The sequence below is a fragment of the Hibiscus syriacus genome, unplaced genomic scaffold (assembly GCF_006381635.1).
Source record: "Hibiscus syriacus cultivar Baekdansim isolate YM2019G1 unplaced genomic scaffold, ASM638163v2 tig00110156_pilon, whole genome shotgun sequence".
Taxonomy (NCBI): Eukaryota; Viridiplantae; Streptophyta; class Magnoliopsida; order Malvales; family Malvaceae; genus Hibiscus; species Hibiscus syriacus.
In genome coordinates, this window is record NW_024062606.1 from 986365 (window position 1) to 1037177 (window position 50813).

The following is a 50813-nucleotide window of genomic DNA, read 5'->3' on the forward strand; positions in this document are numbered from 1 at the left end:
AATATAATTCTTTCGTAAGAGCCACCATTTATCTACCAACTTCTTAGACTTTAATATGGAGATGCCTTCGACACAATAGTCTGTTCACAACCCATATGATACAATGCCTTATAATTTAAGGGGAAGATTGACAAAGGAACCCTCACATCTACCAGAAGAACCTCTTCGTGATCCATGTAAAATGATGTTGAGATATGATTATTCATTGAACCCGAATCACCGCAATTTAACATGGATTTCGATGATGATGAGGATAAAATTCCCATAAATACCAACTCCATTCCAATATATTTGTATATATATATATTTGTATATATTTATTTTAACACTTAACAACTCATACTCTCAAACTATCAAACTCTAATTCTCTAAAACTCTAAAACTCTGAAACTCACAAAATGAGTTGTATTTCTGTTGTTGTTTTATTATGATGGACAAATTTGACAATCTAAAGATGGAGTTGTTTTTAAATCAGTATGGGGAAGACATTTATCTACCAACTTCTTAGACTTCAATATGGAGATGCCTTCGACACAATAGTCTGTTCACAAACCATATGATACAATGCCTTATAATTTAAGGGGAAGATTGACAAAGGAACCCTCACCTCTACCAGAAGAACCTCTTCGTGATCCAGGTGAAATGATGTTGAGATATGATTATTCATTGAACCCGAATCACCGCAATTTAACATGGATTCCAATGATGATGAGGATAAAATTCCCATAAATACCACACTGATCGAACCTCCAACATATATGTATGAAGCTGACTATAACACAATATACAAGCCTGAATTTTTGGATATGGCTAATGTTGGAGACTATAAATTGTATTCATCAGTCAATAATGCTGAGTTATATATTGGAATGGAGTTCACGTCGAAAGACGAAACAATGATTGCAATTAAGAATTACAATATTCGTAATTCAGTTCACTCTAGAGTCGATTGATCCACCACCAAAAAATATGTTTGCCACTATGTCCAACATGATAACGAATGCAACTGGATGGTACACGTACCAAGGAAGAAGAGGAAGAACAACATATGGGGACTAATAAGATACAACGGTCCCTATACATATTGTGCAAGGGGATCAATTGACCATCCAAACTTGGACTCCAACATTATTTGTCAAACCATCATGCTCACAGTCAAACAAGCTTTCACATAGCTATTGCAATGTTTTTTGTTATATAATCTAAATATGAGTACAACGTCTCCTATAGAAAAAACATGAAAGATAAAACAGAATGTCGTTATAGAACTACACGGTGAGTAGGGTTCATCTTATAATGAGCTACCCATTAGATTAAAATATACGAAGACTGAATCCTATAACAATAATTGAGTTCAAAACTCGCCATACATATAGAATGATCGAGTGCTTTGAGATCGATGTTATTTCTACAATGTTTTTTGAACTTACTCATAATGCATAAATGTTGTGAAATATTGCAAACATGTGGTCTAAATTGATGGAACATTCTTGTATAGAAAATACAAACAAATTTATTATTAGCAGTTATCCAAGATGGTAATCACAACATTCTTCATGTTGTTTTGCCCTTGTTGAAGGAGAAGATATAGAGTATTGGTCAAATAGCAATAAAATCTTTAGGTCCAATGTGTAAACCCCACATGTCCAACATCATCTCTGTATCCACATATTATTGCAACTATTATGGAAATATAAGAAGGATGATGAACGCCAATTAATTATATGCATGAATATGTTATTTTTTCAATTTCGTTTCTCAATCATTTTCATTTTATATATTTCTAGATCATATTAACTAAACATATGGCTTAGGTTACGAACTCTTACCTTAAAGGTTTGAGTTTATGCTTTAAAAGTTACAAGAAAAAAATGAGGAATGTACAATTACATCAGAGTCATCAACAAAAAAAGTGGACAAATACATCCGATGGTGGATATCGATATGGACATATAAAACCAACTTGGCTGAGGCTATCAATTGAACCTTAAAGGGGGCACTTCATTTACTAGTAATGTTTTGGTTAAAATGACATATTTTCGTTTGGGTAAACTTTTTGCCAAGCTCGGAGGACACTTTCTTACTTGGATGCAAAACAACCATGTTTATCACCCAAGATTAGTAGATGATCTATAGAGAAAAGTTACAGGATCAAATGGAATATTGGTAACAAATTTTTCTCATACCCATGAATTATTTCGTGCGACAGAAATGCCACGACCTTTACAAGGGATTGAATCTAACTCTTTTAGAATTATTCTACAAGAAAGATGGTGTGACTGTAGGTTTTTTAAGCTATGAAGTATCAATGCTCTTACGTCATAGCAGCTTGCTCTATTCCCATTTGGACTATAAAAGTTATGTGATCTTGTATACCAACTTTCACTAGTATTTAAGTATATGAATTTGAGTTTCCCCTATAGGTAATGAAAAAGAAATGAGATTCAGACTTGGCTTACAATTATATCAGATTCATTCTTATTAAGGGAGTCAAGTCGTCTAAAATCCACTCGAATTCATCGTGATATGAATATTCGAGAGACCTCAAAAGAAACAAAAGATTTTAGTGTTAAGCGTATAAAAGTACTATATTTCTACCATTTTACCTATAATTATTGCTAGATTTAGATTCAGTCTAGTTACATTATTAGTCATTCATGCATAATTTCATAATTTCCTTCATCGTTTAAGTTGGATATTGCATTGTGGCTGATTTTGTGGAAAAGATACTGCTGGAGTGTGTTAATTTGTGCAAGATAATGTTGACTGGATAAATTCACCTCATCTAAGTCAAACTCCACAAAACAAGGGATAAAGCCTAGAAGTTTGGATTTCCACCATAAATTAATAGCAAAAGAAGTCTTGTTTAAAGATAAATATAAAGATAAAAGAATTAATTACTCTTTTATTCCAACTAAATTCTTCTTCAACAAGAATTAATTGGGCCCCATCTCCTATAAAAAGGGAACCAAGACGCAAAGAGGAGGCACACTAGGGGCTAGGCTTTTTACATTTCTTTATTTTCTTTTTTTCAATTTATGTTTATAATTTTCTTCATTATCTTTCTAAACCCATCCATGAACTAAATCTATTTGGCTAGGGTTGTTCAGATTTTATGGTTGTGAAAACTCTTGGATTTGTTTAAGTTCTAGATTGTCTTTTTAATTCAAAGCTTGTTCATTATCGGGTCTTTAATTAATTTCGAGTGAATTGGGAGAGGATCTCGAGAGTTTATCCATTTATCTAATATCAGGAGAGTTAGATTCAATAAATGAATGAGCATAGTCTTCATTTGAACAAACGTTGGTGAAAGCTAATCCATCTTAGGGATAAGATTCGGATTTCAATGGCTAAAAGGAGTGCAAGATCGATTATTGTGCACACATGGTTAACGCAGGGATATATCACCAAGGCATGCACAATTAACCAATCATTTAAAGTTAGGAATAACAAGAAGGCATTGAAGAACATTCTGACGAGCTTTGAAGGAGGAAACTCATTTGCTAAGGCAATTGAATTATTTTCAGTTGTCAAGGCAATCGAGTTACCTCGGCAATCAACTACTCAGACATTCCAGACAGTTGTCACACCACTAATCACGATAAACTGACATGTTCTCTTATTTAATCTCAGTCTACTTTTATTTACTTGCTTATTTATTTTATTTGTTTATTCATACTACTACTATTACCAATTTATTCCTTTTTATAGTGCGAAAAGTTAGAATATAGAGTTACACCAATTCATGTGAAGATGATATCTTTTCTATACTATAACTTGCGACGTGTGAACTTGTACCAATTGTTAAGCACTTATATCACACAACACTTGACATTGCAGAAACCTAAGCCACAATAGGAAAAAAATGTCCTGTCTCTTTTGTCATCACTTAACCGTTGACCACTACTTATATAATTGTATTTTCTAATATTTCAATTTATTTGATTTTATTTTCTTGTACTTTCTTTTTTTCTCTTTTATTTTATGTACTTTAATTTAATATTTTATCATATAAATATTATTAATGATTTTATAAATATTTTTTAACGTCCATGATTACAAGTTTACAATTTAAAGTTTACAATTTGTTTTCGATTTCGGGTTTAATATTTTTGTTTTTCTAATTTAACCCTAATCCTAAATCACTTAACCTAAAAAAACCTAAACCGCTCATCCAAACCCTAACCTTAAAATTGGGTGGTTTTTATTTGAAAGGCTCTCCCTGTGAAACGCGCTTGCCATGTCAACATTTCCCCTGGAAAGCACACACCAGGGGATGCTCCTCCCCCTTTCTTATTAGAATGGGTGCTAATTTAGTATATATTCGACAAAGAGTGTTACTGTAGTGTTTTTTAGTGTATTTTTTTGATAAAATTATCATCTATTACAATAATTATTAAACAAATTAATCATAAAATTTAATAAAAATTTAAATATACAAAATATAATTTTATTTTAATTTTTTTGGTAATATATAAAAATAAGTGCCTAAACTATACATGTTTTCCATATAGGTGTCTAAATTATATTTTGGTCAATTCGAATATTTAACGTTTTCAACATTACATTTTAGGTGTCTAGATCGTTATCGTCGTTAAATTTTATCATTAAATGAAACATATTGACTTTAATTTTTTTAAAATTATATTTTAATTTTTTAAAATTATTTGAGCATGATGTGTCACTTAAGGTCGAAATTTAATGTCTCTTATGATCAGGGTATCTAAAAGTGCAACGTTGAAAACATTAAGTATTTGGATTGGTCGAAAAAAATTTAGACACATAAATGAGAAAATGGATATAGTTTGAACGCTTATTTTTTATTAACCCTTTAATTTATTTGGTAAAATATTTATATTATTGTTAAATTTTATTTGGTAAAATATTTATACTATTGTTAAAATTTAAATTGAGCAAAATATTATAAGTCTAATGTGAATTCAATCAATAGAATTATTATTATTTTATTAAAAGTAAAAATCAAACTTTTTTAAAAATATTCAATTTTAATAATATCATATAACTTTCTCTATTTTATATATTTTTAAAAGGGTTGAAAACCACCTAACAAAACTAAAATTAAAAGTGTTAAACTAATTATTAAATTGTTTTACTATGTGATAGTAAAATAATTATTTAAATTAAGTGGGTGTATCTTGTCGTTAAATTTTTAACGTGAATCTATTTTTATGGGTAAATTACATCATTCATCACTCAATTATTTTATCATTGTTATTTTAGTACTAAAGTTTAAATTTTTTTAATTTAACTACTCAACTTTCAAATTGCTCATATTTTAATCACTCTAATTTATTTTAGGGTAAAGTATAGTAATGGTCACTGAACTTTTCCAAAGCTTTCATTTTGGTCTCCCAACTTTTAAAACTTACAATACAGTCCCTCAACATTTAGTCTGTTTGCAATATGGTTCCCAATAGTTACATCGGGGACCATGTTGCAAACGGACTAAATGTTGGGGGAACATATTGCAAATGAACTAAATGTTGGGGGACCATATTGCCAACGAACTAAATGTTGGGGGACTATATTGCAAGTTTTAAAAGTTGGGGGACCTAAATGAAATCTTTAGAAAAGCTCAGTGACCATTACTATACTTTACCCTAAAAATTTATGTATCGTCAATAAAATTTATAAAAAAAATTAAATTAATGTTATTTTTAACAACATATTATCATATTGACTAATAACATATAAATTATACGAATATAATCGAATATGACTGCTATATATGAGAGGGCTATGTATATATGAGTGGTGCGTAGTGTGTGTAAAGTATATGACTAGTGCTGTGTTGTGTCCTGACCTAATGCCATGTTTGGAAAGAGTTTGGGTCTCTGAGTCTCTGTAATGCTTTAAACTCACAAAGCCTTTTATTCCCTTTCAAGGAAAACCCATCATACCATTCCTCCCCCCCGACATTGCCGGGAACATGCAAACTAATACCATTCCCCCCCCCCCCAGACATTAACGGGAACATGCAAACTATCAGATTACGGGGGGAAAAGCATCCAATAACTCACAAACCCTAATTACATACAACATCAACCCGAATATTCGTATCATATTTCATATCTATTATAAATATAAGATCTCGATATCTTCATAAACGAATTAACATGGATTAATTCAATCGATTGAATATGCATTAACATCGGTTCTCAAAGAGATCAATGACATGCTTGATACTCGACATCGTACAGTCATATCATATCAAAAGTTAACAAATTAAAAATCCGTATTTTTTTTAATTGTGTGAATGATGGGGATTGCTCTTTTTTATTTTATTTTATTTATGTAGAATCCTCCATTCACTCACTCCCTCATATTATTATGTAACTTCTCTTTTCATTTATTGATTTCATCACTTTTGTACTCACTGTCCCATGGGGTACCAAAAGCTTGCAAGTTTTGTCTGAGGGAAATCTTTCTTTGGTTTTTTCTAAGATATTTTGTGGAAGAGGAATCATTGTGATTATATTCAAAGCCCTTTTGGAGCTTGCATTTCAATTCCATTATCAATTCTTTCACCAACAAATTTACATGCATTGAATAATTTTCATCATTCAATAAGTACATGAAAATAATATAATAAACATGATATTATATTTTTACATATAATTAACGTGCTTAATATAATATTATTCACATTTAGGGTTTTGATATAAGTGTATGAAAATAATATATGTATGTCCTAACAGTTTTATGATTATTTTTTGAAACTTTTAATCAGACTTTTGAATGTATAACGCTGCAACTTTTTATTTAATATTCGAGCGTTGATTAAAGTCATGGACGGATCAATTAGTGTCATAACTATTTTTTTGTAAAACAATTAAATATTATTTTTAAAAACAATTATGATTTTAATTTGGAAAATTTGGTGATTTTGAATGGATTTGAATAAAATTGAAAAGAGTCGCCATCGACCTTTGGGTTAGGTAGGTCAAATACCTAAAAACGTCTTTTAAAAACAATTTTAAGAAAAATAATTTTATAAGACAAATTTGGTCTACGTTACCAAAGATTCATTTAAAACAGGTTCGGGAGTCGGTTACGTGTGGGGAAGGGTAAACACCCCCACAACGCCCAAAATTGGTACTGTGTAGCTTACACATCGTCGTAAATGGTGGAAATTACAAATTGAATATAAAACTAAAATATGATTCGTTTATTGAGATTTAATTAATTTACTTCGAATTATTTTATCAGAGAAAATTCTTTAATTTGAAAAGAAATCTCGAGATTAACAATCCTCCGTCGGGAAAGTTAACTCGTCTATTTCTTATCTTTTAAAGAATATTCTCTCATCATTTATTTAAAAACGTGTATCGAATATAAATGAAATTTAAAATTTACATTCACATAAAATAAAGTGAGCGTCACTTAAGGTACCACACATTACATCATTTTAATAAATTAATTAGTAAAATATACTCGACTTGTTACAAGTCCCTATGTCGTTAAAATGCCGTATCGGATCGTACCACTTCGACCAAGTGGTACTTTCCACGCCCATTCTACGCATACGTGTTCTTGAAAATATATCGAATATTTCTTACATAGATAAAATATAATGAAATAAATGTGATTGGAAATACAAAGATTTACATTAAATTAAAGTAAACACAATACCAATAATTAACTAATGAGTAAAATGCACATCCATACATAAATGACTAAAATACAAATTAGTAAATATTACAGACCAAATAAATATTAAAACATTTAAGGGCTAAAATATAATTAACAAATATTTTAAAAAACAGTAAAAAAAAATAAACCATAAATCGCATTAGGGACCAAAATGAAATGAAAAAAACATAAAGAACTAAACCACAATTAAGCCAAATGTTAAACAGGGACTAAAACGAAACATGCATAAAATAATATGGCCAAATTCGAACTTTAATAAAAATGTAATAATAAACCAGATAAGGACTAAAATATAATGAAAGTAAAATAAACAGACATTAATCGATATTTAACCCAAAATATGAGAGTAGTGATCAAGATAAAGTTTCATAAATAAAGAGTACAATGTCTAAACTTTCAAAATACTAACATAACCAGTCCAGTGACCAATGTGTAAACTTTAAAAATATAGGGCTTGAAGTACAGAATAAATAAAATACACTAAGCCCTTAAACAACTTACAAAAACACGGGGACCCTTACAATGTAATTAAACCATAGGCTAATTAGTGACTAGAATAAAATGTACACAAATGTCATGGACAAATTTAAAACATTAACAAAAATAAATAACACACCAGCACAGTGACTAAAATGAAAAAAAACATAAATCACAGGTCCAAATTCTAAGATCATAAAACATACATAATATATAAACTAGTGATTCAAATAAAACAAACTAAAACTATAGGCTCGAAATAAGATTGCATGGATTTCATTAAGTGACCAGATCACAACCCTTACAAAAGATTGAGGGACCTAAACTGTGATTGTCCCATAAAAATAATAAAACACGGAAGAAGTTACGAGGACCTATGATGGTATTAACCCATTTAGCAAAAACTCACATACCCTCCCCTGCTCAGAACGACGTCGTGCAGTGGATGATGTATAATCATCCTCAAGGGTTTACACCGAGACCCTAATACCATTTCCCAATCCCTCTCTGTTTCTCTTCCAATTCTTCTCCATCTCTTCCTTCTTACCCCACGGCCGAAGAGAAAAGAAAGCAACCCCGGCCACCGTGGAACGGTGGCCACGGGGATTCAACTCCCCAAAAACTCTCTCTCTCCCTCTTTATCCTCTAATAAACCCTAAAACAAACCTAAACCCGAGCCTCCACTCATAACTGATTAAAAACAAACCCTTACCTTTGAAACCTGAAAGAAAGGTTCTGGGTTTGGTGAAGCAACGGCGAAAGAGGTGATGGCTTCCAAAAGGTAACCTTTCTTATCCTTCCCCCTTTTTTTCTTTTCTGTTTCGAATCTCTCTTTCTTTCTATTCCCTCCTTTTTTTTCGGTTTCGTTCCCTTGATTTTTTTTATGTTGAGTCTTTGGTGAGATGATGATATCTAGAAAAAATAGGAGATGGGTCTCACTGACTTTGCATGATTACATCCCGATTTTTCGGGATTTAATCTGTTTTTAAATGGGTTCTCGGATTTAGGCTACTGTAGATGAAATATATACTGATTTGGTGATATGTTTCACTGTAGATGACGATGGTGGTGTGGTAACAGTGACTAGATCATCGGAGTGGGCCGGAACTTGCGGCGGCGCGACATTTCCTCTGTTGAGGGCGACGGCTACTGAACGGTTAGGGTTTCAGACCTAAATGGCCTTTGATCTGGACCATTGGATGGGTCCAGATCAGACAGTCTTGATGGTGCGGCGCTGAGGCAGAGAAGGGGTAACCCTAGCGGGTTTGGGCCGATTGCTGGGCCGCAGGTCTGGGTTGTTGGGCTCCGGGATTGGGCCTTTGTAATCTGAATTGGGCTTCTAAGCCTGCAAAAATGTAATATGTAAAATTAATAATAATAGTTAATAATAATTAATAATAATAAATAATAAAAATAAAAAAATAAAAATAAAAATAAATATAAATATAAAAGACCCGGACAAAAACGGGTGTCCACAGCTGCCCCTCTTTGCACATACTTGTGTTAACAAGAACAGTGCAAAGACGACAAACCAACACGTTTTTGTCTGGTTCTCCCTTTCAAACTTAGAAATTGAATAATGTTGGTTGTTGGGGACGACACTGCTCATACGTGATGAAGAGTTCGGGTCGTCTAAGGGAAACACGATTCCTACGTGATGAAGAAATCTGGTCAAGGGATGACACGGCTCATACGCGATGAAGAGTTCTGGTCATCTTTAAGAAGGGTGATAACTCGGTTCCTACGTGATGAGGACGACTGATTATCTAAGGTTGACACGGCTCCTACGTGATGAGGAAGTCTAGTCGTCTAAGGGTAGATGACATGGTTCATACATGATGAAGAACTCTGGCCATCTTTAGGAAGGGTGATAACTCGGTTCCTACGTGATGAGGACGGCTGGTTATCCTAATGTTGACACTCTCCTACGTGATGAGGAGATCTGGTCAGTTGATGTTGACTGATTCATTGCTTCAATAATGAAATAAGTCTTGAAGATCCTGTAAAAATGATCATATGACATGATTTCATGTTAGCAATATGCCCTAAGGATGATCTAAATGCATGTTTAAAGGGTTATGCTCAGTTCGATCCTGGCATTGGGAATCTCTCATACTCTTTGACCGGAATATGCGATATTTATGCGTTTGTCCATGCCTGGTTACTTCCTTGACCTCTCATTAAATATTCTTTGACTTAGTCCTTCTGATCTACCCCGAGAGAGTTTATCTTGCCTCTTTGATTCTTTGGTCATTGATTGATTTTTCAGAGAAAATTCATTCAGAATGGCCTTTCCTTGTTGCATGCCTTTAAATTGGGACTTCTTTGCTTGGGAAAAGTATGATTATGTTGAAACTGATTTCTTTAATTTAAACCCTCTTTTTTCTCAATGATTTGTTTAATGATTGATGGGAGCGTGCCTTTGTATGTGTTCTCTGGCGAACACCTGTTTCAAAATCCCCATACTCTAACACTTTTCCGAGTAAGGCATAATAACCGATGTTATTGATTAGTAATTTGGTGAATATATGCGAGGACATTGAATCAAATTCAAAAATTTCACTGAAGATAGGTAATGAGAAAGTACAATCTTTTGGGATAAGAAAACAAGTATATACAAAGGAAAAACAATGGACAAATATAGTGAATATCAAATGTTGAGTCCTTCTATTTCTTCACCCCAAATCTTTCTCGAAAGTTGACATGTGTTTCGAAGATTCAGATCGTACAAAAGATGTGTGAGCATGAGAGTCTTTCCCTAAACTGTTAGGCTTCCGAGGGAATCCACCATTTCAATTTCTGATTATTCGAGCCGTCCATTACGGATTTTCAACTCGAATCCTCCTTTGGTTTCAAGATGCCCATTTTGGGTTTTCATCTTGAACCCTCCTTTATTTATTTTTTCTTCTTTTTCATTTTTCATTTTTTTTTCATTTTCCTTTTTTTTTTAAGTGTAATATCGTTTGACCGAATCTGAATTCACGAGATTAGGCAAATCTTCTCCATCCATTTCTGTTAACACCAAAGCTCCTCCTGAGAATGCCTTTTTTACAACATAGGGACCTTCCCAGTTCGGCATCCACTTCCCTCGAAAGTCTTTTTGCATAGGTAGGATCTTTTTTAGCACCATATCGCCTTCGCGAAATTCTCGAGGTCTGACTTTCTTGTCATATGCTCGTATCATCCTTTTCTGGTACATTTGGCCATGGCAGATAGCTCTCAGCCTTTTCTCCTCAATCAAATTTAATTGATCAAACCTACTTTGTACCCAATCAGCCTCGTCCAGTTTCAACTCCATCAATACTCTCAAAGAAGGTATTTCCACCTCAACAGGTAAAACTGCTTCCATCCCATATACCAAAGAGAATGGTGTTGCCCCAGTAGATGTACGAACGGACGTGCGATAAGCAAGCAACGCAAAAGGTAATTTTTCATGCCAGTCTCTATATGTTTCAGTTGCTTTTGTGATGATCTTCTTGATGTTTTTATTCGCTGCCTCTACTGCCCCATTCATTTTTGGGCGATAAGGAGCCGAATTGTGATGTTTGATCTTTAACTTTGTGCAAACTTCCTTCATTAAATCGTTGTTCAAATTCAATGCATTATCTGTGATGATCCTTTCAGGTGTTCTATACCTACAAATGATTTCTCTTTTTAGAAATCTGCACACTGCTCCTTTTGTGACATTAGCATAAGAGGCAGCTTCAACCCATTTGGTGAAGTAGTCTATAGCCACTAAGATAAAACGATGTCCATTTGAGGCCTTCGGTGAAATTGCCCCAATGACATCGATGCCCCACATTGAAAATGGCCAAGGTGCGTTCATTACATGGAGTGGTGAAGGAGGAACATGTATTTGGTTATCATGAATCTGGCATTTATGACATCTTCGAGCAAATCTAATACAATCTCTTTCCATAGTGGACCAATAGTACCCAAACCTCATGATTTTTCTAACCATTGTGAATCCATTAGCATGTGTTCCACAAACTCCTTCATGGACTTCCTCAAGTATTTTCTTGGCCTCGATTCTATCCACACATCTCAAAAGCACCTGATCCTTGCCCTTTTTATACAATATATCTCCATCAAGGACATACCCCATTGCTAATCTTCTTAAGGTCCGTTTATCATTCTCAGTTGCCTCCGCTGGGTAAGCCCGATACTTCACATACTGGAGAATATCATAATACCATGGGAGACTATCATCCTCTTCTTCCTCTATGTTGCAACAATGAGCTGGCATTTCTCTTATACTCATCCGAATAGGCATCATTCGAGATTGATCCTCGGCCTTAAACATAGCTGCCAACGTAGCCAAGGCATCTGCCATTTGATTTTCTTCACGAGGAAGATAAGCAAAAGAAATTTCTTCAAACTCTTTGATCAACTCCATCACTAAGTTCTTGTATTCTATCAACTTGGAGTCTCGAGTCATCCATTCCCCGCGAAGCTGATAAATAACCAGAGCAGAATCGCCGAATACTTCTAGGCTTTTAACTTTGCGCTCAATTGCAGCTTGAATACCCAAGATACATGCTTCATACTCTGCCATATTGTTAGTGCATTCAAAGGCGAGCCTACTAGTAAAAGGATAATGATCTCCCTCAGGTGAAACTAGTATTGCCCCAATTCCATGTCCCACAGCATTAGAAGCGCCATCGAAGTTCATTTTCCATGCTTCATTTTTTGGAGTATCTTCTTCAGTAACAAATATACTCATCAAGTCCTCATTCGGAAAATCAAATTTTACTGGCTCATAGTCTTCTAATGCTCTGCTTGCCAAGAAATCTGCAATAGCACTCCCTTTAACTGATTTCTGGTTCATATAGACTATATCAAATTCGGACAACAACATTTGCCATCTCGCCATCCTTCCAGTTAAAGACGTTGATTCCATCAGGTACTTTAACGGATCCAGTCTTGATATCAACCAGGTAGTATGCTACAACAAATACTGTCTCAGCCTCTTAGTAGTCCATACTAAAGCACAACACAGCTTTTCGATAGAGGAGTATCGAGTCTCACAGTCAGTGAATTTCTTACTGAGATAGTAAATAACTCGTTCTCTTCTTCCAGTTTCGTCATGTTGGGCCAACACACATCCCATTGACTTCTCAAAGACAGTCAAATATAAAATCAATGGTTTGTTTGGGATTGGTGGCATCAAGATAGGAGCATTAATTAAGTAACCCTTAATTCTATCGAAGCATTCTTGGCAACTATCATCCCATTCTCCTGGGTTTCGCTTTCTCAGTAATCGGAATATTGGATCACATTTCTCAGTCAACTGCGAGATGAATCTGGCAATATAATTTAACCTCCCCAGAAAACCTCGTACTTCTTTTTGCGTTCTAGGGGGAGGTAATTCCAAAATTGCTTTGACTTTATTAGGATCTATTTCTATCCCACTCTCACTGACTACAAATCCCAATAACTTCCCTGAAGTAGCTCCAAATGTGCACTTGGTTGGGTTAAGCTTGAGCTGGTATTTTCTTAATCTTAAAAACAGTTTCCTTAAGACTTTTACATGTTCTTCTTCAGTTTGCGATTTAGCAATCATATCATCCACGTACACTTCTATCTCCTTGTGCATCATATCGTGGAACAACGTAACCATTGCTCTTTGATATGTTGCCCCGGCGTTCTTAAGTCCGAAGGGCATCACCTTGTAACAAAATTTACCCCACATTGTCACAAAATTTGTCTTTTCCATGTCTTTTGGGTCCATCTTAATTTGATTGTAACCTGAGAAACCATCCATGAAAGAGAAAAGAGCATGACCAGCCGTATTGTCAACCAAAGTATCGATGTGTGGGAGTGGAAAATTATCTTTGGGGCTCGCTCGATTGAGATCCCGATAATCAACACACATTCGAACTTTGCCATCTTTCTTTGGAACTGGCACTATGTTTGCTACCCATTCAGGGTACTTGGCCACTTGTAAAAATCCAGCATCGAATTGTTTCTTCACTTCTTCCTTGATTTTTAATATCATATCTGGTCTCATCCTTCGAAGTTTTTGTTGAACAGGCTTGCATTCCGGCTTTATTGGTAGCTTGTGCATCACGATGTCAGTCTCCAACCCCGGCATATCTTGATAAGACCAAGCAAACACATCCCTATATTCCCGAAGAAGGCTTATAAGATCATCTCTTATTTTTGGTGAGAGTGAAGTGCCAATCTTAACTTCCTTTATATCCTCTTCTGTTCCCAAATTTATTGTTTCAGTTGTCTCTTTGTGGGGCAATATTTGTCTATCTTCTTGCTCCATCATTCTAACAAGCTCAGAGTTTAACTCACATTCCTCTTCATCTTTATAACCCTCAGATTCTTCGAGACAAATGTCATTTTCAAAATCAATTTGTGGTTCAAAAGTATCATTACTCGAACAGTTGATATCTGAAGACCTGCGAATCAAAAAGGAGTATATTTGGTTGTGGACAAGAATTTTATCTAATATTTACCAAGAGAAAAATTATCAATAAAGAATAAAGAATACTCAAGAGATGAATAAAATACTTGCTAAGATTAGAATGAAAGAAGAACACTGTTTCATTAAAGCAATGACAAATAACAATTTGTCCTTTTACAAAAGCCCTATTATATTTGGGTCAAAAGGAGACAGATTTGTTATTATGCATTACTTTGAAAAGTGCTTATAGAACACAGGGAGTTCTTCAACAGTGTAATTGTTCAAAACATAGCCAGGAGGACACGGACGGATTGATGCCAATGAGCACTCTCCAGTAGAATCTTCTGTGATAACGTTGATGCTCAGGCTTCCCAATAAATCTTCAACAAATTCTGTATCTTCAATATCCCATGACTATTTCAGCGTGTCAATCACTAATCCTCCAGACACAAAAGATTTGGAGAGAGGCGGAATGACCATGGGTCCCCAAACAAGATCTTCTCCCTTTACTCTTGCCTTCCTCCTTTCCTTAAGCTTTTGTGCATCCTTGACTTTATCATGGTACATTGGTTTGTATCCGAGACCAAAATAATTTCTTTTAGGAACTGCAGCCGGCCCTTCAGTGATGCCTTGCAGTTTCTTTCCCAAGCCTTTCCCTACCTTTGCTCCTCTAGCTAATGTCTCTTTTAATTGCATCTTTGTATTTTTTGAAAGATGAGGAATGGGAATTCTTTTGCCTTCAGAGATAAAAGTAGCATTAACAAATTCCAAGGACTGGAAGGAGGACTCTAGTGCATTTTCATCTACCCCTACATATGGTGCATCTGTAGTGATAGAGGCAATGATGTCTTCTTCCGCTTTGATGGTCACCAGAGTCCCATCAACAATGAATCGGAGCTTTTGGTGAAGGGAGGAAGGAACTGCACCAGCCATGTGAATCCAGGGTCTCCCTAGCAAGCAACTATAACTCGGATGAATATCCATGACAACAAAATCTACTTCAAATGTTGTAGGGCCAATTCTGAGAGGGATATTCATCTTCCCCATTATCTTGCGTTCTGTCCCATCAAATGCCCTTACAGCATTGCCATAAACCCTCATTTGTGATACATCCATAGGAAGTCTATTTAGAGTGGCGAATGGCATAACATTCAAGGCCGATCCGTTGTCAATTAACACCCCTGAGACGATGACTCCTTTGCAATGAGCCGTGATGTGTAAAGCCTTGCCCCTGCCTTTTCCTTCTTCCGGTATTTCGTCATCATAAAAATAAATAAAATTATCTGCATTAATATGATTTACCATCCTGTCCACACGTTCCACTGGTATATCCTTCCCTACAAAAGTTTCATTCAGCACTTTGATCAGAGTATTTCGATGTACTTCCGAATGCAACAGTAGAGATAACATTGAAATCCGTGATGGGGTCTTATGAAGCTGTTCCACAATGTTATACTCGCTGTGTTTCAGAAACTTTAAAAATTCCTGAGCCTCCTCAATCTTAACAGGCTCATTCAATTTATCATCAGGATCTTTAATAACCACATCTCTTGCTTTATTAGCCTTTCCAGGAGCATAGCATCTTCCACTCCTGGTGAAAAATCCAACTTCAGCAACCTCTTCCTCCTTACTCTCAGGAGTATTAATTTGGCATGTATAGTCCCAGGGAACACTCTTGTTACTCTTGTAGGTAAAAGGCGTAGGGGTTTTGATCACCACCCTAGATGTTATACTTCTACTGCTGGCCTCGTAATTTGGTTTCGATATGACCAGGACAGGCTTTTTTAAATTCTTTTCAGCTTCCCTTGAATTTTCTTCAGAAGCGCAGATATATCTTTCATTCTCACTCATTCTTTCTTCATAGAACTGCAACTCCTGCTTGTTCATTAATTCTTGGACTATTTGCCTGAATTCTTGACAGTCCTGAATTTGATGACCATTTTCACCATGGTATTCACAAAAGTTTTCTGTCTTTTCCGTTGAGCATTCATTTCTAGGGCTCAACAACCCTCTCTCCTTTATTTGAGCATATACCCATTTCAGTGGTGTTCTTATTTCTTCAATTCTCCTTTTAATTTTCTGATTTTTCTCAATAGCGTTCACTCCCTGATTCTGATGATTTGGAAGCGGGTTTGCAGCAACACAGGGTGCTTCAGAATCATTAAAGGACACCACCTTTCTCTTGATCAGATCTTCAACCACTCTTTTGAAAGCGAGACACTTTTCAATGTTATGTCCTCTGATATTTGCATGATATTCGCATGTCTCATTTTCGTTGAACCATTTTGGATAAGGTGGTTTAATTGGATCAATGAATTTTGGTGATACTACGTGAGCTTGGACTAATCCATGGAAGAGCTCACTGTAAGTCATTGGTATGGGAGTGAACGTCATCCTTTCATTGTTATGCTCGCGCTTAGTCTCTCCTTGAGATGAAGAAGAATTTCCCATCTTCGGCTTACTCACAGAGAAATTTACATTATTCACCTCTCCTTCTTTCCTTTTCACATAGGGTTTCTTTGCAGGAGTTTGGCTACCGACAATCTGCCCCTTCTTTAATGCTCTCTCGATCATCTCTCCGCACATCACGATATCATAGAAGCTCTTAGTTGCCACTCCTAACATATGATCAATATAAGGAGATTTTAACGTATCTATAAACATGGTTATAAACTCCCTCTCAATAAGCGGTGGGTGCACTTGATCAGCAATATCCCTCCAGCGCTGAGCGTATTGTCGGAAGGTCTCATTATGCTTCATCTCCATATTTTGGAGAGTAACACGATCAGGCATCATATCGGTAACGTGTTGATATTGTTCTTTAAACGCATTGGCCAAATCCTTCCAAGACCCTATTTTAGCTCGGGTTAATTGGTTATACCATCTGACAGCTGACCCCGTCAAGCTGGCCTGGAAACAGTGAATTAATAGCCCATCATCCTTCACAAACCCTGTCATTCTTCGACAAAACATGGTCAAGTGAGCAACAGGACAAGTTTTCCCATCATACTTTTCAAATTCTGGCATTTTGAACTTTGGTGGTAATACTAAGTCTGGCACAAGACTCAATTCCTCTGCATTCATTCCGTCTTGAGAACTCTGCTTTCCCATTTCTTTAAAAAACCCTTTGCACCAGTCCTTTAAATGCTCTGGTACTTCCGTTTTAGGTTTCTCCATTTCCTCAGGATCTACATCAATATACTCATAAGGACTGTTTTGAGGGTTAGTCGTGGCCATTTGAACCTTTACCGCTGAAGACCCTGCAGGATGCTCAACTAGCTTTTCAGGTGAGATAACTAGCCTCGGGGTAGACTCCTGCCTGGAAACTTCAACAGGGGCAGTGCTTGGTTCTTTAACTGTTTCAGTACGTATCCCAGACATCTTGGTCATCTCATTCATCATATTAGCCTGGCTTTGCAGGATTTGATCTATAATTGACTTTTGTGACTGGTCCATCTTTGCCTGCCATTCTTATTGTATTCTTAGTAAATCTTCTTGCATTTCTTTCTTTAATTGATCAAGCTTGGCCTCCATGGCTCTACTTCGCGTGTGATAAGGATTGGAGTTCTTACTTGCCAGAATCGTCTGTCACATAACCCTTCGGAAATTAATTTTATTGTTCTTTTAAATTCGAATGCATATTATTGGTAATGTGCTATAAATGATACATTTTATTGGTGATGCATTATAAATGATGAATTTACTTATGCATAATGAATGATGCAAGTATGAAATGCAAATAAAAGGCGTTGACCCAAGCAGTAACCATTCGGAAATACTTTCATTGGATAAAAAGTTTCACTCATTACAAAGGAGTTCTATTACATATAAGGCCTAGCCCTCAGACTCAGCTCTACAATTTCATTCATAATGGCGATGATCTCCCTTGTATATTCAGAAATCGGATTTGTGCGCAGTTGGATGATCTCCGCTCTATTGGCTAATTCGTTCATGTACCGAGCCACTTCACCCATTTGAGCAATAGCTTCCCCCATCATGCGCTCGCGTACTTCTACTAAGGATCGATAATGCTCATATGTATTTTCCCATCCCTTATTGATGCGTTTGATTTCTTTTTCTAGATTGGTAATATGAATTCGACATTTCTGGAGTTCACCTTTCAATTCTCTGATTTCCTTCTGGAAGGATTTGTTTTCTTCGAGAACAACTCTTAGGTCCACTGAAACGGGAGGAGCTTGCACTTGCAGAAGGGATTGCTTAAGGTTCGATACATGACTTTTGAGCTCATCATTCATAGCTCGAGACTGGTTCATTTCTTGTTCGAATCTCATCTGTAATTCTCCCATTTCTGCCGTGAGCTCATCTACTTGCTAACCTTTTGTAGAGAATCTCTGCATCCACGATCCAATCTCTGCCTGCTTTCTATCTAGGATTCGATTCCATCCCTGTCTCTCAGACCACATCTCTTCTTTCTTTTGCTTTCTTTCTTCTTCGAGCTCTAAAATTTTCCGATCTTTGTCCTCAAAGTCCTCAATTATATTGTTCATCTCAGTTTTTAACCCCTGGACTTGATTCTTTTCTTCTTCTAATTCTTTCAGGCTGACTTCTTTTTCTTCATGGAGTTTTTGAGCTCTACGAGCCTCAGCTTTATACTGCTTGATCAATTCCTTTTTATCGGCCTCTAGCCCGCATACTTTTGCTTTTCCAGCTTCTATCTTCTTGATCTGACACTTGTTCTCAATTTCTAGACTTTTGATTCGCCGTCTTGCAGCTGCTAATTCTCTGGATCCAAGTCTCTTTCTCACTTGCTGCACCATTTGATAATCCTTTTTTAAGTCTTCTAAATCGGCTTCCACCTCCTCTTTCCGTTCTCTCATCATTATAAACTGTCTGGCATGAAATTCAGCCTCGATAGTCAACATGAAGTTTTCTCTCTCCATCTCTTCTATTTTCTTGGAATCTTTAGCCTTTTCCATTTCAAACTCAATTCTTTGGATTTCCAAATTCGAAGGGATATTTCTGATTTGTTCTTCTATCGACCTTGATCCCTCTCCAGATGTTAAAGGTATTTTATCATTTATCCTCTTGATTCTCCAGGCTTCATAATCGGGCGTCAAGATAACATCCGCTCCAACCACTTTAGTCCTAAAAGTCATCCTCCAAGAATCAGCCACATCTTTGATTTTCTTTCTATAATTGCCTTCTTTATAATCAAATTCAGCACCAGTCAACCCATGAATCGCGGGAACAAACTGTCGGGCACCGTACTGTCTCAATATCAACAAAGGAGCGTATCCCACTCCTCCCCACAGTCCCAGTAATATAATCCAGTCCAAATCTCCACATTTGAACAAGATTTGTGTATGCATCAGCCACGGTGTTCGCCATGCTATGTTTTGACTCTGTAGATTCCGGAAGAAATCAATCCATTGATCTTTCTGAGATACTTCAGGCCACTCCTTCGTAAGGTACTCAGCAACAGGAGAATAATATTTCAAAAAACGGTTATAGTTGACTTTTTCTTCCTTCCAGAAATGGCTTCTGATCCACACAGTAAGCAAATGAGCACAACCCATAAAACGACCTCCCCCCAACCTTCTACATATATTCAAAGATCGGAAAGTTTCAGCAAGAATCGCATGGACTGGATTCACCTCTCTTCCTAACTTCTCAACCAAATCGACTACTGCTAGCTCGATCAGTCCCAAACATTTTGGAAAGATTACCAAACCATATATACCCAAAGCAAATACATCTCTACGCACGTTTTCATCTACGTGTGCTTCAGCTATCTTTTCTAAGTGAGACCACAGCACTCCCTCACTTTCTCCTTTGCGTTGCAAGCGATCATTTACCCATTTGTCGCTTGTGCCCGAGATCTTTGCAAGCTTTGACTTAAAAGAAGGCCCTTTTATCGATCGGGAGTAAACTTTGTCCACTTTAACGCTTGGCAAATTCAACAGAAATTGGTATTCCTCGAGGGTTGGAGTCATGTCCTCTCGGTTGAATGTGAAACAACTATAGGCCGGATTCCAAAACTGTATTATGCTTCGTATGAGAACCGGGTCTACCTTCACGTATATCAGATGAAATATATCTCCATAAGTCTGCTGAAAAGCTTGCCTCTCAATAAGATTCCAACTTTCCCAAATTGTTTTCAATCCCTGAAGCTCATTCTGTTTTAAAGAAGCTGGTGTATAATCAGACAGATCCGACACGTAGTTCCCTGATAGACTATCTCCCTGCTCTTTCTGCTTGGCTTCGGACCAGTTCCTTACATCTGCTGGATTCACTTCTTTGTTTAGGAAACTCCTTTCCATCGTGAAAGTCTTTCCACTTTATCGATACTCACAGATCAACCGCCTTTTCTAATGATATGTCTATGCAGTATGAAAAAAATAATAATAAAATAAACAAAACAAACAAAACAAACAAAACAGTTAGTCAACACAATTGCATAAATTTAACATAAAAAGATATAAGTAAAACGGGAAATAAATCTATTCTATTTATGTATTATCTACCCGAATAATATTCCTCAAAAAGGGTCCTATCCAAACATGCTCTCTACCCTCTCTAAATTAATTAAATTCTAACTGCACCTAAATTCTATTTCACATGCTTTAAAAGAATAAATCTATTCTACACACTCAAAAATAAATAAATAAAATAAAATAAAAAGGTTAGAGGGTTTCTCCATTGTGTACGCCTATTTTGGGTACCTATTGACGGACAGAGGTTCAGTATGACTCTACCTAGTGTGACCGTTCTATGGTTCATTATATGCATGGTTTCAGCTCTTATCAGGAAAAAGGAACTCGAATTGTCCTTGATATCGATGCCCCCTTGGGCTACCAAACCCTCAATCCTCACCCATTACAGGTTTCAAACGGACCGAGTTCAATTCAAGGGGATTTACTGCCTTATACCCATACGAGGAATAAATTCCTACGAAGGTATAAGGTATGTATCCCATGGGTTATTTGCTAAAACTCATACGAAGAATAAATTCTTACGAGAGTAAAGCAATCACCCTAACTAATTTGGATCGAAGCTCATGTCTAGAGCTCATGTTATGCTAATGAAAGTGATGTGTGTGAGGAGAAACAAACAAACCTTTGACTCAAAAACAGGGAAAATAAAAAGATAACACTCAACGAGAACTAAGAAATATCTGAAAAAAACGAAAACAATTAAAATGTTAGTATATAAAAATAAAGAGATAAAATAATAAATAAAAATTCAATACATAGATCATAGTTTTACTAAAGATTCGAACTTATAATTTCCACCATAACGACCATATATAAGCGACCGACAGCCTGACTCTCTAGTTTCCCCAGCGGGGTCGCCAAGCTGTCATAACCATTTTTTTGTAAAACAATTAAATATTATTTTTAAAAACAATTATGACTTTAATTTGGAAAATTTGGTGATTTTGAATGGATTTGAATAAAATTGAAAAGAGTCGCCATCGACCTTTGGGTTAGGTAGGTCAAATACCTAAAAACGTCTTTCAAAAACAATTTTAAGAAAAAAAAATTTATAAGACAAAATTTTGGTCTACGTTACCAAAGATTCATTTAAAACAGGTTCGGGAGTCGGTTACGTGTGGGGAAGGGTAAACACCCCCACAACGCCCAAAATTGGTACTGTGTAGCTTACACATCGTCGTAAATGGTGGAAATTACAAATTGAATATAAAACTAAAATATGATTCGTTTATTGAGATTTAATTAATTTACTTCGAATTATTTTATCAGAGAAAATTCTTTAATTTGAAAAGAAATCTCGAGATTAACAATCCTCCGTCGGGAAAGTTAACTCGTCTATTTCTTATCTTTTAAAGAATATTCTCTCATCATTTATTTAAAAACGTGTATCGAATATAAAATGAAAATTTAAAATTTACATTCACATAAAATAAAGTGAGCGTCACTTAAGGTACCACACATTACATCATTTTAATAAATTAATTAGTAAAATATACTCGACTTGTTACAAGTCCCTATGTCGTTAAAATGCCGTATCGGATCGTACCACTTCGACCAAGTGGTACTTTCCACGCCCATTCTACGCATACGTGTTCTTGAAAATATAATCGAATATTTCTTACATAGATAAAAATATAATGAAAATAAATGTGATTGGAAATACAAAGATTTACATTAAATTAAAGTAAACACAATACCAATAATTAACTAATGAGTAAAATGCACATCCATACATAAATGACTAAAATACAAATTAGTAAATATTACAGACCAAAATAAATATTAAAACATTTAAGGGGCTAAAATATAATTAACAAATATTTTAAAAAATAGTAAAAAAAAAACCATAAATCGCATTAGGGACCAAAATGAAATGAAAAAAACATAAAGAACTAAACCACAATTAAGCCAAATGTTAAACAGGGACTAAAACGAAACATGCATAAAATAATATGGCCAAATTCGAACTTTAATAAAAATGTAATAATAAACCAGATAAGGACTAAAATATAATGAAAGTAAAATAAACAAACATTAATCGATATTTAACCCAAAATATGAGAGTAGTGATCAAGATAAAAGTTTCATAAATAAAGAGTACAATGTCTAAACTTTCAAAAATACTAACAATAACCAGTCCAGTGACCAATGTGTAAACTTTAAAAATATAGGGCTTGAAGTACAGAATAAATAAAATACACTAAGCCCTTAAACAACTTACAAAAACACGGGGACCCTTACAATGTAATTAAACCATAGGCTAATTAGTGACTAGAATAAAATGTACACAAATGTCATGGACAAATTTAAAACATTAACAAAAATAAATAACACACCAGCACAGTGACTAAAATGAAAAAAACATAAATCACAGGTCCAAATTCTAAGATCATAAAACATACATAATATATAAACTAGTGATTCAAATAAAACAAACTAAAACTATAGGCTCGAAATAAGATTGCACGGATTTCATTAAGTGACCAGATCACAACCCTTACAAAAGATTGAGGGACCTAAACTGTGATTGTCCCATAAAAATAATAAAACACGGAAGAAGTTACGAGGACCTATGATGGTATTAACCCATTTAGCAAAAACTCACATACCCTCCCCTGCTCAGAACGACGTCGTGCAGTGGATGATGTATAATCATCCTCAAGGGTTTACACCGAGACCCTAATACCATTTCCCAATCCCTCTCTGTTTCTCTTCCAATTCTTCTCCATCTCTTCCTTCTTACCCCACGGCCGAAGAGAAAAGAAAGCAACCCCGGCCACCGTGGAACGGTGGCCACGGGGATTCAACTCCCCAAAAACTCTCTCTCTCCCTCTTTATCCTCTAATAACCCTAAAACAAACCTAAACCCGAGCCTCCACTCATAACTGATTAAAAACAAACCCTTACCTTTGAAACCTGAAAGAAAGGTTTTGGGTTTGGTGAAGCAACGGCGAAAGAGGTGATGGCTTCCAAAAGGTAACCTTTCTTATCCTTCCCCCTTTTTTTTCTTTTCTGTTTCGAATCTCTCTTTCTTTCTATTCCCTCCTTTTTTTTTCGGTTTCGTTCCCTTGATTTTTTTTTTATGTTGAGTCTTTGGTGAGATGATGATATCTAGAAAAAATAGGAGATGGGTCTCACTGACTTTGCATGATTACATCCCGATTTTTCGGGATTTAATCTGTTTTTAAATGGGTTCTCGGATTTAGGCTACTGTAGATGAAATATATACTGATTTGGTGATATGTTTCACTGTAGATGACGATGGTGGTGTGGTAACAGTGACTAGATCATCGGAGTGGGCCGGAACTTGCGGCGGCGCGACATTTCCTCTGTTGAGGGCGACGGCTACTGAACGGTTAGGGTTTCAGACCTAAATGGCCTTTGATCTGGACCATTGGATGGGTCCAGATCAGACGGTCTTGATGGTGCGGCGCTGAGGCAGAGAAGGGGTAACCCTAGCGGGTTTGGGCCGATTGCTGGGCCGCAGGTCTGGGTTGTTGGGCTCCGGGATTGGGCCTTTGTAATCTGAATTGGGCTTCTAAGCCTGCAAAAATGTAATATGTAACATTAATAATAATAGTTAATAATAATTAATAATAATAAATAATAAAAATAAAAAAATAAAAATAAATATAAATATAAAAGACCCGGACAAAAACGGGTGTCCACAATTAGTATGTACAGTTATAAAAGTTGGACAAAATATGGACCTAATAGGGTTTGAATTCAGCCAAGTGTGCCTGGAAAGGGAGATTTTTTAGTTGAGAAAGAAGCTTTGATGACTAAATGTGGAATTTAACCATTGGTGAAAAAAGTTAAAACATTCAATTCAATGGTTTAACTTCACATTTAATCCTCCAAGCTTCTTTCTCAAATAAAAAATCACTCTTTCTATGTACATTTGGCCGAATTCAAACCCAATTAGGTTCATATTTTATCCAACGCCTCTAATTGCATATATACTAATTGATCTTTCCGTGGTTGGGGTCAACGTTTAAATGTTGAATCGAAAATTCAGATCGTTGCAGATTCAAAGCCATGATTCGGTAATTATGGGTTGTGACATTATGGTATGCACTCATGTGGTGTTGGAACTTGGTTCCAATAATAACATTCTGCAATGGTGACTGCAAATAATACAGAGTATAAGTGAATGTATGGAAAATGACTTGTTCAAAAAGTTGCAGCAAGTCAAATATTCCCTATATTCCTCTTTACAACTTTTCTCTTGGTTTTCAATAATGTTACATTTCGTCCACCATCGATCCAAACAAATTAATAAAAAAGAAAAGTGCCATGCTTTTCCTTTTAACAACATGATCCTATCGTGGTTCCAATCATGCAACTTCAAGTTTTGGTAAATGCTAGTTTGTTCATCCGGTATTCATTAATATTTTGGTAAGCACGTTTCGTTTCGCTTGTGGCCACGTATATCAAATTTTGGGTTTTATTAGTAAAGTTGTTTAGTGTTGTGTAAGTATTTCCTTTTAATCGAATTGGGACTTGTGTGAAGGATATTCTCGACTAAATTCGGAGTTGAACTGTGTAAGACCCTTAACCTGGAAAAAAATTATTAGAACGTTTATTTTCTTTGTTCACAAGACTCGTTCTCGATCGATACTACCAATCACGTAATAAAATTTGTTATATTTTTTTCATTCACAAACTCGTTCTTGATGATACTACCGATCATGTAATAAAATTTGTTAAATCAAAATAAAGATTAAATGTTTTGTCAACCATAAAGAACTTTGTCGTTCACCTTTCTTTTTTGGTTAGGCATCCAAGCATGTTTTAGGGTAAAGTATAGTAATGGTCATTGAACTTTTCCAAAGCTTTCATTTTGGTCCCCCAACTTTTAAAACTTGCAATACAATCCCCCAACATTTAGTCCGTTTGCAATATGGTCCCCAACAGTTACGTCGGGGACCATATTGCAAACAGACTAAATGTTGGGGGACCATATTACAAACGGACTAAATGTTGGGGGACTGTATTGCAAGTTTTAAAAGTTGGGGGACCTAAATGAAAGCTTTAGAAAAGTTCAGTGACCATTACTATACTTTACCTCATGTTTTATGTAATATTTGCATTCATAATATTGATACAATTAAACATTTATATAATAAATAATAGGATAAAGTATAGTAATGGTCACTGAACTTTTTTAAAGCTTTCATTTAGATCCCCCAACTTTTAAAACTTGCAATACAGTCCCCCAATATTCAGTCTGTTTGCAATATGGTCCCCAACAGTTACGTCGGGGACCATATTGCAAACAGACTAAATGTTGGGAGACCATATTGCAAACGGACTAAATGTTGGGGGACCATATTGCAAATTTTAAAAGTTGGGAGACCTAAATGAAAGCTTTAGAAAAATTCAGTGACTATTACTATACTTTACCCTTTATTTTATTAATAATTTTTGTAACATGACATTTATTATTATTATTTTATTAATATATAATTAAAAAATAAAAAAAATAATTTAAAAGTTAAAATGATTAAATTAAGATTAATTTGACATTTAAGTAATTAAATTAAAATATTAAACTTTAGTAATTAAAATAGAAGTATGAAGATAGTTAAATGATGAATGATGCAATTTACTCATAAAAAAAACATTGCAAATCACCCATTAATCTTTTAACAGCCTAACACTAAAACGAAACAAAAATTAAAAATTAATAAAGATTTTAAAAAAAATCAAAGTTTAAATATTAAAATATATTAAAATTAATAATTTATATACTAAACATGTAGTTGCTCATATATGAATACAATCACCTCCCCAATCTTCCACCATATCCCTTTGATCAATCGAAACCCAAGCTCATCCATCCATTAATTTATATTTTCCCTTCATTTGCCTCAAAATCTGCCGTTGATAGGTCATCCAATGGACAGCAACAAGCAAGCCCAGACCTCCTCTTACCCTCCTCAGCCTCCCACTTCTTCTATTACACCTCCTCCCGCCTCCGCCGCCATTGTCGGCACTCCGCCGGCATCCTTCCATCACCTCCTCCAGCAGCAGCAGCAACAGCTCCTAATGTTTTGGTCTTACCAGCGCCAAGAAATCGAGCAGGTCAACAACTTCAAGAACCATCAGCTACCTCTCGCTCGCATCAAGAAGATTATGAAAGCCGACGAAGATGTCCGTATGATCTCAGCTGAAGCCCCCATTCTCTTCGCCAAGGCTTGCGAGCTTTTCATTTTATAACTTACCATCCGTTCTTGGCTTCACGCCGAGGAGAACAAGCGGCGGACGCTTCAGAAAAACGACATCGCTGCGGCTATTACTAGGACCGACATTTTCGATTTCTTGGTGGATATTGTTCCCAGGGACGAGATCAAGGATGAGGTTGGTTTGGGTGGCATGGTGGGTCCCACTGCTAGTGGAGTGCCGTACTTTTACCCTCCCATGGGTCATCCGGCTGCTGGTGGTCCAGCTGGACCGGCGGGATGATGATCGGGAGGCCTGCCGTCGATCCCACCGGTGCTATGTATACGCAGCCTCCCTCGCAGGCTTGGCAGAGTGTTTGGCAGATGGCGGGTGCTGACGATGGGTCGTTTGCGAGCGGAGGTAGCGGCGGTCAGGGAAATCTTGACGGACAAGGGTATGCGGAAAATTACTTTCTTCGATTATGTGAAATTTTTGTTCTTATTTTACTGAAAGTTTAGTTCTTTCTTAAATTCTAATCATTTTGAAGGATAGGTAACATCTGCTAGAGCTACGTTTAATTTATTATTTGAGATTCTATTTATATTATAAGGTTCTGAACTTCTGATAGCTAAATTATTTCCAATGCTTTGAACTTTGGTTAAAGATGGAGCTGCTTCGATATGCTTAGTTGAGTATAATCATTGTAGGTCTTGTTGGCGTGTTTGTATTTTCAAAATGTCTTGGTTGCGGTCGTGTTTATTTCAAGGGCCAGTTAATGACATTGGTGGGCTTTGGTTGATGATTGTAGTTTGATCATTGTAGGTCTTGATGTCTGGTCTGTATTTCCAATATTGCTGTCATGTTTTGATTCTACTACTGGTCAACGACTTTGTTGAATTTATTGGTTGTTATGGTATGAAAATCCCATCTGGTGGGTTGCAGTGATGATGTCGCTTATACTTCATCGTAGCACATGTTGCTTACGTTTTACTTAAGCAGGCGTCGTTTCTATAGATGCTTTAATTAGTTTTATATGATGAAACATATTTTTTTTGTATTCTCTGGCTATAGTTGCCATTTAGGAAAAGCTTGGGAAGAACAGGAGAACCTGTTTAGAATGAGAAATTATGTTTCACATTGTTAAACAAGATGATTAAGACTCAAGAAAGCTTGACAACAGAAAAAAAAGGAGAGTTTACTTGGAAGAATTCGTCGAAGACATTTCTTGACAGAATATAGATAACACCAAATGTTTTCCTACAGTGACGAACAAAAATGGTACTGTACACCATCTTGAATTTGTGGAATAACAAAAAGGTGGTACGGGCAAGAAAAGTGAAGAATGGGTGGGGATGGGGCGCTGGTCTTAGTCATTCTTGAATGCTGATTGATTTTTGGTGGTTCTTTTTTATTTTAGTTGTTTATCTGTAATCCAACAACTGTGCTTGTGTTGCATTTTTACTTCGAACCAAGTATTTTTCCTTAACTACATAACCATGTAGCAATCAGGATATGTATAGTTAATCTTATTGGCATGGTTGTTTTTATCACTTTTGCGTTCTTTGCACTTGCATTTTATGTTTTTTCTGTCTGACATTTCTATTAATCATTGTATTGTTTTTACTTTATCATTTATGTTAAGAATGCCTGTTTTGTTTATTTCCCTTCGGTTATGTAAAAGCATTCTCCTTCTTCTGTGATGCAATCAACTTATCTTTTTGCTGCCTGTCTTAGTTTTTTATCTTCGTGTTCCAAGGGCTGGGCCTTGGTCATGGCTTTGCGTAATTCGGGATTGCCTGGTCCGATATTTATTACTGTTGACCACTAAATATCATTAAGCGGTCATTTTGCTAGTGTTTAAGCCACTTTGGAAGGATGTTCTCATTTTGTATATCCAAAAATGGCAAATCCAGGTTGTTTGAGCATCAATTGTTAGATTGTCTATTAAAAGAAAGAGGATTGATTTTACCACATGGTTTACCATTGTTTCATACCGGTCATCGTCTGAGCTCTTACGCCATTTTGTTGTTTTCTGCAGTTAAGCAATTCATTGGTCCTATATGGGTGCTCGATGGTGTGGCAAATCGGGTGATGCTCTCGGGTAAATCAATTGGGAATTTTGGTTACTTGTGGTTTATGAATGTCAACCTGCCTGCCATTGGTTATGGAAAGCTACTTTTTAAATGTGATTGACTTAGGAAAGACCATTAACTAATTGAAGTGCAGCAAACAAATGGCATTTGCTGCTGTGACTTAGCCTAATTGAAATATCTTCTAATGTGATTAATTACCTCCTTTGTTGGTAGAGCACAAGGTTCTTAATCTTGAAATCGTGAGATCGAGTTCCACGGAGGGTATTTCATAATTCGGATGTCTCTTACGGAAGCTGCTCTCAACCTGGTGTTGGGGGTAGCCTACTATCTTACCTCCCCCTTACCTCATATATATGAAAAAAAGGGACAATCATTTGTTGTGTTCTAATGTGCATCTTTCATATGAATGAACATAATTTTCAAGTGCATTATTTCGGGAGATCGACTATCGGCAACAATCTATGTTGCTCTGATTTTTTTTTCTTTTGTCGAAGTATTCCCACCTATATCCAACGCATAACTAGACATGTTATACGGATGTGATTGGCCGATTCGCTGAACTTGTAGAAAAACTTTGAAAAAGATTGAAGTTATTAATATCATTTTATCATCAACAAAGTGGCTGAATAAATATATTAAATCTAGGGAGAAGATTTGTTTCATATTAATCTCGAATTTGTTAAAAAGATAATGTTATTAATATCAACATATATATTTCAATATATGCAAAGTGAAAAAGGTTGCCGGGTTGAATTTCGGAACCGAATCACTGTCCAGCTATACTTTCTTTATATATAATGGGCCTAATGCAGGTCTAAATATAAGGAAAGGTTGGGTTGGCTAAGCCAGTCGAAGGTGGCATTAGGTCAAGCAGGGGCCAATGGACACAGAAACGGCCGAAAATGGTTTCCAAATCTGACTGCCATGACGTTTTATGAACACCAAGCCTCCTCTCAAATCGACTCTCCTATAAAGCAAATATCTTGGAAATCTTCTCTCTTAAATCTTAGCATTGGATTTTCGTGTTGAGAGAGAGAGAGAAATGGACGCCCTTGAAAATGTCGTAGATCCTTTGAGAGACTTCGCCAAGGACAGCGTCCGCCTCGTCAAGCGTTGCCACAAGCCCGATCGTAAAGGTATCCCCTTTCTTCTTCCACCTTTTTTGTTTTTCAGAGTTGGATCTGTTGGGTTTCCCCCTTCTTTTTAAGGATCTGATTTCTGGGGAATGTCTTTTTTTTTCTTTGCATGCAGAGTTCACAAAGGTGGCGTTCCGTACAGCGATTGGTTTCGTGGTGATGGGATTTGTCGGGTTTTTCGTTAAGCTCATCTTTATTCCTATTAACAACATCATCGTCGGATCCGCTTAGGTAATTTTCCTTATCTGATTTTGCATGCATGTTTTAATTCAAAACGGGTTATTTTCATTTGGATGAATCTAAATTCGAGGATTTTTACTGTGTTTATGGAAGAAGAATTATATTCACTCTGCTAAAAGTAATCAAATTTTGAAGCAATAAGCTTTTTCTTCATATAACTGAATTGGGTTCTGTTGCTTACAAACGAAATTTATTGGAAATTTTAGCCTTTTTTTCATATCAACAGCTCTGTAATTTTAGAAGATTTACTTGGCTTATTGATTCTCCACTAGACACCCTTTGATGGATTTGTTCAAATCTAATGTCTTTTGTTCTCTATGCTTGCAAAACTAGCAACTTCGTTCCTTCTTTGACAAACTAGCATTTCACCTGGGTCTTGCTTGGATCCGAGGATTAAGACTATTTTGAATTTCGATTTCATCAGATCGTTTATTTATTTTGTTGATCTGGCCTAGTGATGCTATGTTGAATTTGATTTATGCATGTGTGTGTATCATCTGTAGCATTACTGATGCTATGTTGAGTCTAAAAACCATCACTCTGGTCCTTTCTAGTTTCTCCTTTGGTTAGGACAAATGAGTTCATGATTTACCTTTTTCTTTACACTACCTTTAAATCTAATTATTCATTTCTAGGGACATTGCTTCTGAGATCCAGCTGCTGTTTATTTGTTTCTTTTTGCCAAATTTTAGACGATAGCTGAGGCTGCGATCCTTGTTTAGCTTTCATCCTCGGCCCTCATGTATAACTGTGAAACACAATCTCATGGTCCAATTCTGATGTTTTGTGATTTAGCAAATTGTGTTTCTTGAGTGAATAACCTTTAATAGTGTCGATGTCTTTAATTGTGAATAACATCAATACAAATTTATAGGTTTTAATACTTGGTGCTTTTAGTTCTTAGATATTCATGGATATCAATTTTAAATTTTTATGATTTGGTTTAAGATATATGAATTTGCAGGGTTGTAGAAACTGCTGGGGGATGTGACCAGTTGGATTGTTGCAGATCCTTATGAAAGAAGAAGGTTATAATGCCAGCTCTTCCCTTCTTATCTTACATTTTATTAGTTGAACCAGTAGTCTTGAATCTAATCTAAACTCACTTGGAATTTCTTTGAGCAATTTGTAATAGATTATGGTTGGTATAAATAGTTTCAGTATTATGACTATTTCAGACAAATTTCGCACAAAGTGAGTTATGCACATTTAGGTGGATTTAGTATTTTATTATAATTTTATCAATTTTTTTGGTTCGTTTTCTCTAAAGATCTCGGATTTGAATAATTACGTCTATAGGGTGTGCGCCTCCATTATTAATTGGTTAAGATTTTGAATAGATACATAAGGCATGAGCTATAGAGACTTGGTGGAGACATTGGTGAAGTTCTAGCAGCCAAGGAGATATTTTATTGTGATTGATGATGTTCGAATCGCCACTTGACAGGGTATAAGCATTAATTCCTATGAAACTTGCTGCAATTCTGATCTTATTTCATATATGGGAAGCATTAATTCGAAGGTTTATTCCTCACAAAAAAAACTCGTTTTATTTGTTCCAAATTCCAATATATCTATAGCTATAAATATTAAAACAATTGAAACATATGATATAACGTATTCATATAAGCTAATCCACATGTTTCACTCACTGATCTGAGATGTCGATGTATCAAACGATTTCTTCCTCACCATAAGGCAAGTTATCCTTGATGGTTGAGCATGTGTATTTTCCAGACTGCAAAGCACGAAATCAGGCCGATGAAGTGTGAGGTTCAACTGGTCTTGTCTGACGACTATACCTGCTGCGTCGAGCAGAACGTGCCATGAATTCCTATGAGCTTCCGAAATCCAATGCATGGAGTAACGCATTCCATTAACATCGGCCGGATACGAGAGCAATCCCTTGGGGCTGTGCTTACATTTTTTCCTGAAATATTGGCTGAGTTGTGATCCTTTGATTCTCAAATCCAACCAAGTTTCTGGTGCCAATATCAATTTTTGATTCCTTGTAACTGGCAAATTCTCTCACATAATCAAGTTCTTCACCAATGATGCTCATGTAGAAGTTCCCTTTAAAAAAGGGGTAGCTTTCTCCTACAAGCATCATTGAATCCTTGTAGTTTGGTGTGAAGAGAACGAGGTAGTCGTTGTCTGATAATCAGCAGTGTTTCAGAACTTTGTTTCGAGCTTGGATTTCCGGGATCGAAATGAAACTTCCGAGAAAAGATGATTTCTTTGTGAGGATGTCGAGCAATCTCGATGATTCCAATTGAATCCGGTCCAGGTCGGGATGGTTGCTTCCAAAGAAAGGCGAGGAGGACTCCCTTAAACTAGTTCTTGGTGATTTCTTTTTATCATCAATTGCTGGCTCAGAGGACTCTTCATTGATACAAAGACTAGAAAGGTCCATATTTTTCTAACTCAACTTGACCTGCGTACTGTGGATATTTTGCCAACACATATTGTTCAACATAATCCCTTTCTGTCGGAGTGATCGGCCCCGACCATCTAAGATCGAGACCGTGAAGCGTCGAGATCGCCTCGGCTACGATATGCGCTGGAATCACGGTATGCGCTTTCTGTTTTTCATCATACGCGACAACCAAAACTCAGTTCAATGTTGAAATCTGCAGAAACTTGTAAGGAAAGTAAACAAAAAATGGCAAGGATTGTTTACCTTAACAACCATGCTGCTTGGTCTGCTACTTTGTATAAGTGATTTCGGAATAGATGTGAAAGGGGATTCTTTGATTTCATTCTCCATTAAACCCTAATTTTGTTCGTGAGAATACTTCAATGAGAAACTTGGATTAAAAGCTTGTGTTACAGAAACTTTGAGGGATAAATTACTTTACCTTGGATCCTCCATGTGAAACCACCTCGTTTTTGTTCTTACACCCCATGGAAACTTGGGACAAAAGAAACAGATGTCTGAACAACAAAACTGGAAAAATGTTCAAGAAATGGAACAACCAAAGAAGATATGCAACAATGAGAGAGGGAAAAGGAATACCAAGTCAAACTAGAACATCTGTTGCTCCATTTGAGAGTCTATATCTAAGGTTAATAATGAAATTCTGATGAATAAAGATATGCCGACAGTGACAACAGCAATGGTTGTTATCAGAGAACTTTACCATTCATTTTCTTCGAATCTGAAATCTCACACCTATTCGAATCTAACAGTCACTGAGTCGAATAACGTATGCTTCGATCCTAACAGGTGGTGTGCAATAGTTGGAGGTTCAAGGTTTTACCTTGGGATGGATTCAAATGTGAGTTGAATTCTCATATGTTTTTTATTTTATTTTTTTAAATAACAGAACAGGAAATGAAATGAATTACGTAAATGTGAATGTTTACTACTCTTTACATATAAAGTGTTAAATCGTTAATTTTCAAGTCAATAACATACCCATAATGCTTTACTATGTTACAAAAAACAATTAATTCAGAAGTGTAGAAATTATGCTCTTTACAGGGATGCCCTTGATTAAGACCTTACAAATAGACAAAGGCAAATTTATAAATATATATATATATATATATATATATATATATATATATATATATATAAACTTAATTTTATGTGCAAATTGGCATTAACAAATTAATTAAATAAGACTTATATGCTTTTAAATAACAGCTATTCAAGCACCAATTTCCAGTTGAACCTAACCGCCCAATTGCATTAATTTATTCGTAAATATCATACTCCTATCCAAAAATATTGAATAAAAATATAAGTTTATAAAAATTTAATATCAATTAGATAGAAAATAAATAATTTCAGTATCAACTAAGAATTATATATATTTAATATAATCGTTGATGTTTAATTTTTTTAGATAAATTATTATAAAAATATATTATAAAGATGTTTTTTTTTTAATTTTATTTTATAAATATGAAGATAGTTAAGAACTTAATAAAAAATTTATATAATGAATATCATAATGTAGTTATTATTAGGGTAAACTATGCATTTAGTACTTAAACTATTAGTTTTGGTCTGTTTCAGCACCTAAACCTTTAATTTTTGTTTCATTTTAATATTCTAATGTTGAAAACTTAATTCATTTAGTACATAAACTATCAGTTTTAGTCCGTTTTAGTACCTAAACTTTCAATTTTTTTCTTCAAAACTTGACACTAAATTTTGAACAAGGGTATTAAAATGAAACAAAAACAAAATTATAGGTATAGTTTTAAAAAAAGTTAAGAGTTTAAATACTAAAATAGATCAAAACTGATAATTTATATACTAAACTTGCAATTACTCTTATTATTTAGTAAATAGGTTGGTTGAAGTATTCGCCATGGGACTTTCCTTGAAGCAACCCTATGAAAACGACTACAAAACAAGGCTTAATTCATACTTTGACTCCCTTTCACTATCTTTTATCATATATTCTATATTTTTTATTTTGAGGTATTCGAATATTCTATGAATGATTATTAACTTATTTAGAAATAATTATATTCATTTCAAATTTGGTTATGATAATTATTTAGGACTATAAAAGTCAATAAAATATTTAAACAATTATACTGAAATTGTAAAATCTATAAAAAAAAAATGAAAAGTTATATATATATGATTAAAAATCTGTTATTTTTTATTTTTTGGTTATATTTTATTATTTGATATAAAAATACTTATTTTATATTATAAAAATTTATATATTTTATTTAATTTGAAGAATTAAAATCTTGAAACTTATTATTATGATTAAATTTAATTTCGATTTATTTGTTTCCTATACTCACCACTAGTAATGGGCTGTTTAGTGATATCCGAAGTACTTTGGACCAAATATGAGAAAAAGAGCATTCAAAATTAAAGATGGCCCAATTAATTATAAATTAATTTAAAGGTTGAGTATTTGATTCGTGATGAGTTAGCGTTCGATTGAGTCGAGTCAAAAAAAGTTGAATTATTCGAGTTGAAAAGTCTTATTTTATAACTTAAATTTGACTTGAAATTTTTTTAGTTGAGTCGAGTCAATTTATTCGAGTTTCTGTTTAAATTTAATTATAAATATTTATATTATTATAGCACTGTTCTATTCCAATTTAAAAGATTTTCTATAACCATATACAATACATATAAATTTATTCATATTTTATCATATATGATATACATATATCATACAGAGTCAATGGATTCAATTCAAACTTGAAAATTAGTCTATCAATTACAAAAGAAATTTGAGTTATTCGAGTTGTATTTCATAACACGATTTGAACTTGAATTTTTTTAGAGACAAGTCGAGTTTATGAAGTTAAAACTTGAAGTCAATTGGAGTCAATTTTTTTTAGTCGAGTTCAGTTATACTCACCCCTATGTGATATTGTAAATAGAACAAATTAAATGATAAATTATGTGTTTATTATTTTAACTATCATCTTTGTTCAATTTTGGTTACCAATTTATTATTTTTTAAAAAATATTATTTAATATTATATTTTTGTTTCATTTTAGATACTCACATTAAAATATTAACATAATTGATGACGTGGTATTTTTAAACTTTTCAATAAGAAAATAATAAATAGATTATCAAAATAAAATAAAAATTATAAATAGATATTTAAATATTCAAAATAGTAAGTGATCAAAATAAAATAAAATTAAACTAATGATGGCCTTAGAGCTATAAACGACTCGAGTCGAGCTTAAGTACTACTGATAGATTCAAAAACTTTAAAATGAAACTCAACTCGGTTCGAAAGCTCGCAAGCCTAAAATTTTAAGCCCGAATCGAATTCAAAACCATAAATTAAAGCTCGAAAAAGTTTGAAATAAATTATTTTTAAACTTAACTCGGTTGAAGCTCAAATTCAAACTCAAACCTGAACATTAACTACTTGAAAATTTTATATTGTATTTAAAAAAAAATCAACACATAAATATTAATATTATTAGTAATTTATTTTTTTAAAAATAAAATTTTAATATACTATTTTTTATTTGCTCACAAATCTTTTTGAATCAAGTACCAAGTAACTTATTTTGGTTCATTAAGTTAAATTCAAACTTAAATTAAATCTATTCAAATAAAATATTTATTAAATTTTGATCGAATCAAACTCAAATTGCTCATTTACAGCCCTGTCATGGCCCTATTAAGGTTTTTTTGGCCCAATACAGGAAAAATAATTATTTAGTTCAATAGGACACATTGTAGTTTATTTCTGGATCTACGATATTTACTACAATGTAGTTGGAACTTGTCACCTTAAGGTGACGAGTTCAGCTGGAAATAATTTTTAAATTGGCGCATAAATATTTAATTATTTTTCTCCAAACTCATCACGTCGAGGTGATGAATTTTATTAAAATAATAGTTTTATTTTTTGAGTAGTTTGTTTATTACAAAAATTTTTGGAACTCGTCATGCTGGGTGATGAGTTTCAACGGTCATTTTTACAAAATTTCCATTCTAAATAGGAGTGGGTGAGTTGATAGAGTGAATATGAGGTTGAAATCATGCATTAATGGGAAGAATATTACCAAAAATTTCTGAATGGTATATTTGGGTCTTATTACTCAAACATAAACGATTCATATTCGAGCTCGTCTTCAGTTGAGGAGTGGGTAAATGAGGCTATGAAGTTGACACTTGATCAACATAAGGAGAGAATGAAACTTGAAGAAGGGAAGGAGGAGTAGGAGAAAAAGAAGAAGAAGAAGTATGAAGAGTTACCAATCCATCGTAGCAAAAGTCTTATAGAGAATAATAAAAAAGAAAAAGAAAAATAATTGTGTAGGAATTGAGAAGAAAGAGAGAAAAAGTTGTTTTGTATATTGATTTTTATGTTGATGAAATGTTTTAAATATAAGTATGAATTTGTGTTTAGTTAAAAGTTATTTATTAGTATGCAATTATGTATGAAAAATAAAAAATGTAGATGGATAATGATGTTCATAAATAAATTATTCAACGATTGATATAACATCTCAAATCTCGGGTTAGGAGTTCGGGCTAACCCGATAAGGCCTTAGTACAACCCATTAGCTTGTAGGAAAACCATGACTCATGTTGGGTAGAATTGGGCCTAGCTGATCCCAACAAGAGTTTAAAAAAATAGCATCTTTATAAAGGAGTCAGAACTTAAGGGACCAAAATGATAATTTACCCATCAACCTTCTCAAAAGTTGAATTCCCTTAATGTGGGATGATGTCAACGTGGAGGAGAGCTTTGTCTCTTTTTCTCCACCTTTGCTTCCTTCCTTCATCTTGCTTTCATTATTCATTCTCTTACAATTTTCAAAGGTGTTAACTTGGTGGCTTTACAATCTTAGTTTAGTGATTCAAAGGTAAGAATCATAATATCCATCCCCATAGCTTCAATTCAAGTTGTCAACCTCTTTATTTCATCATTGTTGCCAAAATGTGGGTTTAGTGGGGAGGTTAGAAAACCATAGCAATCAGTCCGTTTTTTTTTTAAAGAATTAAGCTTTAAGGACGTTCTAAATTCCTTCCTAAACTTCTCAACAATGTTGGTAATCTATATGTTGATTTTTATTTAGTGAGGGTATCGTAACGTCTTGAAAATCGAGGAATTAATTTTATGGGGTTCATTTTGACTAAAATTAGGGTTTTCTTTAAAAATAAAAAATATGGTTCGAAAGAGTCACCACTAATCTTTGTTTAGCGTGTGATTGGATTACCTAAAAATATTGTCATTTTAATAAAATTTAATTTTAAAAATTATTAAAACAACTTTTAGGTCTACGTTCCAAAAAAAAAGTTCGGGAGTCGATTACGTGTGGGGAAGGATTAGCACCCTCACAATACCCAGAAATCGGTGCCTAGTCGATTAATTATTGTCTTTGCAATGGAAGTTATAAATTCAAATTTTAATTTAATTATTGATCCCTTTTCAGTAAAACAAATACAATATTATTTAACCAATTACAATTTTAAAGAGAAAATTAACAATTTGTGCATTTAACTGGAGAGAGTTAGCCACCTAATATAAGGTAGAGTGACATCCCTTTCATTTCCAACTAAAGCATTGAATCACTCATTTTTTTCTCAAAATTTTTAAAGTCAAATTGTTAACATTTCAGTGGTAAAGGTTGCTTGATTCACCTTGAAGATGCAGGTTTGACTCTCCCTTGTGCCAAAGTTTGAGTTTATTAATTTTCCTTCCATCAGATGATGCCACATTACATCATCCGATTGGAAGAAAAATATTTAAAATAATGATCAATTTGATAAATTGTGTAAGTAATAAGGACTAAATTTATAATTATATCAATTTTATTAACTTCCACGTCAGCCTTTTCGTTAAATGTTAATGACAAGTGGCTTGATTGAAAGCATTCAAATAGTTTAGTGACATGATTGATAAAATTTCAAAAATGATTGTCAAAATTAAAATTGGTAATAGTTAGGTGGTCACTCGTCCCAAAAAAATTATGAAAAATAATATAATTAATATTTTATTTTAAATAATTTACATTTAATTTTTTAATTAATTTATAACTATACGTCAAGTCTTTTAGAATCTTAGATTTCTATAAACTAAATTAATTGTGCTCAACGGTGCTCGTCGTTAGTGGTATTCACAGTGCTCGTCGAACGTTGTAGATTTTTTCATAAATATATTATTTAAAATATCAAATTATATCTAATAAATTTTAAATTTTCTTATGAAATTAAAAGATCTCCATTATCAATATAATGTACAATTATCCTGAACTTATAGGATATTGATCGACAATTTGTATAATGCAAACTCATGTTTCAACACCAAACATCATTAAATAACGTGAACAATCAATTAATAAATATACATATATTTTTTTTATAAATTCAGTATTCATTTTATAATTCAGGTTCGCAATTTACAAATTTTTAATAATATTTTAAAATTTAAATATAATTTTAAAAAAAATATATAATATATTTTATTATCATATCTGAACTTATTGATTAATAAATATACATATTATTTCATTATTTTTATTTTTTTCTATTGCATAATTTAAGTTTTTAACAATGACAAATGGATTTAATTAATAATAATAATAATGAAAGGAATTGAAATTACAACACAATCAAAAAGAAAATGGGGACAATAATAACAAAAAAAGGTATTACATAAAAAAAATATCAAACCCAAATATACATAAAAATGAAATATTCCATTGATAATGACATCAAACATTAAAAGAATCTAGTAACTTTCATAAAACTCATTGTCTCTGTCGAACGAGACGCTTTACGAAATGATAAAAGAGTGGTGAGTGAACCAAACAATTTAACAGACTACTTCGCTACACAATTTTAGTTATATCAGCAAACAATATTTTACCAAAGAGGGGATTTGACAATACGTGATCACCAATAAACCAATCAAAAAATAAATGTCATGAGGATCTATGTGCGAACACTAACACAACTGTAGATGTACGTTAAAAACTTACCAAAAGCCATAAGAAACGTGTCACAAGAGCAAAAGGCATGCCACAAAGACATAGATTCTTATTTAAAATTTTAAAAAATAACATAATATGAAAAAAATAAGAAAAAAAATAATCATCGACAAACAACAAATATTAAAATTAGTGTTTATATCCATTAAACAAAAATAGAAGGAGAAAAGGAAAGCAACACAAAAATACTAGGAAAAAAACTTATAGAGAAAAAAGAAGAAGAAGAAATCCTAAATTGACTATAATTCAATCTTTATCTTAAATTAAATAAAAACAATCAAATAAGGAAAGAGTTTGATACGCCACCCACCTCCAACACTGAAGTCTTAATTAATTGTTTCATACAAAGATAGGAATTTTGTCAACCCTACATGTCCATGTTAGTGCCTGTCAACCTCTTTAATTTATTAATATAATGACATGAAAGAAAATAAAATAAACCCATCTTTCTAGATTTATTAAAACAATTCGCAATCTTGTTAATTTTGAATTTGATTTTAAATTAATAAATAAAAATATATTTTATGTCCTTTTCATGTATATAATACAAATACTTGCTTAGCAAGTAAACCATGCAATATTCTTGCATACCCATAATATTCTGTGCTCATTCTTCAAATTAAAACCATAATCTATAATGAAGTCGGAAGAAAAGAAAATTATAATTTTTTTAATTTTTCAACTTATAGTTTTATAATTTAAAAGGAATATGATGAAATTCTATCATTTAAAGAATTAGATTATAATTTCATAATTGTATTGTCTCATCTAATGATTCTAAAAATATATATAAACTCTTAATTTTACATTAGGTATATATATTTGAGGGATTCAACTCGAACTTAAAAGTCAATCTATTAATTTTAAAAAATTTAAATTATTTAAATTTTATTTTATAACTCAAATTTTATTTAAAACTTGTTTGAGGTCGAGATTTTTAGTATCAAATAAGTAAAAAAAAATTCCGTGGATTCGAAATTTTTGTCAGCCTACTTCGGTAGAGGGAAGCTTTTGCCTCCGCATGGCACGCACAAAGATGGCGGGGAAGTAAGTGCACCCCAACATGAATACCACGAATCCTGGTGCATAGGATGAATTTCTTGTTCAGGTAAAGCTATAAATCCTACTTAAAAAGTGAACCCTAATTGCTCGCCCCTATGTCTCGTGCCTAACAGCAACAACCTACGCAAAAGAAGCCTGTTCTGCCCGATTCGGGAAGCCTTCAACTCTGAGCATTTCCTTTGTGAACCCCCCCCCCCCCAATTGTTTTCTAGGCTTTGGGGTTTCTTTACCTACACACAATTTCGAGTTCAAATTGTGAGCAGCCATTAGTGTTGTAATTATGTGGGTAAAATCACAGTCACATGCACTGTTACACCTCAAATTAGGTGGTCAAATTATTAGTTTTCGAAACCTATAGACATATTTAGAAAGAGCAAGAAATTCAGGGACCCAGTCCTAAATTTGCTCATTTTTGTTGGACAGAGAAAAATAAACCCCTTCCTTGGTGAAATCCCTAAAACCCAAAATTCCCCCAAATTTTCTCCCCCGATCGAAACCTCATCGCCCTCCCCAAACCCTCGATGTCTGGCCACCATTCTGCAAACTACTACCCCCGTTCGATTCGTCGTTGAACGGCGACCAAAACCCCCCATGGTCTCTCACCGTGAAACGCCTCTCTCCGCCGTGAATCATCGTCGAAACCATCTCCCGCCGCCGCTGGATTTTTGTTACGATTCTGGTCGCCTCAGTCATCGTCTCGCCTCACCGCCATCACCAATGTGTTCCTCGGCCTGTTCTGCTCAAAACCCGACAGGTGGATCGAAGCATTGTCGTCGTTTCGTCGTCGCCGACGTGGGTAAGGGTTTCAGTTATTGTTTCTTTGATTTCAGATGGAATTTGGCTGATGGTTGAGTTTATTGTAGCTTGACTTTGTTATTTTGTTGTTCGTGGAAGGATTGGCTGCCATCCCCGACCCCTGTTGCCGCCGCACGCGTCACTATGTGCCATAGTACGCGTATGGGGCTCTACCCCAGCCATAGGGTCTTCTAGAAACGGTCCAGGTGGACCGAACTACCCTAAACCGGTCGAATCAGGTATGTTGACCTGACCGAATCAACCCGGATTGAGTCAACTCGTCCGAATCAACCCGTTGACTTTGACCAAAAAGTCAACTTTTTTTTCGAAAAGGTCCTATTTTATGTTTTTTGACGTCCTGAGTCCGAATCCAAAGTCCATTTTGCCAAATTCGCACCCGGTAAGTTGTTTTTCAGTGATTTACCTTCGGATTCATTATGGTTTCTCAATTAAGTTCAGTTTCTGACGTAAAATTGTTTGTTACGTATCTGAGAAATTATTGGACGTTGAATTAAAGTTCGAGGGCGATCGAATGGAATTAATTGGTCGATAGATATGGCATGAAAACTGAGGTAATACTCTACTACCTTTTGTATGCTCTTCGGAACTCATTGATAGATGGTAAATGCATAAATGAAAATTATTGGTCCATTGGATGTAATTAACTATCATTGGACTCAGACGTAAATTGGAATAAAGACGAAATACCGTATAAGACTCAGATGGCTCGTAAAAGAAATTGGTAGACCGATCGGGAACAAATCTAAGTTCAATGATTTAATCAGTGAATCAATCTTTGGACTCGTAAATTATGATTAATCTAGTTAAAGGTTAAATGTCGAGAATTATTTGGATAAGAAATTACTAAAATATAACCTTATGGGGTAAAATTATGAAAATGCCCTTTTTCTATAAAAGACAAGGACTTCCCCTGATGGAGGAAAATAACCCAGACAAGACATATTTGACCAATTATAAAAAAATGCATATGATTAAATTAAAATGAATTTCCAAAATGTCATCGAGCTTCGTAATAACTATAATAACCTCCAATGATCAAAGGAACAAAATACCCTGAATGCTAAAGGAACTAGAATACTTTCAAGCCTAATTTATCGAAAGTAATGCCATTGATCGAATTAAGTGGAATGATGATGATACGCTTAAAGTGTAAAAAGCACAATGGATGGCTATGATAATGGAGTCTGAATGGTATGTGTTCTCCGATTACGGTTTTCACCGAAAAAGTATGAATTGTTCCTGATTTATGAAATCATGGAATTTACTGATTTATGAACTATGGTTTCTTGTTTTCACTGGTTACTACTTGAACTGTTTTATTGAAACATTTTTCGGGTTGACTGGAGAATGGAGGTTTAGCTCTGATCAAGCTGGTAAATCCTTACGGACCTAAGACGAGCCTTGGGTAAGCCCGAGGCCCCGAGAAACTTTCTTGGGTAGGCTCTCAGGCCTCAAGGTGCTCTCTTAGGTTGGCTCTTTATATCCAATGGGTATAAGGTTGGCTTATGGATGCAGTTCTGCGGAACTGCATATGGTGTACGGGTGGAGGGCAGTTATATGGTTTATTTCATTGTCACGTTTACGAGATTTTTTACTGGATCATGATCCAGATATTACAGTTTAATGTTATAACTGATTTATACTGGATTTTATATGGGTAGAATTCTGGAGTATGGATGTTTAGCCCTGATCCAACTGGTAAATCCTTACGAACCTAAGGTGAACCTTGGGTAGGCTCCGAGACCCCGATATCCTTCTTGGTAGGCCCTGAAGCCCCGAGTAACTTTCTTGGGTAGGCTCTCAGGCCCTAAGGCATTCCCTTAGGTTGGCTCCCTTTGTTGTGTGCTTAGGGTAAGCCCTTATGGATGTAGTTCTGGGGAACTGCATAACGGTGTTCGGTTGGGGTTCTAATATGGTTTTGAAAACATGTTATAAACAATTATTGTTTTAAAAAAATATATATATCTTTTCATTAGTTTTTGGTTGGAACACACTAGACACCCTATTCCAATCTCCTAAAAACATGGTTCTCTAAATGTTTCCTATGAACTGAGATCTTCATGACTTTTACTCGATGAACTACCAGTGGAACTGCAACTCATTCTGAAAAATTGTTACGTCTGAGTCAATAAGAAAATTTTATAGCTTTTCATTTATCTGCATGTCCTGTAGCATCAATTGGCAGTTTTTTATTACTAAGTTTCCCAAAGCTCACACTTTTACTCACCATTTCAGGTTAAAAGAATCAAATCAGGGCAGTTATCGACATCAGTAAAGGAGTTCCACCGGCGTTGCTTGCAGAGTATGGTGCATGTTATTAGGGGGCATGTAGGTTGTATTTTGTTTTATATACGAATATGAAATATGTTTTATTTCTGAATATTGGTAATTTTTACTTTGGTATTTAAAAATTGTTTTTATGACTTTACATGTTTTAACAAAATTTTTAATTTTTCATGGATTTTTACGGTGGGTCACTCCGATGACCCTAATATAATACATCGGATCAGATCGATCCATCCATATTAGTATGTGGGGTTACATGCACTACTTTTCATTACTTTGCTGGTACGTTGCACTCATCTATCTATATTTCATCTTTATTTCTGCAATAAATGTTATTAAAACTACAGTATATTGTTCCAAGAGATATTGTCAGATAAATTCAATCTGAGAATAAACAAAGTAAATATGGGTTTGCGTTAAATGGTCATGACTTTTGCTTATGTGTCGAAATATGGTCCGATTGCTTTAAAACCCTAATTTCTTTTCCAAGCAATGAAAAAGAAATCCAAAATTTAACTTCATTAACTTAATTATTCAGATTTGACTAGTGAATGCGATTACATGTTTGATATGGATATATTCATTTTTATGTATTTGAACTAACTTGAGTTTTATTTTATAAGATAAGATAAATTAAATATTATTACATTTTAGGGTTTATATTCATCTACCATTTAACTTTAAATTAGATTAGCTAAATTATATATATGAATTTTGATTTTAACTTCAATTATAGTATCGAACAGTTAGTCTACTAACAATAAAATAATACAACAATTTAGTGTTAACGTGTCATCATGTGAAAATATTTTTTTCATCTCATCTTCTTATCGTTAAACTTAGAATATTTTTACCCATTATTATTTGCTTTCAGAAATCGTCATTCGCTTGTGTCTTTTACAACAACTATATATTATAATAAGCATGTCTCATTGTCCTCTATTATCTTTTCATTTTAAATTTTCTCACAACCTCTTCAAAACCCATGAAACTAAATAAAAAAAAGTTATCATTTTTGGGTTTGAGGGGTTTTTTCCGGATTTGAAGAGTTTGAGGTGCTTGTTCGAAAATATGTATAATGAAAAATATTCTTTCGAGAAGATTAAGAATATATCTCAAAATTAATTTCATCAAATGACTATTAAATGAGATCGAAGTATTAATAAGTCGAAATATATTTCATAAAAAATTAATTTTAAAAAATAAGTGAAATACAAATATTTTAATAAAATCTTCTCATAAATAACAATGGATGATAAATAATGATTAACCATTAATTACAGACTAAAATATTTTAAAATTTAATAACAAAAACAATATCCAAATTAAAATTGTTTACATTACTTTTTATTCGTACGCATCCATCAAATACGTGTATATATATATATATTCATTATTAACTTGGTTTAGAGGTAGCAAGGGCAATCATGCAGCTATATTTTTAAATAATTTGTTTTCAAATATACTATAGAGTTAAACTGACCGACCAAACAATGGGAGCAAAAGATAAAAATAAAACAACACTTGATTATGCAAACCTTTGCTTGTATCGTTGGTTAATCAATTCAAACACACATGCAGCCTCTTCAAAAAGGTTAATTAAAAAAAATAACTGACCCTAATTCTCATATATATAATAGGGTAAGGGGAGGTAGGATAGTAGACTGTCCCCAACGCCAGGTTGAGAGCAGCTTCCATAGGAGACCTCCAAATTATAAAATGTCTTCCGTGAGACTCGATCCCACGACCCCAAGATTAAAAACTTTGTGATCTACCAACTGAGTTCGATGGTCACCTCAAAAAGGTTCATTAGATATGCATAATATATAAAGTAGACATGTTTTGTCTCTTGCAGAACATGGATTGTCATAATTTTTTCCCATGTCTGATTTGAAATCTCATCTTATTTTAATTCCCATTTATTATCATTGTTGACAACTTATATCATTCTTATAGGTTGAGATCCAATTATGTAATTTTAAATTAAAAAATTTTATACTAGATGAAGGGAAATTAAATGTTGAGACTAACGATAGAAAATGAAAATATATTTATTAAAAAAGTTAATTTAAGCCTTTGATTCCTCCTATCAAACGTTTTTAAAAAAGCGTAAAACTGAAAGTTTTACACTATATATAAGTGGATCCTAATTATATATATGTGTGTGCGCGCGTGTTATAATCTGAATATATAGTATAAAACTTTTTAGTTTTACAGACGAGGAGAAATCAAATATTAAAATTAACAATAATAAATGAGAAGATATTCACTGGAAAAAAAGACAAAAAATTAATTTCCACATTTGATTTTCCTTTATTCACTTTTATCCATTAATCTTAAAAGAGTGTAAAATTTAAAAATTTACTTTATGTGTAATTAGATCTTAATCTTTTATATATATATATATTCTTAATGCAATTCATAATTATATATATTGATACTTTTTTAAAAAGAAATTCAAGGTCCATGATGAAGTATAACGGCAACAATGAATATAATTATCTATATTAATTAATAATTAATTAGATTTTAAACAAGTTCATTGTTTATTAATCAGGGAGGGGAAGATTAGCGGTTGCTATATATACGTATAGAAAAGCTAAAGTTACACGCAATATATTGCAACTAGATTATAATAACACCAACTCATTGTAAATTATCAACAACAAGAAGAAATTATTGTTTTATATTTTGGTCTTATAATTGTGTTATGTCTTGTCCATTGAATCAAAGGACTTAATCTTGTTTTAGTGTCTTGATGGACGTCGAATTAATTTCTTTCGCCCTTTTACGTGTCGGTTTTAATTTACTTATTTGGAATATATAATAGGGTATATTATATATTTCCTTTCTTCTCACTCTTATTTTACTCCCTAAAATTTACTCATTGAACTTTCCATTTACTCCAAAATGGAAGGATGACATGATAGCCACACGTGTTGATGTAGATTATTTTCTATTACATAAAATCTATGTCTTATCTACGTCATTTTTTTTATCTTCTTTCTCTAAAGATAGAAAGTTTTATAGATTCATGTGTCATGTCGACGCTATAATTATCATTATTTGGTGTCTTCTCCAACCACTCAAGATGTATACAAGCTCTCCTCATCATCTCATATCACTCTATCTGGTTACAACAACAACAACAACAACAAAACCCTATTCCCATGTGTAATGGGATAAGGGGGAGGTAGGGTAATAGGCTGCCCCCAACGCCAGGGTTGAGAGCAGCTTCCGTGGAAGACCTTCGGCATTCAGCAAATTAAAGATAAAGATAAAATGCAATGCATGTATATAAATAAATAAATAAATTCATAGTTGAACAATCTTCATATGCAGTCCTCATATGAACGTCTGTAATGGGAAGTAATCCCTGTAAATAAATCCCTACATTAAAATATCTGCATATAGACAGAAACGTAAGACCCGACTAAATTTAAAAAGAGGGAACCTGAAGATAAGGATACACAATAGTCAACGGTAGCAAGCTACGAGAAGGAATAAAGTCTAATGGGTTAAAAACCTAAACTAAGGCAACACTACTCCGCTACCCTAGTTCTAAGCATTCATAAATTCTAATGACAGAAACGTATATAAAGTATAAGTCATGGAAATTATTACAAAGGCATTAAAAAGAAGCCAGAGATGTTACACCCTATGTGTGTGACCCGCACTACTCGGCTACTCTGGTCTTAAGTCTCCATACTTTCCTATCAGAGGTCATGTCCTCGGTAATGGCTAAATCCTTCAAATCAGTTCTCAAGCAGTCTTCCCACTTCCGCCTTGGTCTTCCTCTCCTTCTGGTACCGTCGACTGTAATCGACTCTATCCTCCTGACCGTATCCGACGGTTTTCGCCTAAGGACATGCCCAAACCACCGTAGTCTTCCCTCCCTTAATTTTTCGGATACAGACACCACCCCTAAGGACATCCTAATAGCAGAGTTTGGTGTCATGTCCCACAGAGTTCTACCCTTTAAAACGAAACTCAACCTAAATCCAAAGCTCATGAAACCTTAAACCATTCTAATCAATAGGATGGTTCGAGGAGGCGAGTGGGGGCAGTGACCCCTGAAAATTTTAAATTATCATATATTTTAGATTTTTTCTATATATTTTCTATTGATATTTTCTCCCTCTAGAATTTTATAAGTTCTTTCCCTCTTAAAATTTTAAAGTTCGCCCAATATCATAAAATTATGCATATGTTCCTACTAATCAATAATATCGCCATTCGATTAGCATGAAATAAAGATATGCATCTCGCTTTGTCATCCTCCATCTCTTCTGGATTTAGATTTGGAATAAAATGTTTTATCATCAAAAAACTGAAATAAATAAAAACTAAGACATTTTTCTACAAAGAATGAAAAAAGTTTGGGACATTTTATAATTTTTAAAAGAAAAATGTTAAATTATAACAAAATTAAATATTTGACGACGAAATGATCAAAATAGAAATAAATTAAAAATCTAATAAATAAATTTTAATTTTAACGAGTAAAATAAGAGTGAGGAAGAATTTGTAGTTTACCCTATATAATATTCCTTTTAAGGTTTTATAATTTAAGATATTAATACTTACCGTCTGGACTTTATTCCTAAAAAATAATATAAAATATAAGTTTTAATTAAATTAATTCCGTCAAAAGATAGGAGATGATTATTAAATGTTGTGTTACTGCTGCATTCCATTGATAAGCACAAAAGCTAAGTTACACCTAATTTTCTTTGTTGACCAGAAACTTTGAGAAATTAACTTTTTAGTTCCCATTTCGGCAATCAATTGCCTTGTGGACCCTTTTTCAAATTAATATTTTAAAGTAAAAGAAATTATTAATTAACAAATAATCAACGTTCCAATCTGATGTCTAGCAGGAAATATCAACATGATAACAAATAAGTATCATTTTAATAAATCGTGGTGATATCAAATGCAACCTTAAAAAAGACAAATGAAAACAACAATCAAAAAACAAAAAAAAGTATAAAAATCATAGAAAAGTGTGTTATAAATATATAATTATTAAAAACTAAAAAGAAACAAAAAAATAAATAAATATGTAATATAGGAAAATAAAATAAAAATAAAAATATTGATGATGATAACCAACACGAAGGCAAATGTTGTTATTTATCAATTAAAGATGAAAAAAAAGAAATAAACCACGCTTAAAATCTTATTTATATTTTTATTAACAATGGTAACTGGATTTTATTAATAAAACAATGGAAGGAATCAAATTACAACGCATTCAAAGAGAAAATAAACAACAATAGTCACCAAAAACTAAGCCCAAAGATACAAAATAAAAACGAAACATCTATTGAGAACGACGTCTAACATAAAAAAAATCAGTAACCTTTATAAAACTCATTGTTTCTGTAAAACGATACGTTTTACGAAGTGATAAATGAGTGATGAGCGAACAAAACAATTTAACAAACTGTTTCGCTATATAATTATGATTATATCGACAAACCAATAAAAAAACAACAAATGTCGTGAGGATCTTTGTACAAGCACCAACACGACCGCATATGTACGCGAAAAATGTACCAAAAACCATAAGGAACGGCCACAAGAGCATAAAAAAACGTGTCACAATAGCAGAAAAAAACATGTCACAAGGACATAGATTATTATTTAAAATTGAAAAAAACAAAAGAAAAAAAACAAAAAGACAATAAAAAAAGAACATGAAGACTCACACCCTTAATATCTATGATCCTATAATTTAATTCCTTAAAGAATAACGACAATTCTTTTATCGCTGACCACTTGATTTATGAACTACAATTGAAATATAAAAGTGTGTCGCAAAACTCTCAAGTTGTGACTTCAACTTGTATTTATGTGGAAGAGCCAATATGATAGCAAAAGTACTCCAAAAGAAAAAATTATTCACACAAGCTATGGGAAATGCATGTGTTCATTATTCACGGCTAATCTTGCAAGTTAACTATTTCTATTTATTTATTTTGTGGTCTACGGAGTTGGATTGACTTTTATGTATTAATTAATTATATTTAGCCAATAGATTTTTCTATTAATTTGATATGTTAAAGAAGTCCTAAGAAACTTTCTCTATGGTTACTCAATCAAAACTAAACCGTCTTTAGTCATTAAAAGTTATCAATATTTATAGAACCGGTTCAAATGATAGAAATGAGAGTAAAAAATGATAAAAATATGTCAAGTTTTTAAAATTTACTAAAACAAATAATTAGAGATAGCAATAAGAAATAAAAATAATTTTATTAAAAAAATATGGGTTATTCTCAAATTTACAATTTTTTATTTTAGTAATTAAAAGTAATGGGATAAGATCCAATTATACAGTGTAAATTTTTTTTAATTTTCTATAGATTTAGGATCATTTGAGGAGCAAAAAAATAAACGGATGAAATTAATAATAGAAAACGAGAAGATATTCATGGAAAAAATAAAGAGTTAATTTCAGTTATTTATTTCTACTTATTCAACGATTCTAAATCTATATAAATGGATCCTGGCAATATATAATATTTTGAATAA

The 50813-nt window shown here is 33.7% G+C and overlaps 1 protein-coding gene and 2 pseudogenes across 1 annotated transcript; 2 read left to right on the forward strand and 1 right to left on the reverse strand.

Annotated features, from left to right (window-relative positions):
* Window positions 1–26845: 26845 nt before the first annotated feature.
* On the forward strand, window positions 26846–27745 carry LOC120215931 (annotated as a pseudogene).
* A 2415-nt stretch (window positions 27746–30160) lies between these two features.
* LOC120215717 (protein transport protein Sec61 subunit gamma-1-like) lies at window positions 30161–31799 on the forward strand. The gene is made up of 3 exons (XM_039213313.1): window positions 30161–30415; window positions 30531–30646; window positions 31620–31799. Exons 1-2 carry the CDS (start codon window positions 30322–30324, stop codon window positions 30644–30646), a joined length of 210 nt encoding a protein of 69 aa, XP_039069244.1. The 5' UTR covers window positions 30161–30321; the 3' UTR covers window positions 31620–31799.
* A 391-nt stretch (window positions 31800–32190) lies between these two features.
* Window positions 32191–33564, reverse strand: LOC120215863 (annotated as a pseudogene).
* Between the last annotated feature and the right edge of the window lie 17249 nt (window positions 33565–50813).

Coding starts and splice junctions, on each gene's coding strand:
- LOC120215717 (XM_039213313.1), top strand. CDS start 30,322: ATGGACGCCCTTGAAAATGTCGTAGATCCTTTGAGAGACTTCGCCAAG. Junction 30,416..30,530: donor CCACAAGCCCGATCGTAAAG/GTATCCCCTTTC, acceptor CTTTGCATGCAG/AGTTCACAAAGGTGGCGTTC.